Raw genomic sequence first — 72,089 nt, forward strand, 5'->3', positions numbered from 1 at the left:
TCCAAGGGAGTCTGTGAAAACCCCATTATTGGAGGTTTTTAAGATGGATGGACCAAAACCTGTCAGGGACGGTCTAGGTTTACTTGGTTCTGCCTCAGTGCAGGGGCTGGACTTGATAACTTCTTGAGATCCCTTCTACCCCTACATTTATATGGATCTATGAATCTATTACACACAAGACTGCGGCCAGTGATGATAAAAGATCCCACGTTCATTAGTTAATAGATGGCAGAACAATGTCTCGTACAGCCCATGCTCAATTAAAATTCTATTAGAAGACACTGAAACGCAACTCCCTTTATGTGAAGAGGAGTTGTGCTTGTGCATCTGAGGGCAGAATCACAATGAGCTGTAACTCACGAAAGCTTAATGCTCAAATAAATTTGTTAGTCTCTAACGTGCCACGAGTCCTCCTTTTCTTTTTGCACATCTTCTATGTTAGCACATTAACAAACCAACCTGACATATCATATGTTTACATTAAATCATATTCCATAGGGCAATAATCTTGGTGCTACTTTGAGATGAATGGTAAAGCTATGATAGAAACATGCAATCAGTATTAAAAACTGTATTCAGTTTCAAACCAAGCTATTCTTCTTTCATTCAAATTACTGATGATTTCTATAAAGAAAGAATGTATGCCTAATACAATATTCTTTAGCAAATGCCTGAGCTGAAAATTCAGACCCAGATTCAAAGTTCAGGGATGTTCAAAGTCACTGTTTTCATTCACCCTCCGATAGAAATATATGTCATGTCATGTTCAGTTCTGGATCCAAATTCAGTCTCCCTAAGCCTGAGACTGTTGGTTAGGTCCACGGTTTTAATTCAGGTTTAACTCTAATATTATTGTAATGCAGAAAGAGTAATGATTAGAAAAAGCAAGCAAGAGGAGTTGGGCTCAATTGTAAGAGAAAGCATAATTTCAAGGCTCTAGCAAAAATTTGGTGGGATGAGGAACATGAACGTCTAGTTATTTAAATAGTGGAGGATGGAAATAAAAAAAAGAGTTGGGACATGGTATCGTGGAAAGCAATAAAACACGTATCACACAGCAAATGAGAGAAGCTCAGGTAGGAATAGAATCATTATAGTGCAACGAGAAGGGTTGTTAGTCACCTGGTTAATTGCAATCATCTATACAGGCAACCAAACATAGATGATGTATAGGAATAGGCCTTCCTTAAGGAACTAGAAAGAGAGCTTATAAAGGGCTGGTAGCTGAAATGAGCTGTAGCTCACGAAAGCTTATGCTCAAATAAATTGGTTAGTCTCTAAGGTGCCACAAGTACTCCTTTTCTTTTTGCGAATACAGACTAACACGGCTGTTAGTCTGAAACCTATTCAGAGAGAGTAGAACAAAGGCTGGGAGGGGATTCCTTCAAATACTGGATAAGAAATATTTGAATCAAATAGAAAGAGAACCAAGCAAGAAGGAAGCAATACTGGATCTGTAGTCCTCATAGAAGAAATTATTCATGACATGGCAGCAGATGGACTCTTAGGAGAAAGAGATCACAATGAAGAAAAATCAGTGCTGTTTAGGGGATCATGGGAATGAAAGGAGGAGAGATAAACTTTTAAAAAGCCACCTTTGTTAGGAAAAGAGAAAAGACAAATGCCATAGATTAGGCTTTGATTTTCAAATGGCAAGTAATAGAGGAAGGATGTCAGGAGACAATTTTAAAGAGATATTCGTAAATGTCCAACAGAAATAAGTTTCTGACTTACTGTGACCCTCTCAGTTCAGGTTGCCATTATAATGTTGGTACTTGTATTTCTGATTTTGTGTAATGAAAGGCATTTTCTAAACCCATTGGGGTAAGTAGGCACATACAATAGTCTTTTATTTCCTGGGGCCACAATTTTTTATAGTCTCTGGAAGGACTGTTCTGATAGAAATCTGTATCTGTGTGCCTGCTGCATTAGTGATCATATGCAATGGCCTGTCAGTCATGGGAGATTATGGGGATACTGCAGACAGGGGGCAAGGGATCAGCCAGGATGTGTACAAACTTCAAATTGCTGGCTACACCCCTGACTGAAGTCTACATAAATTATGTCCACCATGTTCTCATCATTTATTTCTTTTGTCATTCCTTCAAAGAACTCAGTCGTATTTTGTCTGATGGGATTTATTCTTGGTAAAAACATTACCGGTCTTTGCTTAATATCCCTTTTCTCCTATAAATACCCAGCCCTTTCATCCCTCATGATTGATTCTCATATCTTAACTTTCAGCAATATATCTGACGATAGCTATTGAAAAGCAAGTTTCAACTGCCAAAACAAGTAGGATGAATTTAGGTGGCCTTATGCTTAAAACATTTATGTATCTGTTTATCATTTTCTAAGGTACAAACAACTCATCATTACAACAACTGCCACTGAAGAAGAAAAAGACATTCAACAGTCAATCGATTTTAAGGGAGAATCCAGTGTCTGGAGATATCAGCTTGACTTTGTAAAACATAGAGAAAAACCTTTAGTGTAGATTTTCATTCAGAAATCCATTTATTCTTTTACATAGAGACAGTCCAGTTTGACCAGTGTACATGGCAGAGGGGCATTGCTGGCACATGATGGCATATATCACATTGGTAGATGTGCAGGTGAACGAGCCTCTGATAGTGTGGCTGATTTGATTAGGCCCTATGATGGTGTCCCCTGAATAGATATGTGGACACAGTTGGCAACGGGCTTTGTTGCAAGGATAGGTTCCTGGGTTAGTGGTTCTGTTGTGTGGTGTGTGGTTGCTGGTGAGTATTTGCTTCAGGTTGGGGGGATGTCTGTAAGCTAGAACTGGCCTGTCTCCCAAGATCTGTGAGAGTGATGGGTCGTTCTTCAGGATAGGTTGTAGATCCTTGATGATGCGTTGGAGAGGTTTTAGTTGGGGGCTGAAGGTGATGGCTAGGGGCATTCTGTTATTTTCTTTGTTAGGCCTGTCCTGTAGTAGGTGACTTCTGGGTGCTCTTCTGACTCTGTCAATCTGTTTCTTCACTTCTGCAGGTGGGTACTGTAGTTGTAAGAATGCTTGATAGAGATCTTGTAGGTGTTTGTCTCTGTTTGAGGGGTTGGAGCAAATGCGGTTGTATCGTAGAGCTTGGCTGTAGACAATGGATCGTGTGGTGTGGTCTGGATGAAAGCTGGAGGCATGTAGGTAGGAATAGCGGTCAGTAAGTTTCCGGTATAGGGTGGTGTTTATGTGACCATCGCTTATTAGCACCGTATTGTTCAGGAAGTAGATCTCTTGTGTGGACAGGTCCAGGCTGAGGCTGATGGTGGGATGGAAATCATTGAAATCATGGTGGAATTTCTCTAGGGCTTCTTTTCCATGGGTCCAGATGATGAAGATGTCATCAATGTAGCGCAAGTAGAGTGGGGCATTAGGGGACGAGAGCTGTGGAAGCATTGTTCTAAGTCAGCCATAAAAATGTTGGCATACTGTGGGGCCATGCAGGTACCCATAGCAGTGCCGCTGATTTGAAGGTATACATTGTCCCCATATGTGAAATAGTTATGGGTGAGGACAAAGTCACAAAGTTCAGCTACCAGGTTTGCTGTGACATTATCAGGGATACTGTTCCTGACGACTTGAAGTCCATCTTTGTGTGGAATGTTGGTGTAGAGGGTTTCTACATCCATAGTGGCCAGGATGGTGTTTTCAGGAAGATCACCGATGGATTGTAGTTTCCTCAGGAAGTCAGTGGTGTCTCGAAGATAGCTGGGAGTGCTGGTAGCGTAGGGCCTGAGGAGGGAGTCTACATAGCCAGACAATCCTGCTGTCAGGGTGCCAATGCCTGAGATGATGGGGCGTCCAGGATTTCCAGGTTTATGGATCTTGGGTAGCAGATAGAACACCTCAGGTCAGGGTTCCAGGGGAGTGTCTGTGCAGATTTGTTCTTGTGCTTTTTCAGGGAGTTTCTTGAGCAAATGCTATAGTTTCTTTTGGTAACCCTCAGTGGGATCAGAGGGTAATGGCTTGTAGAAAGTGGTGTTGGAGAGCTGCCTAGCAGCCTCTTGTTCATATTCCAACCTATTCATGATGACGACAGCACCTCCTTTGTCATCTTTTTGGATTATGATGTCAGAGTTGTTTCTGAGGCTGTGGATGGCATTGTGTTCTGCACGGCTGAGGTTATGGGGCAAGTGATGCTGCTTTTCCACAATTTCAGCCCATGCACGTCGGCGGAAGCACTCTATGTAGAAGTCCAGTCTGTTGTTTCAACCTTCAGGAAGAGTCCACCTAGAATCCTTCTTTTTGCAGTCTTGGTAGGAAGGTCTCTGTGGGTTAGTATGTTGTTCAGAGGTGTGTTGGAAATATTCCTTGAGTCAGAGACGTCGAAAATAGGATTCTAGGTCACCACAGAACTGTATCATGTTCGTGATAAAGTATTTTGTTTTCTCATAGTCTGAGCTATATAGCAAAATCATGACTTGGTACCTGCGGCTGATAATATACATTTCCATGCTTGTGTCTTCTCTAGAGTTGGCTAATGCAATTCCATATCAGCATTTCTTAGGTCTCGCTGATGCATTGATCAGGAAACTTCAGTTAGTCTGGAAATCGGGTGCTGAAATTTTGACTGATACCATGCATGACAATCACATTACCCTGGTTGTAAAAAACCTTCTCTGGCTACCTGTAAAGTACAGGATTATGTGTAAAGTCCTAGTTATTAACTTACAAGTCCTTAAATTGACTTCGTTTTGAATACCTCAGAAACATTCTGGAACCATAGATTCCCAGTCGTTTTCTTTGGTCTCAGTCAATTGGATTAGTTCTTTTTGGCTGAAGACATTGAGCTACAGGGCATTTTTAGTGTTTGCTCCCTCCTTATGGAACTCATTAATCATGGAGGTCAGATTAGCTGACTCTGTAACATGTTCTAAATCTAAACTTAAGGGTACCTTTTCCAGATTGCTTACGACCATGTGTAAACTTTATATGATGTACTGTTTTTGTTCAATTTTTGTATTGAGTATATGCATATATGTGTAAATGTATTCTCAAATTACTTTTTTTTTTACATATTTCACAGTAACATTTAGTCTGGTCTTATGTTTTTATGCTTCTTTTCCTCAGGCAATGTACTGAAATTATGCTGAAAGTCAAAGTCAACTTTATAATGTGCATATATTATTATGGCTACCTTTACCAACAATACTGCAAGGATCCAGAGAGAAAAGAACTTGGCAGATAAAAACTTAATGCTTAAGCAAGACATTCATATTTTTGGAGGATGTTTGACAGTATGATCTGGAGCAAAATTTCCAGGAATGAGAGCAGAGCACGCACATGAGAAGGCGAGAAACTCATTTTTAATCTTTCACTACACCACTGTGGATACTCACTTTTTAAATTCTGCTCTCAGTTACATGAGTGCAAACTCAAACTAGCTCCATTAACTTCAATGAATTTACGCCATAGTAAACAGGAGAAAAATTTGGGCCTTAAATCAAATTAGGCTCTAATCTGAATAACTAATAAGACTGGATCAGACCATAATTATACTATACTAATAGACATACTGAGGAACCCCTGTACAGTGTAATCAAGTTTACATTGATTATTCAAATTCCACAGTAGTACTGTATGTGAACATAGACCTGTCTTACTTTTACAGTCTAAGAGATTGATTGATGAAATGTACAAATCTAAAGCTATGTTGACTTGCTCCCCCCGTCCCCACACCGCAGGCCTTGGGCAAGAGTCTAACCAGTTTATGAGTGGGAATGATGCAATCCAGAGAAAGGCAGGAGTGCAGGTAATCCAGTCTATGGATATGTACCATCTATTTGCATATTACATAGGGAAGAATTTTCTATCAACAATATATGAATAACTCCATGTCCTGAGCTTGCATGCCAACACAGTTATGGGTATATGTCATCACTTTAAAAGCTGTTTCAATAGACTTGTAAGACATACTGGTAAGTTTGCCTGGTTTGAATTAGGCTGAGTGGTTCATGATGGCATAAGGAGGGGAAAGACATTTTAATAAAACCAGCCAAATCAAACCTCCTCTTTCCAATCGACTTTTCATGGAACAGGTTGACAGGGCATTAAAAGCTGTACTGCTGCTTTCTACAGGTGAAAAGGGTGCCTAGCATCTAGATTTAATGGAACCCTAAATAGCTATAGATAATTTATTCTAGTTATAGCTTTAAGTTCTGTTTTTCAGAGAATATAACTCTTACAAAAAAAGTGGTTTCCATGCAAATCAAAACCAGCTGAAAGCTTGCCAAGGCCAAGATGTAATATAACATGGCATTTAAGCCTCTCTCTGTCTTTTCTGTCTCTGGAGATATCATCATAAAATAAAAGAATTCATCAGGTAATGTTTTCTTCATTATTCAAAAGCACAATTCTGAAATGAAAAAGATAATTAGACATACAGTGCTGTCAACACATAGTTTATGAGGAGATTTTGATTAATTAGCTATGGTAAAAGGTTTTTATATAGTCATAATTAATTTATATTTCAGGAAAAAAGGCAAACAGACACTATACATATTTTAATATTTTTCCTGCTGATAGGTTTATCAAAATGGTTCTGGTGTTTTGATGACCCTTCTGCACTTCTTTCTTTTAGGGACACTTTTCAAAGCGGCAAAGGGAAATCTAATAGCACAACTACCATTGACTTTACATGCAGCTAACACACCTGCACGTCTACTGCACCTCTACTCCTGGTCCTAACTGCATCATTCTGTTTTCTGTAACATGAGCCTTTATCCTTAAGCACCCAGACTCAGGCCCATGGTGAAAACTATCACACAGATTAATTTCATTCTCTAGGGATTTGTGAAACTGAGCAAATTACTCATTTGTGTTTGGGTGGGGGGAACAAATGTCCATCAGACACAGTGCAGCTTCTGTATACACATTTTAATTATTAATTTTCAAAGTGGTTCAACTCACTGTTGATGCCACCTTGTGGGACCTTATCTAATGCCCACTGAAGTCAGTAGGAGTCTTTCCATTGACTTCAGTGTGTTCTGGGTCAACTCTTTGATAATGTTCTGGTGACACTGCAGAGAGGACAATTATAAAGTGTGTCAAAAACTTGCTTTTTCTCTCGTTTTGACAGAAGCCACAGCAATAAACACTAGCTAAAGAAAATTGTTAAACTGCAGGATCCTAAATAATACCCATTCAATTTCTGTTTAAAGCATACTGACTGTAGCATTGCACAGAATGATTTGGAGCTATGAAAAATTCTACAATAGTTAAGATTCCTGAATAAATAATTCTCAATTAAGTGTTAGCACCTAATTATGTTAACTTATAGTAATTACCGATGCAATTATGAAATTGAAGATTAACCTGAAAATGTAGACTGGCTAATTTATTTTTATGATAGCTATACAGTAATAGCATGTGTAGAAGGACTTCTACAGGCACAAGCAAGGTAAGTGTTACTTTAACTCATATTTAGGAAGCAAGATATTCTTGTAACACTGAGAATATCTGGCTAGATTGCACCAGCATGCATATCTATCACCAAACACCATGTTTAATTTTATTTTTTCATATTCTCATGTATCCTGCACGGAAATATTGGATGAAATGCAGAGACACCTTTGAGTATGTCATTTTTTATTAATCTTTAGTTTTTTCTTCCAAATGATTAAACCTTTGTCTTTTACCTGCAGAAGCTAATTTCATTTTAAGTGACAAAGGAGAACATCTTTCCTCTATTCTTATCACAGATAGGCTGAAGAGGCCATGTTTTGATTTTGGAGTGGCAAAACCAAAGCTACAGAAAGTTTACTTTCTGATTGTATTTTATGTGACCCTTCAAAGTTTGAGGGTAGGTCCAATAAAAGATTTAATGTTCTGGACTCTCTCTGATTCTCATGAGAGATGGCTACAGAGAGATGGCTACAAAGAGCAAAAATAGGGGCAACACTCTGCTCTCAATTACCCCAGTATAAATCAGAATTACCTCTGAGGTTTACACTGCAGTAACAAAGAGCAGAGTTTAGCCATGGATCTCTGTTGTAAGTCATATGACGCATAAATAAGGGTCCAGTCTTGCAATTCTTACTCACACAAGTAGTCTCATTGAAGTCAACATCGATGAAGGCTTAAATGATCATTTATTTATAGTGCTACTTAAAATGAATATGATCCTTTTAAATCTAACAAAAATAATAAATTATAGTTGTGTTGGGTTCACAAACATATCCAAGAAGTGACAAAACAGTAAAGATTACCTCACATATATAGATAATATATTATTTGTGCGTCACTTCCACTACTCTTTCTTTTACAACCAAAAGTACAAAAACCATGTGATTAGCCATGACACTTTGTGTTACCTTTTACCCAGATAAATGTCAGATTTAGATAATCCTGTGGGATCTACGCTGCAAACAGTAAGTAACATGACTCTCTGAAATTAAAAAAAATATGTATTATTGAGTTTTGATTTCCAAATTGTACACTGGTGCAATAGCTTTGCAGGATCATGTGGAAGGTGTGAGTTTAGCAACCCCCTCCAAACGTTTACTTTCTGAATCATTGAAGATCAAGTATATGGTAAAGGTGATGGCATTATTCATTACGGAAAAGGATGCTGAGTGTACCTCTCTTACCCCTCTTTCTGTATGACAGTATGTTAACGACTCCAGTCTCATGGGAAAACATTTGAAACCCACGGCTGGCAAAGGAGAGGATTGATTTGGAAGGAGACATGGGTACAATTCCTGGTCCCAACATGTGGGATTTTTGAAATGACTGATTAATTTTATTTATGAACTTAAATATGTGTATCATGATTGTGAAATACGTAAAACATTTTCTAGTGTAAAGGTGAAGCACTACAACTATATTGTCCCACTGAGTCAAATTCCGAGTGCTCCAAATTTTGGCCTCATTTATACCCAGGCAAGCTAAATATTTCTAATGGCCTCTTAAGCCTGAATGTCCTGGGGATGTGAAGAATCACAAGCAGGTGGGGTTGATTTTTTTACTTTTCAGGGACCCAAAAACATTTTTAGAAAGAAGATTGCCTCTTCTGGAGTTAGATTTTGCCTTTAAGGTACAGCCTATAGCAAGAAATGGTGTTACACAACCCCCGCGGCAGGACTGAGAGACACTGAGGAGCACCTCAGTGTTCAGAGAGGACAGGCACACTGCTATACCTTTCTGTGGGCTGGTGGCGCCTATGTCCTCACTCCACACTATGTTGCTGTAAAAGGACCAGGCAGATTCAGGCCCCAGGCAATTTGGTCCTTTGGCTTCAGTCCTGATCAGAACCAGGAACTAAACAGGTGCTAATTAATGAAAAATAATGAAATAAATTAAGAGAAATTCTCTAAACCCCATAAAAATGGCTCATTTGAGCTTTGGGTGAAATCAGGTTGGTTCTTATTTAATTTGTACTGGATAGCCTATTCCTATAAAGGGCCTCAATATCATTATACCCTACAACCTCATGAACACCAAGTATTCTAATCATTCTGTCTTATTTGGCTGTTTAAGCTGAATGTTTGAAATATGCATAGCAAAGGGAGGCAGGCTTTCTACGTGAAACAGAATCTGATACTGGAGAGAGAAGGTATGGACAGAGGAGTGAGAAGAGCCAATCGAGCCCAAATACTATACTACCATGCCACTCCCCTTCCCCCCCTTTCAATAACTGTGGGTCATTGCTACTGAAATCTGGCTGCTGCTGTTCGTTAACTAACAAACGCAAAAATCATACACCTGTCTGCCAAATATACACAGCTGCATGTTTGTTGCTGCTGATCCAACCATCTGCAGAATATACCAGCCAGTGAAAGAAGAAATCCATAACATAGTTAAGAAACAACATTTTAATTTGTTGAGTTTTGTGCTGCAGCTAAGACCAGGCATTTGTTTTCAGGGCTGTTTGGAGAGAATACTGCTCTTTTGACCAACAGCTATGAACTCAAACTGGGACCCTCAACCAGTAGCCCAACCAATTTGAGCATGCCTAAGATCCAAAGGGATTCTGACAGTAAGGGCCTGATCCCAACTCAATGAGTTTTTGATCAGGCCCCAAAAGAGAGGTAGGTTGAAAAAAGCTACATTGAAATATACCCACTATGCAGCTGTGGGCATCAAGTGGCATTCTGCACATTGTTCTGTTTTTATATCCCTTTTGCTTTAGTGTGTGGGGGTTTTACTGCTTTTTTCCCCATTTTTAATTTCTACATTGCAGCTTCTGAGGCTACTCAGCTTTGCAGACTTTTTTTAAATGTTAGCTTGCTCACCAATTTGATTTTCAAATTTCTCGTAGCTCTCATGACACTGTGACCAAATGAACTCAGCATTCACACTCTACATACTACTGTAATAATCTTTGTATGAAATACGCCTTGTGAAGTGTCATTTGAAAGCTAATAACTCACTGGTCAATAATATCAGGGTGAACTGTACGTAGCAACATTATGTGTAAAGTTATGAAATCCGCCTGTATTATATTAAAGGCACATGTTCAAACTCACTGTAGTCTCGATTAGGAAGAACTGGTCAAGCAAGCCTGTCTTAAACAAAGAGATGTATGTTTACCTCAGTGTGCATATAAGCTGTAAACAAAGTCCTCAGACAGTGAGAGGGGAAGAAAGAAGACAATCTAAATCTGCATTTCAGCATACACAGGTGAAAAGTAACAGCATGAGCCTCCTTCCTCCACCGGACTCTGTGTATCCTTTTTCTCAGCTGAAAAGAACTTTAACTAGGGGTCACTCTCAGGAAAATGCTTTTCAAAGAATGATTGAACTATAAAAGTGAGGGGCAAAAGCACCCAGGTTCTCTTCCTGTCCATCTCTCTTTTTTCACCTAAGAAAGAAACAGCCATTGGACTTTGGGAGCAGATCCTGACCTGAAACTTGGTTAGCAATGCTACTGAAAACCTGTGGTAAGAATTTCATCTTGAACCAAGTCTAGTTTAAGTTTAGTACTAGGAAGCATTTTATCTTTATTTTTCTTGTAACCATTTCTGACTTTAATGCCTTAGTACTTGTACTCACTTAAAACCTATCTCCTTGAAGTTAAATAGACTTGCTTTATTCTTTAATCAAAACTAATTCAACAGACCTAATATACCTGGTCTGTCCAGGTGAGGGCTGGACAGTGCACAAAACAAATTTTTTTGGGGAAAAGCTGACACTGGGAGTGTGTTGGGGTCACCCTGCATGTAGTAATCAAGGCTTCTGGATGACACAGTGGCTGGTGTTTGCTGACAGGCTGCTGGGGTCAGAATTGCTGGACCAGGGCTGTGGGTGTGACCTACCTGCTGTTTGGCTCTTTGTGAGGAGCCCAGGATGGGAGTCACAGCAGGAAGGCATGGTGCGTCATCCTAGGTTGCAGAGCAGGTGATGACACAGTCCCTAATGGGTCTGGACTGCACCTTGAATGTCATAGTCACCCTATTGGGCCCTATTATCAAGATCTGAAGACTGTACATTTAACCGGCACCATTCAGACATCATCACAAAATATGGGATGGGGGAAAATATGATGAAACTATGAAAACTATGTAACCAGGTGCAGGAGAAATGTTGGGTGGAATTTTCAGAAGCACTCAGCGCTCACCTAGTCAAATGGTAAAATTCTCATTGACTTCAATGGGAGCAGAGATAAGCCAATACTGAGAACTCTGAAATCCCACCTATTAAAAAGAAGAAAAAATGAATATTTATAATGCAACTGACTGAATGTTCTTAAGGGGTGAGGAGGGATATATATGACTTCACCTCTCACAAACCATATTCCTCCTTTGAAAAACAAGTCAGTCTAAGGGCCTGTCTACATAGAAATTGAGGAAAATTCAATCAAATTAACTACAGGTGTTAATTTCAAATGGATTACTTAAACCACATTAAACCCCTGTGTGGATGCTTTTATTCAGAATTTAATTGGCCTCAATTTGATTTAGTTTTATTCACTTTGGAAGTCAAATTATGATGACCAGGATGGCACTCATCTCACCTTTTAACCAGAAAAAAAGGAAATATTTTCCGAAAGGCCTTTCAATTTACATCCATAAATTCTGCATATTCATCCAATTCCACACACAAAACCTACATTTTCATGTGCAAATCATCTAATTGCACATGCAAATTTGTGATTTGCATGATTAATGTCAGTGTGCATGTGCAAGTGTAGCTCTTTCAAATGCAAATGGCTGCACATGTAAAATTAGTAGATGCAATTGTAAAGGCCCATTCAAAAATTTGAACCCTAGCATATCTTCTATTAGAGGGTCACGCACAACTGTGGATGTGAATAGGTTGAATGGTCATTTCTCATGCAACTTTTTCGTTGATAGGACTTGATCTGATTTGGCATGAAGTGGCACAGCCAGAACATAATACAGTATTGCTCCCTCATGTCTTTACACTAATTTCTGAAATGTCTTCATATCACCACCACCCCATAATATGTCCCAAACTTTCTAATGTACTAGCAAAGAAGATTAACAATTGTTCTGTACTAACAGAGCTGGTCAGAAAATGATCACCTTTGTCCGGCTTGTCCTCGTCTGTCCCTCCACGAACGCAAGTCAACACCACACCATTCTATTTTGTTGCAAGCACGTTCTTTCCATTTTGGGCCAAAGAATTTTGTCATCGGATTGGCCCAGAGCATTTTTGGTCTGCCCAGTGGTCGCCTGTGGTCTCTGAGGATCCAGTCACTGATGCAGGTTTTCCACCCATTGTCTTGCCTGCAGACTACATGACCCGCCCATCTTCGCTTTGCGTCATACATTGCCTGCACTACATTGGTCACCTCTGCACGCCTTCTGATCTCATCATTCGGTATATGATCATGGAGCGATATCTTACACATTCACCTTTCCATTGCTCTCGGTGACAGTGAATTTTTCTTCCTCTGCTTTTGTCATTGACCAGCTTTCTGCTCCATATATCATTGCTGGTAGAACCGAGTTAAACAGTTCTTTCCTTTTCTTAATGGGCAGTTCATCATCTGTTAGAGAAATCTTTATTTTGCTGAAACTTGCCCACCCCGCCTTTCGCCTCCTACTGCATTCCCCTTCGAATGAGTTGTCTCTGCTCAGCTGCTGACCCAGGTAAATATATTTGTCGACCGCCTAGATTTCTTTCCCATTTACAGTGATGATTCCTTCTGCGCATTGTTATTCTACATCTACTTCATCTTCGATGTGTTCACTTTCAGCGAAAATGTTCGCAGTTGCTGCAGTTTGTTCTCTGCAAGCCACACAAAGCAGAAAATGATACTTGCTGCAAAAATTTCAAATGAAATAAAAATAAATCTTTTTCTGGAAAATTTCACAGGTATTTTCTGCAAAAATGTTCATTTAAAAAAATTAAACAACAAATTTCAACCAGCTCTATCTATCAATGTAGTCTCAGCAGGATCTCACCTTCACTGCAACAAATGTACATATGAAGTTAATTGATCTTACTATGTGTACAGAATCTATTATCCCAAATGATCTCTATGTGCTTTACAAATTTAACGAACAAGATCACTGCATCTGCTGCTGAAATTCAGCCATCTCTTTCTGAAACCTCAGTGCCTAACAACACCGCACAAATGTTTAGGACAAGAAGTGAAGAATCAGTGATCCAATCAAGGAGAATTAAGGTAAGCAAAGTATAAACACCTAACTTGGAATTTGGGCAGGAGACTGAGATTAGAAAACCTACTCTTATTATTAACATCACCATGGAATCTTTAATGGCCAGTATCCTTCGGCAGCACCATGCTTCAGTGGATCAGTGCTGACTCAGAATGAAAAATGCCACATAGTGAATAATCAATACCACTTCCTTCAGTTTCTTGGTATTCCTAAGAGGTCTCCTGTCCAAGTGCTGACATAAAACTGATCCTTCATAGGTTGGGAAACAATCTTCTGCTGCACATAGTATCCACTAGGTGCAGCAAAAGTGGGGGAACCTCAAAGGAACCAGTTGCAGCTCCCCAATCCTCAGGGCAGTACACGGCTGGTTCAGCTGCAGCATAGTTTGAGCAGCACTGAAGTTACTCCAAAAGATGCTCTCAATGCATTAGCCCCAAGGGGGTCATCCACCAGCTGGGGATGGCACTCTAGCCATGCCTCCTACACTCCTTGGCATGATCCCTGGGCTGGGGGCTAAAAAGGAGTTGGTGCAGGGCTGGCTATGCTACTCAGTGATTTCCCAGTACTATGGAAATCTCCGGTTAGCTATTTAAACCCTCCATATTGCCCCTTTGAACAACTGGAGCATCACAAAGATGCCAGAGCAGGACTCAGGCTTGCGCCCCTTATGTAAACACAACACAAGATTGTACAGCTGGAGGTTGTAGTATGTAGTCCCAGGCTTCAGCATTTTTGTTTTATGAAACTAGAAATTGTGTCTACTCCGCCTGGTTATAGAAGAGCAAATGAGAGTTCCTGGCTTGTTCCAAAAATGTAAAGCAGGATCAGCAGTAAAAGATGTTGAAGCAGCCAACTTTGAAGTGGAATATGGATTAGTGTCACCAAGAGCAGCAGCAAAAGCTGTGGAGGCAGCCTCTGACGGGGCACTTCCCTTTCTGAACATTCTGAATCTGTACAGCACAGCCACATGGAAAATTTCTCTAGAAATATTTCCCCAGTTTTGTCCAGCTCTACAATACAGGTTTACCCTCTCTAGTTGTTCCAGACCTCAAGTAGCAGAATGAGAATGGGTGGATATAATAGACAGAAGGTGTAATTTGATTTGCCTAAAATATAAAATCAAAGTATTCCCCCATTACTATGTACAGAATATTGGTGGTGACAATCAGGATGTATTTATGTACTTCCAGATCAGTATATAGAGCAGACTGTAGTATTTACACACTTACTATGACTACCTGAAAAGTCTCATCCATAAGCTAACATGACATATGTTAGAATGCATTTATATAGAACTGTAAAAAAAGGTGTATTTTTTTTCTTTTTACTCTGTAATTATTACTGCAAAAGTTCATAGCTTCTTTCCAAGATCAAGGAGTTACATTTCTTCCTTTTAATTTACATGATGGTAGACCAAGGTTTTAATTACATACATGGATTCTTGATATTCACTGTCTCTTCAGGAATGTGCTTATTCTAAAAAAAGTGAAATAATCCAAATATATTCCTTATACAGAAATAAAGCTTTTCCCCCCTTCTATAACAGAATTGCTGCTTTAAATAGTCTCTCAAGTTAGGAACAGAATGATTCTTTTATGTCCATATTCAATTCATACTGATTAAGTATTTCATATCTTACATCCTCCTGCAATGTCACAAGAAATAAGGCCAACATTTTAAAACTGGAGTGTCTAAAGTTAGGTACCTAAATCCATATTGGACAGCTAAATAAGTTTCCTGATTTTCAGAAGTGCTAAGCGAGCACCTATTGATCTCAGTTACTCAAACTATTTTAATGGATTAAAGGAGTTTTTTGTTTGTTTGTTTGTTTGTTTTTAAAAACATACATGGGAGTCAGGTACCCAACTGCTATTAACTTTCACTAGGAGTTAGGGAAGCTATCTGCTCACTGTGCCTTTGAAAACTCCCTCTAACTTTAGGCACCGAAGTTTCAAAATTTTAGCGGAAGAGAAGAGCTACAATCTTCATCTCATTTTCTCTGGATGTGTAATCAATACAAAGAATAAAGACTGTTCCCACCTTAGTGTTTCCCTTTGAGTAATACCGTTTCTTATAACATATGGCAATTATCCATTCTTCGTACCATTTTTCAAACAACAATGAATAATCATTCGGTACATATGTGCTTTTCTCTTACAATTAAAAAGTAATATCTCTCTGAACAATTTTAAAATGTACTCTCAAGAATGTACTTAGCTAAACCCCACACAGGAGCTGGTGCACAGTCCATATTTTGAGTGTTTAATTCCCAATACACACTGTAATAATACATAGCCATTGCATCTGGAAACTGCACACTTTTTCTGGTGTATAAACCTGGGCCATTTTGTTTCTGTATAAACCAAGATAAAGAAGAGCAAGGATCATATTTACTCCTTTCATGGGGTCAATGTGAATATCAAGTTATTATTGCTATAAGACCATCATAGTGCATAACACTTTAGAGGCCACTGCCCTGAGGAACAGCCAGATGCTGGGACCAGAAAAAGGGGATGGATCACTTGATGATTGCCTTGTTCTGTTCATTCCTTTTGAAGCATTTGAAATTGGCCACTATTGGAAGACAGGATACTGGACTATATGGACCACTGGTCTAACCCAGTATGGTCATTCTTATGGTCTTAGGGAAATTACACACACTCTACTGTAGTTTGTAACAAGATAGATTTATTTTCCATCTGACTCTGCCCCCTATTAAACTGCACTCTCTCTGTGGGCATAATCAAAAGACAACCACCCGTCCACAGGGGAAGAGTTTAATACATGTCTACATGGATACTTTGTATTCTATAATTTTTAAGCAAAATACATAAAAATCCAATGTAATTCATTTTAAGAGTATATAACAATTAGGCCTTAACAGTTAGCTAACCCATTTTGTTCTAAAATTCAACAAACTCCGAGAAAATCTCTTTTTATACAATCTTTGGGATATGTCATTTGCCATTTATATTTGATGGCCTTAAGGAAAAAAAGTTATAAAAAGGTATTAATGCAAGTAGATAATAAAGCTGCATTCTATAAATCTATAGCAGCTTACAGTAATCATTAAAGGTTGCAAAACTCTTTCATCTATTCAAAAATATGCAGTGCACAGAATGCCTGCTAAGGTGCATGACAAGTCAGAGTTAAATATATATTAATAAATGAATTAGCTTCATAAATAATAGCCATAATGACATTTTAGGAGACAATAAGTCTGAGGATTGTCAGAAAATGGTTGATGTATGAGCTTCACGTCTCAGTGATTCTTCAAAATGAATAGGCTTTGCGAGATAGTTCAGACCCACGACCAGCCTATTTCCTTGAATAATTTACTTGTTGTCAATTTGTACAGCCACATTACACATGCAAATTGTGCTGCCTGTGCAAACACCACTTGGAGATGATAAAAACAAATTTACGAAGGCTATAGAGGAAGGATTTATTTCACTTTCTCGCCCAGGTCAAGCAATACATGTATCTGACGATTGTGTGTACCCAATTTTGTTGTAATTATATCAGCAAATTATTCTTTATAATCTTATTATTTTTAGCAGTCTCCTTGTGCTTGGGATAATTAGCTTTCTTCACTCAGTGTAAAAACAATTCAACTTGCCAGCTAGGCAGGGCACAGCTCCATTATCTGTTTTGGGTTTAAATTTATTCCCTATATTCTTGGACACTTTGTGTAAATTAAAAATTTCATAGTCCCTAATACTGTACACGCTGTTCATTCAGTGATGAATTAAGGTCCCTAAACCTCTACGTTTGCTATTAGATATCTCACCCACTTTATATGTTAATCTGTGCTAATGAATTCCACAACCCCTAGCCACAGCAAGATGACTAAAATTATTACCACTTACAGAGATATGCCTTTTTCATTTAAAGTTCAATTCAAATTGCTCCAATAAACAGTCTGCCACACAAAGATACCTCTTTTAAAGGAGAGTTACTTACCTGTAAGTAGAGTTCTCTGAAGGTAGTATTATCTTTGGCTACACATTCCTAAGTTACATGACCTCTGGTTTGTGGCACAAGGAGAGTGGATTCATAGCTTGATAGTTGAGACTTTTTCTTTCAGGCACTTCATTAGTGTGCCTCCAAGGTTATTTATACCATACTCTGTCACATAACTGCTCATTCCTTTTTGAGGTAGGCCCTAAATCAAGCAGTTAGAGCAAACAAGCTCCTAAAGAAGAGGAGGTTGGATTGACTGAACACCTATACATTGTATTGCATTGAAGGACTTACAGTTAAGTATCCCTTCTCTGAAGGCAAATATCTATGGTCCAACGCTCCTGGACACTTAAAACAAACACCACACACAGAAGGGCAACAAACAAAACAGACATATTACCATATGTTGTAACATATCCATGGCCACATCTGGATGTCAGGTTGCTTATAGCACGGCTACTGGGAACTTCATAGTGAGAGTGGGGATCGAACTCCTGATCCTAAAGGACAATAATCTACTACTACTAGTCTTCCCTACTAAAGGAGAATCTAGTTAGCAGTACAGGATCTCAGTTGGGCAACTGTGATCCCAACCAGCAGAGGCACTGGTACACACAGAGACTAAATAGGTTCATTACAGTATCTTGAAAAATCCACTGCTATTTGTACAAGTGAAATCATGGCAGCACATTTTGAGATACTTTACAAGGTATCAAACTTGGCCCAGAAAACTGAATGTAGCACAAAAATAATTTTAACAAGATCAGGCTTCTAGTAATAATGTTTCCACTTATACAGCTCCTTATATTTTCAAAGTGCAATACAAACACTAATTAATTTCACATAACACCTTTGAAAGGTAGGTAAAATAATATTATTTGTTTCACAATTTGAAATAGAGGGAGGTTAAGTGACTTGCCCAACCCCCACATCATCAGTCTCAGATCCAGGAATTCTTGGTTGCCAGTCCCTCTATTTACTCCTCTAAACAATGCTGATTAATATACAAGGAAAAACTCTTCTATTAAAGGTTAAGAAAACTACTCTCTGCCTCTTCCTCTGTAAAAACAATCTACCGGTACCGGTAGAAGTCAGCTTACCTTCTACTGCAAGAGTGGACAAAGTGTGCTCCCAGACCCAAATAGGGTCCATGGACTCATGGCTCTAACAACCAACATATCAATTGATGGATCGACACTTAAGATTTTTAACACAGTATTTGAAACGTCATTGTTTGTCTTACAATAGCTGAACATTCTCACATTTAGTGTCATGGGGCCAGTTTTCCACAGGTATTTAGATGCCCGAAGATGCCAATAGATGCCAAGTGGGATTTACAAAAGGGCCTAAATAAGTCAGGCACCTAATTTCCATTGAAAGTCATAGGAGTTACATGACTAACCTACTTAGATCCTTTTGAAAAGCCACCTAGATGCCTATCTGCAACTTGAGACACCTAAATATATTTGAAAAGCTAGCCCATACAGCCCTGAAAGATTAACTAACCTAATTATATTATTGTTATTCATTATTTGTGTTACAAATGCACCTAAGGCTCCAATTGCAATTACAGTGTGTCATAAATATAAAGGGAAGGGTAAACACCTTTAAATCCCTCCTGGCCAGAGGAAAGGGTTAAGAAGCTAGGATAACCTCGCTGGCACCTGACCAAAATGACCAATGAGGAGACAAGATACTTTCAAAGCTGGAGGGGGGAAGAAACAAAGGTTCTCTCTGTCTGTGTGTTGCTTTTGCCGGGACCAGAGCAGAAATGCAGGTCAGAACTCCTGTAAAGGGCTAATAAGCAATCTAGTTAGATATGCATTAGATTCTGTTTTTTTTAAATGGCTGATAAAATAAGTTGTGCTGAATGGAATGTATATTCCGGTTTTTGTGTCTTTTTGTAACTTAAGGTTTTGCCTAGAGGGATTCTCTGTTTTGAATCTAATTACCCTGTAAGGTATTTAGCATCCTGATTTTACAGAGGTGATTCTTTTACTTTTTCTTCAATTAAAATTCTTCTTTTAAGAACCTGATTGCTTTTTCCTTGTTCTTAAGATCCAAGGATTTGGGTCTGTGTTCACCTATGCAAATTGGTGAAGATTTTTATCAAGCCTTCCCCAGGAAAGGGGGTGCACGGTTTGGGATGATTTTGGGGGGAAAGAAGTTTCCAAGAGGACTTTCCCTGTTAGACGCTTGGTGGTGGCAGCAATAAAGTCCAGGGACAAAAGGTAAAATAGTTTGTATTTTGGGTAAGTTTTAACCTACGCTGGTAAAAATAAGCTTAGGGGGTTTTTCATGCAGGTCCCCACATCTGTACCCTAGAGTTCAGAGTGGGGAAGGAACCTTGACACAGTGTCATTGTTTAGGTGCTTTATTAATACATGGTCAGAGACAACTCCTGCCCCAAACAGCTTGCACTCCAAACAGGCGAAAGAATGATTAAACTAATTTTACAGATAGGGAACTAAGGTACAAAGAGATTAAGTAACTTGTTCAGGTCACACAGGAAGTCTGTGGCAAAGATGATAATTATGGATATGATTTTGTCAGCAAAATTCACAGAACAATCATGGTAAAAATGTACAAAATGAGGGTATGGTCATGGTGGAGCCCCGCCAACTAGGGCTGGCTGCCTGAGCCCTACGACCTGGGGCTGAAGCTGAAGGATGAGAGGGGCTGAAGTTGAAGCCGAAGAAGTCACAGAGATCTGTTGGAATTATGGAATCTGTGACCTCTATGACCAAATCGTCTCCTTAATGATAATTGAATCTAGATGTCTCGGTCCAGTGTTTAACCACAAAATTATTCTTCCTTTCTGGGTGTCAATGGTGTGCTAATACTTTTGAGAGGCCTGCCTATTCAGGACTTGATAAAACAATCTTATTCAAGTGCCACTTCTTAAAAATACAGATGATAGGGAAAGAATGAACAATCAAATACAAGTTTCTGAGGAACTAGTAGACATTAAATGAAGATTTAGATAATCTTCTCCACAAAGATTTAAGGCTTGATTCTGAACAGCTCAGTTGCAGAGTGCTCTGAGAATAAGCACAAGTTACAAAGTGATTAGCAGAACAGAGTGCATAAGCAAACCTGATCCTGAATTATACAGAACCCTACTTAGAGGTCACAAAGTTACTCTTGCCTAGTAGCGAGAGTAAGTGCTTCTTCTTAGTGAATGTGCAACGTGCCTCAGGTGGCACATGACCAGAATTTATCACGGAATTTGGTCCGCTGGTTAGAGTTGCAGGTGTCCAGATTTCGACGGAACGCCCGGTCAAAAAGGGACCCAGGCAGCTCCAGGCAACACCGCTGACCAGGGTGTTAAAAGTCTGGTCAGCGGTGCTACAGGACTAAGGCAGGCTAGTCCTTACCTGTCCTGGCACCACACTGCGTCCCAGAAGTCCCCTCCATGGTCCCCTACCTAGGAGCTCCACGTGCTGCCACCGCCCCAAGCACCAGCTCCGCACTCCCATTGGCTGGGAACCAATGGGAGCTGGGGGGGGACAGTGCCCGCATGCGATTGCAGCGCGCCGAGCCTCCTGACCCCCTCGCATAGGAGCTGGACCTGCTGGCCACTTCCGGAGGGCACCACAGAGCCACGACAGACAGGGACCCTGCCTTAGCCCTGCTGCACCACTGACTGGGAGCTGCCCGAAGTAAGCCCAGGCCCCAACCCTCTGCCCCAGCTCAGAGACCCCTCCCACACCCTGAACCCCTCATCCTTGGCCCCACCCCAGAGCCTGCACCCCCAACCCAGAGCCCATACCTCCTCCTGCACCCCAACCACCTGCCTCAACCTGCAGCCCCATCACACACTCCGAATCCCTCAGCCTCACCAACCAGCCTGGAGCCCCCTCCTTCACCCCAAACCCCTCATCCCCAGAGCCACCCCACAGCTGGAGCCCTCACCCCCTTCCACACCCCAACCCCCTGCCCCAGCCCAGTGAAAGTGAGTTGCGGGTGGGGGAGAGCAAGCCACCAAGGGAGGGGGAGTGTAGAGCAGGGGGCAAGGCCTCGGGGAAGGGGCGAGACAAGGGCATTCGGTTTTGTGTGATTAGAAATTTAGCAACCCTGGTTGGATCATTCGCTTCTCTGGCCAAGGCTGGGTGCTGATGGGGAGCACAACATGAATGCTGATCCATGCTCCTTAAGGGCTAAAGGCAAATAGCAAAGCATCTCATGCTGAGGATTATATTTAAGCGCATGTTTTCTCAGAATGTCTGTTCTCTGTTATATCACCCCTTTTTCGCCCTAAGTCTCTGAGAAGATGGAAGCAGGCATGCAAGGGGATTTAGACTGACTTGCTTTTGTTCAGTGCAAAAGACAGTGTCTAGTGCATAATTTAATTACAACCACATGTAATCTTGGCGCACACTTGTGCTGGAGGGCAACAACCTTGTGTTCACTACCGCACACTATGGGCCTAATCCAAAACTCACAAACCATGGGAGTCTTTCCATTGACTTCTATAGGCTTTGGACCAGGACCCATGCAAGGGCTTGCAGGATCAAAGCCTTACTATCAGTGCTGTAGAGAGGACTCACATTACAAGACATCATTACTATTAGAAAATATATTATCCAATATTTACTTTCATGTGCTGCCCTAGATAATGTTCTTGTGAGATTTCCATTTATTGTCCCTATAATGGTTCCTAGGGTCTTTGTTTAGCAAGAAATGAATTTTGTTTCTTATATTGCTCTGAATGTGAAAAAACCTGTAATCCCTTTTCACTGCTTTTAAATGCCTATTTGAGTGTATTTTTTTAAAAACTGTATGTAGAAAAAAATTAGAAGTCATTTAACTGACTTTGCATCTTTCTTTAAAATCAAACTACTATTCCTTTTCACTGTATTTTATTGTATTAAAACATAATCATGTTAGAAAATTTCCCATTAGGTCAACAAAAATGAAAACAAGGTAAATACTATATTCTCACAATGACTATAATCTACTAATACAATAGGGTCTCTTCCCAGTATGTTTGAACAAAAATTCAGTTCTTGATTATTTCAACTTATTTCCAAAATACTGTCTACAAAAGAGAAAATGTACTGTTTCCATATTTGTGAAAAGTTTCTTAGGTCCATTCCCCATTTCCTATTGTCAACAACAACAGCTAGTAATATGTAATTTATATTACACATACACCTTTTTTGTATATATAATTAGACATCTTTTGTGGAAATAAGTGTATATGGGATCAATCAGGAACATTTACTTCCATATAACTCTACGTACCTTTTGTAAAACAATCAAAACCACCTGGCTATATATTTGTGACCATAAAAATATTTCCTTGCAAATGGACTCTTTATGCATTTTTCAAATAATTTACAAAAATGATAGTGCCCCAATGCTAATAAACCCTCTTATCATGTAACTACTGTTTTGAGCAAATGTTTAAGAAAAGAGTGTGACAGCTACTGCTGTCCCATGCAGTATCTTTGGGGACCATAATATATTGGGTTTTTAGGTCACTGCGGGCCCACACTGTGTGCAGCTATTGCAGGAAGGGTTGCCCCAGCTCCTCCAGGAACTAAGAACTGTGGGGTGGGGGCGGTGATTAAGGTGAATCACTCAGGTTGTAAACACTGTCAGAGAGGTACCACCTTCTGGGACAGTGGTGGGCAACCTGTGGCCCGTGAGCTGCACGTGGCCTGTCAGGGTAATCCGCGAGAGGTAATCTCGTGTTTACATTGACTGTCCACAGGCACAGTAGCCCGCAGCTCCCAGTGGCCGCGGTTCACTGTTCCCAGCCAATGGGAGCTGCGGGAAGCAGTGCGGGCCACAGAGCTGGTATGCCATTCCACTTATGTTATATCTGAAGCAATACAAAGGGCATTTTGAACTACAAACTGGACATCTATATGAATAATCCATCCTGGTAGGGTGTAGGGATGTAAGTAGGGTTTTTAAATGGAAACCTTTTAACTGATTACAATTCTATTGGTTAAATGGTTAACCATTATGGAGTTCACATAGGCCGGGAACTAGGGGTAGTGTATGTGGGGCTCTGCTGCCTCCCCGCACCTGGGGTCCGGGCCGCTGGGCTCTGCTGCCTCCCTGGGCCTGGTATCCTGGCCACCGGCCCCAGGACTCCACTACCGCCCCATGCCTGGGGTCCCAGCTGCCAGCATGCTGGCCCGGGGACCAGCACTCCGCTGCCACCGGCCCAACAGCCGGGACTCTGGCTGCCAGCCCCGCCTCCGGGGTCCCAGCTGCTGGCGTGTGGGGGGCAGAGGAGTTTAATCATTAACCGAAACCGATAAGAATGTACTTATCTGTAAAGCGGTTAAACATTTACATCCAAAAACAGAGTATGCAATGTAGCAACAGCAGTCAGAGCCTCTTCTCAAGCAATCAAATAGAAGTTGTGAGACCATTTTAAGCCATCAAAATCATAGTGTGGACTAACGTATGGTAGCACCAAATTACAAATATTTTATAATACACTAGAATATATAGCTGAATAATCCAATAAAGACTGTCCAACGGGAAAGATGGACTGCTCAGGCTGCTGTCATAAACTAGTTTGACTTTATAAAATAAAACCAATGATCCTGTCTCCTGTACATGTTTTTTGTATTTATCAGTATAGTTTCTTATATGATGAATCACATATTAATGTTATTACATAGTAGTATTTTCTTCGATGGAAAGAATAATCCCTTTTTTATGACATTATTAAACAATCACAACTGGTTCTAAGACTAACATTGCATCTGAAAATATTACCAGCAGGTAAGGAAAACAAAGGGAACAAAGATAAAGAGAAGTTGCCGTGACACCTGCAAATTTAAATGAGGGGCCTGAAATTATGCATTATGCAGCACATTGCAATCGCTCTAGACCTTCCTTCTGCAGTTCATTAGATTAATTTTTCAAACAATAGCATCAAAACATTGTTTAGACTAGAGTTTAATTACTGGTGTTTTAGTAGTTTTATGTTCCATGGGAATCTCACAGGCATTCATAAAAGGCATAGTTTGGCAGGTCTCCAGGACAGGAATTTAAGTGACAAAGGAAGTTAGATCAGTTGACTAAAAGGAATTAAATCAGATGACTTGAACATTTGGTTGACAGGGACTAGAAAACTGGTAGGAGAGAAAATTCCAGAGGAATTGGAATCTGAAGCAAGTTTTGGACAAAACACCAGCCCACCTTGATTTTAAAGTACAGATAGGCATAAACAGGCATACAATAGCAGTATTAATGTGGCATGGTGTGCTCCCTGGCCTTTCTTCCCATATCAGAAGAAGGGCAGAAATAACTTGCAGGATACATGAAGAAGCCAAGAAGGGAAGCTTTCTGCAATAATCCTCTTGTAGCTCTAACAGTCAATGACCTGTGGAACATAAATTCTGCAGGTTTGGAGGGGGTAAAGGATGGGTAAAAGCTGGAATAAGGTGCAGTAGTTGCAATCTGCCTAGCTATGGCTTTTCCCTCACAAGTATGTGTAAAAGGTGGCCTTAATTTGTTCCAGTGAGGTGAAGGTGTATTTAGAGCTGGCCTGAACGTTGGCTACCTTATTTGTAGATAGAATTAATTTGCAACCACAAAATGAATTGCAGATGCCTGCAATTAGTGCAACTATTCAGACTTGTACCTGAAACTGAATTGTGGGTACAAAAGTGGGGACACTAATTCTGCAGATACAAATTGTGCTGAGAAACGAGAGGCTATCCCTCTGAAAACTTACCCCTAAAGTGTCAACCATATGAATCTAGCAGGCTATAACAGTGTCACATGTGTAGCTCTTAGAAGTTTTCTCACATTAGAGGGTATTAGGAAAGAATATAGGATGGTGGCCTATCACATCTGTCAGTCAATGAATAGGCAATATCAATAAATTCAGTTATAACTGTTTACCTGTATAAACAATTAGATTCAATTAGTAAATGTAAATGAAATATAACTTAAAAATGATTTTCCCAGATGAGAGAAAAAAGGTATTCACAAAATGAGTATGAAATTTACATGTAGTTCATGAAAAAGTGATTGTTTACACAGTTAAATACTTTGTATCTGAGGTGCAAAGTGAGGGCACAAAGGAAAATAAGAAACATGAATATTTGTTTTATATCTCTATATAGAGCATGTTGGTATGCCCTTCAGATAAGGGCCTGGTCCTGCAAACCCTGACTCACATAAGTAATCCTTGCAAAAACGAGTAGCCCCATTAAGTCAATGAGGTAACGACTACTCACATGTCAGGGTTTGCAATATCAGGTTCTTATTAGCATTTACGTTGCACTATTCTTTTTTCCCCCCACACAATATTTTAAAAATATCTGCTCCTCCTTTTTTGTCCCTGGTGCTTCCCAGGATTACCCATGGTTGTGAGACACCTCGCTACCACCTACCCTTAGTGTGAAGAAGCCTTGTCTTCTTGAAGAACCTGCCCTGACTCTTTCAGCCACAGGCAACACAAGCACTCCCCTCTCAGCCTACACGGGCTCCACTCTACCTTGTGCAGATTAGTGATAGGCACACTCCAACCCCCAAGTCCTCAGAGCATACCCCTGCAGTGTCCAGTCTTTTATCCACTGGACACTCACAGAATTACCAGACCCATGCACTGCCGCTTACAAAGTACACCTTAGAACACAGCACCGCTTAACACACAATACGTATATTTGTTTATAGCGAATGCAAGTATAAGTTTATTTAATAAACAGAGATTCATATGATAGCAAACAGAAATACTGGAAACTAAGGGTTACATATCAAATAAAAGCATATCACACAATCTAGAGCTTAAAGTCAACTAACAAGATGCCCTCTTGTCTAACAAAGTACTGCTTACCCCAAGTCCTTCTCACAATGTTTTTGAACCAGGATGGGTGAGACCCTTCCTTCTAAGGCCAAGCATGCTGGCAGCTTGCCTCCCCCAGTGAAGGATGTGAAGGCATCTTTCCGCACACCCGGATATACCAGTCCTGTCCTTTGTTCTTCACCTCTAACACAGAGTCCCCCACCCATTTATCTCTTCCTGTTAATTTTGCTTTTGACATCCCCAATGTCTTATTAGCATTTGACTCAGTATTCCAATATACTCTCATTGTAAGACACAATATACAATAGTCAACCACAGAGATAAGCATCTCTGATCTTCTGTCTGGTGGAACCTGGCTTAAGGCATGCTACCTTTGGTGAGCTACTTTTAACTACAAGGCCTTAGGAACATAATTTCCTATATAAACATATCTCCTTACATATTATATGCATATATATTTCACAAAGATTATGATGATCAGTGTGATACAGGCTTTCAACAGAAACCTAACATGACACTCTTTGGTGAGCTAGAATATAAATATCACACCCAAGGAATCCCTGTAACCCTTATGCACCCCTGTACCCTCTGCCAGTTGGCATCAAGAGGTCCTTGGGTCACATTGTCCCAATAACTAAATTGTTTGAGAATATCTAGGTGAAGATTTTTAAAAAATGGTATTTAGGCTCCTAACATCCATTGAAATGTGAATTTCACAGGATGTTAGGAACCTAAATACCTTTTTGGATCTGCCCTCACTATAGCGATTCCCACCTCATAAGTCAATTTGAGATCAAGTGTGCAAGCATCCAACCTGTAGAAAATGTTGCTGCCAAATCTTATGTCACTTCAACCACATTCCGTTTCCATCTTTTAATCACATTGTTTTAATAGTGATGCCAGCCTTAATATCCCTTTTATCTCTTCCTCCCTCTTTGCCTTCTTCCATGCTGCTCCCTTCTCAGGAAATACTTTGCCTGAACCTCTTCACCAAGCCATATTCAAATTCGTCCTAAACACCCACTCCTGCTGTCACCCACAAAAACTAAAGAGTAAGAAAAAGTTAAAATAAAGTGTAACAAAACTTTCCAAGCGATTATGTACCTTAGTGAATACAATGTGCCATCATGTATCTTTTAACGTTTACCTTTCAAACATCTGGCAGATTCAGTTTCCTGGATCAGAATTCTAGATTTGCTCCTCAGAAAAGGTCACATCTACAGACTTTTTTGGAGCTAGCTAGGGAAAACTGAGGCTCTGACCTGCAGCTTGTTCCGTGCAGAACATATTGCAGGATTAGGGCCTAAATTCTTTGAGATTTCCTCTTTCTGCATGATTTGTTGATGGTGGCTGCTTCTTTATGTTTTAAAAGGATTTTTTTTTCCAGCCTTGAGAAGTAAAGTACAATTCCTTTGAGATGATTAGGCAAAAATTTCTTCATGGAAATATTTGAATATTTTAATATTGTGCAATTTTAATTAATGGAAAGACACCTAGAGTTTGGGATGGATGCTTATTTAATGTTTGTCTACAGTAACCAAGATCCTGGGATGTTTTTGCCTGGAGGGACAGTCATGACTCTGACAGAGTCCATCTTACAAGGCATAAAACAGGGGTTGGCAACCTATGGCACATGTGCCAAAGACTGCATGCGAGCCAATTTTTAATGGCACGCTGCTGTCTGCTGGGGACAGGTGAATGCACTGTCAGGGTGCCCTGACTCTTGCACCCCCCACATCCACATCCCCACCCTCACCCTGAGCACCAAACAGGAGCTCCTGCACACGCACCCACATTCCCACCTGCACCCCTCCCACCAAATGGGAACTGCCCAGGTAAGCGCTCCACACCCAAACCTCCTGCCCCAACCCTGAGCCTCCTCCCTCATTCCAGCTCCTGGCCAGACCTTGCACTCCAGGGCTGGGGTTGTGGGGGGGTGCAGGGGTCAGGGCATGGGGCTGGGGAGGTGCAGGGGTGAGGGCAGAGGGCTGGGGCTGTGTGTGAGGGAGGTGCAGGGGTCGGGGCTGAGGGCTAGGGAGTGGTGGGGGTGCTCCCAGCCCCCTCCCCGAGCGGCTCATGGCAGGGGGCTGGAGGGGATATGCCTATTCCACCCCCTTCCCCAAGGTCCCCGGAGCAGGTGAACGAAACCCCAGGCCGGCAGCGGGCTGAGCAGGCCGGCGGTGTAAGATCAGCATTTTAATTTAATTTTAAATGAAGCTTCTTAAACATTTTGAAAACCTTGTTTACATACGACAATAGTTTAGTTACATAATATACAGACTTATAGAGAGAGACCTTGTAAAAAACGTTAAAACGTAGTATTGGCAAGCGAAACCTTAAATGAAAGTGAATAAATTAACACTCGGCACACCACTTCTAAAAGGTTGCTGACCCCTGGCATAAAATATCCTGAAACCTCTCCAGGAGTGATGCAGGCAGTGATGCTGATAACTTCACAAAGCAAATCTCCCCATACCCACTGTGCTCACTGGTGACACACCTCCCTATTACTTCCTTGGAGCAGAGAATCATAGAATCATAGAATCACAGAATATCAGGGTTGGAAGGGACCTCAGGAGGTCATCTAGTCCAACCCCCTGCTCAAAGCAGGACCAATCCCCAATTAAATCATCCCAGCCAGGGCTTTGTCAAGCCTGACCTTAAAAACTTCTAAAGGAAGAAAATTCTACCACCTCCCTAGGTAACGCATTCCAGTGTTTCATCACCCTCCTAGTGAAAAAGTTTTTCCTAATATCCAACCTAAAACTCCCCCACTGCAACTTGAGACCATTACTCCTTGTCCTGTCCTCTTCTACCACTGAGAATAGTCTAGAACCATCCTCTCTAGAACCACCTCTCAGGTAGTTGAAAGCAGCTATCAAATCCCCCCTCATTCTTCTCTTCTGCAGGCTAAACAATCCCAGCTCCCTCAGCCTCTCCTCATAAGTCATGTGTTCCAGACCCCTAATCATTTTTGTTGCCCTTTGCTGGACTCTCTCCAATTTATCCACATCCTTCTTGTAGTGTGGGGCCCAAAACTGGACACAGTACTCCAGATGAGGCCTCACCAATGTCGAATAGACGGGGACAATCACGTCCCTCGATCTGCTCGCTATGCCCCTACTTATACATCCCAAAATGCCATTGGCCTTCTTGGCAACAAGGGCACACTGCTGACTCATATCCAGCTTCTCGTCCACTGTCACCCCTAGGTCCTTTTCCGCAGAACTGCTGCCTAGCCATTCGGTCCCTAGTCTGTAGCGGTGCATTGGGTTCTTCCGTCCTAAGTGCAGGACCAGGCACTTATCCTTATTGAACCTCATCAAATTTCTTTTGGCCCAATCCTCCAATTTGTCTAGGTCCCTCTGTATCCTATCCCTGCCCTCCAGCGTATCTACCACTCCTCCCAGTTTAGTATCATCTGCAAATTTGCTGAGGGTGCAATCCACACCATCCTCCAGATCATTTATGAAGATATTGAACAAAACCGGCCCCAGGACCGACCCCGGGGCACTCCACTTGACACCGGCTGCCAACTAGACATGGAGCCATTGATCACTACCCGTTGAGCCCGACAATCTAGCCAACTTTCTACCCACCTTATAGTGCATTCATCCAGCCCATACTTCTTTAACTTGCTGACAAGAATACTGTGGGAGACCGTGTCAAAAGCTTTGCTAAAGTCAAGAAACAATACATCCACTGCTTTCCCTTCATCCACAGAACCAGTAATCTCATCATAGAAGGCGATTAGATTAGTCAGGCATGACCTTCCCTTGGTGAATCCATGCTGACTGTTCCTGATCACTTTCCTCTCATGTAAGTGCTTCAGGATTGATTCTTTGAGGACCTGCTCCATGATTTTTCTGGGGACTGAGGTGAGGCTGACTGGCCTGTAGTTCCCAGGATCCTGCTCCTTCCCTTTTTTAAACATTGGCACTACATTAGCCTTTTTCCAGTCATCTGGGACTTCCCCCATTCGCCACGAGTTTTCAAAGACAATGGCCAATGGCTCTGCAATCACAGCCGCCAATTCCTTTAGCACTCTCGGATGCAACTCGTCCGGCCCCATGGACTTGTGCACGTCCAGCTTTTCTAAATAGTCCCTAACCACCTCTTTCTCCACAGAGGGCTGGCCATCTATTCCCCATGTTGTGATGCCCAGCGCAGCAGTCTGGGAGCTGACCTTGTTCGTGAAGACAGAGGCAAAAAAAAGCATTGAGTACATTAGCTTTTTCCACATCCTCTGTCACTAGGTTGCCTCCCTCATTCATTAAGGGGCCCACACTTTCCTTGGCTTTCTTCTTGTTGCCAACGTACCTGAAGAAACCCTTCTTGTTACTCTTGACATCTCTCGCTAGCTGCAGCTCCAGGTGCGATTTGGCCCTCCTGATTTCACTCCTACATGGGAAGTGTGTCCCAATTAGGGTGCTGTGTAGCAGGGACCTTATGGGGGGCAATTTTGTGCATGCTGGACACTTGTCATCCGAAGGGAGTCTTTAATCACACCTTAGACCAGAGGTGGGCAAACTTCGGCCCGCGGTCCCATCCTGCCTGGCCCTTGAGCTCCCGGCCGGAGACGCTAGCCCCTGGCCCCTCTCCTGTTGTCCCCCCTCCCCTGCAGCCATGCTGCCACACAGGCAGCATGGCTTGCGCCTGCCCACCTCCCAGGCTTTCCAATAAGCCAATCCTGCCACTCTGAGCAGCATGGTAAGGAGGCAGGAAGTGGGGGGGGGGGTTGGATAAGGGGCAGGAGGTCCCGGGGGGCAGTCAGGGGACATGGAGAAGTTGGATGGGGCAGAGGTTGGGGGGGGGGGCAATCAGGGGACGGGGGGGGAGGTTGGATAGGTGGGGGAGTCCCGGGGGGGGCTCTCAGGGGGTAGGGATGTGGATAGGGGTCAGGGCAGTCAGGAGACAGGGAGTAGGGGGGGTTGGATAGGAGATGGGGTCCCTGGGGGGCAGTTAGGAGCGGGGGTGTGGGTATGGGTCGGGTCAGTCTGGGGACAGGGAGGGTTGGATAGGGGGTAGGATCCCTGGGAGGGGACAAGGAGCAGGGGGTTGAATGGGTCAGGAGTTCTGAGGGGGGCAGACAGCGGGTGGGAAGTGGGAGGGGTCAGATAGCGGGCAGGGGCCAGGCTGTTTGGGGAGGCACAGCCTTCCCTACCCGGCCCTCCATACAGTTTTGCACCCCGATGTGGCCCTTGGGCCAAAAAGTTTGCCCACCCCTGCCATAGACCTTAGTCCATCCCATGCTCTGCTGCACATTGGGCTACCCACATTTGCCATCATTTGCCTCATTTGGGGATCCTCTCCCTCGCCCTAAAGTGAGGGTGTCACTCCTCTCCTCTCCCTAAAATACGAACTTCCCAAGTGGGCAGCCTCTCATCCCCTAGGCACCCTGACCCCAGCCACGGGTGGGGGTCTTCCCCCCAAATGGGAGCCTCTCTCCTCCAAGGCGCCCCCCAATAAAGGCGTGTCTCAGCCCCAACCCTTCCTGGCAATGGTGCAGAGACACCCCCCGTCCCCCGGCCCGTCTCCCCTTCCCCTGTGGGGGTCTCTCACACACCACCCCTGCTCCTCCAACAGGGGACTCTCCCCTCGTCCGCCCCCACGAGGGTGGAATCTCTCCCCTCCCCCTCCCCGCCGACGGGGCCGGCCTCTCGCGGCTCGTTCTGCAGCTCAGCCCAAACCAGGCCTCGGCCGGTTGGCATGGAGACCGCGGCGCGCGGAGGGAGGAGGGGGCAGGCCAGCAGCAAAGCGGCCGCTGATTGGCTGGGGGGAAAGTGCCCAATAGCCGGGAACGATGTTAATGAAGCGTCAAGATGGCGGCTAGGTAAACACGGCCGGTGAGTGGCTCCCGCGCTGGCTGCCGGGGCCTGAGGGGCCGCAGGGAGCCGGTGCGGGGGGGATGGTTCGCGGCGGGAGGGAGCGTCCGTTCGTTGCATACGGGCGGCACCTGGCGGAGGAGGGAGTCAGGAGGTGCAGCGCGGTGGCAGCTGGGGTGGGGGCCGCTGGGTGAGGGGCGGCGCGGCGGGAGCCGTCAGAGGGGGCTGGGCTGATCGTTGGGGGGAGGGGCAGGGAGTGTTCTTGCTCTTCGGCAGGGTGGAGGTTTTAAGAAGTGTGGGGAGGAGGGATAGTGGGCCGGGGAGGGGGAAGGGACAGGAGAAGGGTGGAGGTGACTTTCTTTGGGTGGGCACAGAGGGTTAGGTAGGAGGTTAGGGAAGGGCAGGGCTCGGGTTTCATGCGGGTCCTGGATGTGAGGTTCATGATTGCATCTCAAAGTACTGGGACACGTGGTAAATGTCAAGAGGTTCTGGTTGAACCTGTACCCTTCTCCCAAAACCCCACCTAGCATGAGCCCTCTTTCGTTTCTGGAGGGGGAACCTGCCTGAAATGAATCCAGAAAAAAGGAGACCTTTGTCTTCCCTGTTTTCCTACTTACCTCCTCCAAAGTGAGCCTGATTTGGACTGTAAATCAAATCCAAACAACTTTTGAGAGTGGGGGCTGGGTGGTGCTGTCCCAGGTAGCAGTTGCAGGAGGAGATGGAAAGTAGTGAGGCTGAGAATAATAAACTTATCATACTCTTCATTGAGAGACACTAGGGCTATCATGTTAACTTGTACCTATAAATAGCTATTTAAGTCGGGGTTTGGCTTTGTAAAAAAAGTTACTAAGTCATACCATTGTTAGATTCAAAAGAAAACAGCACAATGTTATATTTTCAGTCCGATTCAATGCTGACATAAGCTGTACAAATGTTGCCAAACTGTTAAAAAGCAAATATGTCAACCACACCCATAGGTATCTTAGAAGTAGGTAACATCTGCCTAGGATTGCCTGTGCACTTGCTGCCTTTGATCCCTTGTGGACATTTGTCAGAATTGTCCATTTCTGATCATATAGCAGGTGGCTAAAACAGTGACTTCTTTCTTTCTCCTATCTGTCATGGTCAGGCACAATTTTTCCCCCCTTTACTTTTATTTATTTATTTTTTTCAGACCAAGTCTCTCCGTTGGGAGGAAGTCACTTAATTAGTTTTAAGATAAATTTGAAATTGTCTGATGCAGATTTTGCTCTAAGTTATACTAGTGTAAATCTAAAATAACTCTATTATAGTCAAGTTTTACAATTGTGCAGCAAAATAGAATCTGGTCTTGTATCACTCGTGATTTATGTTTTTGTGTTGCATGATTCAGTAAAACACTTAGGACCAAATTTTTGAAAGGGTGTGTGCAAAACCAAACAAGCACTTTTGGAGACACTTGACTTACAGTTCCAGGGTACACACAAATCTGACTGTACACACTTCAAAAGCATCTAGCCCCTAATGTGTGTCTCCCGAGTGGTTTTTTTTTTAAATACTCATTCGTGCACTTTCACAACCCTTTGATAATTGTTCTCTAGATTCAGGCAGTATGACTTACTGCATTTAAAAAGATCTTGTGTTACAATTTTTCTATACTTTATATTAAAAACTGAGTTTTAAAATTATAGGAGAGCAAAAGGACCATTGTGTAAACTGCCCTCTCTACAAGTGTTAAGACTTTCTGCCTTAATTCTAATAAGCTTGTCTAAACCACTTAAATCATCTAATGGAAGTAAGATTATTTTTTGCTTTTTCCTCTTGTCAAGAGCATTTAAAATATTTGTAATGCTGTATTTCATTATTTCTAATTCTCTGCATCCACAGAGAAAATAGAATCTGGGTAAACTCATACGAAGTGTGTGTCTTCACAAAGATTTTTTGCTGTTTTGCTCTATTTTTTAGACTGGAAGATGTGGAGTGGGCTGTTTCCTCCTGGTGTGAATGACAGTGATGTTGACTTGAGTTCTGATGATGGAGACCCAGTGGATGGTCCTATATCTTGCTCCGCGGAAGATAAAGTAGATGAGGATGTCAAAGGAGTTCAGGTTTCTGATTTTCAGACAAATAGACCTGAGAGTATCACTGAAAGTAAATCCATTCCTATAGCAGTGGCAGATGGAGAAAACGAATATCAAGAATGCCCTTCTGGAGTTTCTTTAAAAATATGGAATGTGGGTATTATTAGTTTGTCTGCAAATGACCAGTACAAAATTTTAATATACATGTTCAATGTTGTATGGCTAATCTTTATTTAAGTGAAGGCGCATACGATGTGTAGGATAAAATAAAGCAATTTGAATAAAATGTAGTCTGTCATGATCCATTGGAACCAATGTTAACCTAACAAGCTGCTAAGAGGGATTTACTCTTGCTTTCTTTCAAGACTGGTAAAGCCCAGGGGAGAAAAATAATATAGCACAACCACTCTTGCTTATGAAGTTTTCTGTTCACTTCAGGGCCTGAGCACCTGAACTTCTTTGCAACTGGCTTCTGAATGGTTAAAGATTTGTAATTTAGCATATTATCCAATCAATTGAATATTTAAGATGTAGTCAACAAAAAATGTGTCCTTCAGTTTCCTGTAAACCCTGCCATTCAGTATCAAGTTGGGTTACAAGACCGTATTCATTTTCTTTGATCTGTACATGTTTCATATGGGGAAAGAAAAGATTGGAGAATTCATACTTATGAGTTGACCAGTCTACACTGATATTTCACAGTGGGCCTCTAATTCTGAATAAGGATTGCAAAAAACTAGTCTCTCATCTTTCTCCATAGCCTAGATAGCCAGTTATGTAAGAGGTCTGCTTCCAGTCTTCCTTGAACATTCACCCATCATCTAAATTGACCTCAGAGGACTTTATGAACATGCTCACTGTTGCGCCCTTAATGTGTTTCACGTTAGTTGTGTACCTTATAATGAAGTTTGGGATGCAGTTCTGAAGAATCATGGGGACTAAAAGAAGGGGTAGGGGCAGAAAATCAGAGATAATTTTATGTGGTATGAAGATCACAGTCTGTTGTGTGTAACTTTTGCAACTTATTACCAGTAGAATTGAACTTGCACTATATAAGAACCTTCGTATAGTAAGAATTAGAATTTTGGGTAATGTTTTCAGTACACTTTTTGACTTAAAAAAATTCTGAGTTTGCTTTTTCCTTCTCCTGTAGAAATTTCAGGAGCTTCAGAAGAAAAACTGTGAAATGAAAGTCCAAACAAATCAGGGAAACAGGGGGAAAAAGAGAAAACGTTACAGAAAAGGTATTTCATTTAATTATAGAATTAATACCAAATGCATTTTGATTTACTAAAGTGGGTTGGAAAAAACTGTATTTTTTCAAGAAATACAGTGAAAGACTGGGCTGGAGGGCACCATTGATGCCAGCATTCTGTGCCTGTGAACTAGAGATTTTTGTTGTGTGACTATGTTATGGAAACAGTATAGATTTATATTTGTGCTACTTGCAAGGAAATTCAACTTGTAAATGTTCTTCAATTAATGTTGATTTATCAGGATTACCAGTTAGCTAAAATATATTTTAGTAATCCAATGACTCACTCTTGCTTTAGCTTTCTAAATACAATTCTCTATTACAGATACTGTATAAAGTTCTTATTATGAAAACCCTTATTACTGAGCATAATCCTATCGCTTTAAAAACATTTTAGAAAGTAAGTACTATGGGACCAATCCTGCTAACGGGGTCTGCCTAAATGGGGTTCCATTGACTTGTTGGAACTCTGTGTGGGAGGATCTCTTGGCACCTCAGGCCTTAAAGATTACTCAGTAATACCATACACATTAATCTTGAACTAGTCTCTTTTAATGATTTGTACCAGAAGTTTGTGAATGTCTTTAAAATATATTTGCTTTCTTTATTTTTTCTTTTCAGAAAAACTGAAAAAGAACAAAAAAGAAGTGATTGAAAGGTATAAAAAAATCAATATAATTATCTGAAGTGTGTTTGTAAAGGGACATTGTCAGAAAGAATGAGTACAAAATTTGACTAACCTTAGGGCCACATACTATCTTTGGATATCTGTAAGCAGTTTCTAAGTCAGTCAGAGCCTCGGGCAGTCAACAGCTGTATTTGACCCCTAAAATTATTTGATGGGGAAATTTCTTGATTTAGCAAATATTGACTTGGGTCGAAATTAAAATAGGAGAGGAGGGACCTAACTTATTATTACTTAACCCATAGCTATGTCGACTTGCCCTCAATTGCACTATTTGTATGTGTAGTTACATGCGAAGTTAACTGCAGGATTGGGGCCTTACACGATTCAAGTACAGATATTGTGAAGTAAACAAAAGGAACTGTTAATTTTGTTGCCATTAGAAAGTTGAGTAGGGGGTAACTTTTTCCAAATGGGAGAACAAAACATTCTTTTTTTTTCTTCTGGCGTATAAAAGGTTATTACAAACAATGGAGAGTCTAAAAATATGTAGCTGATAATGTTAACTGCTATTCATATTTTAACTGAATAATCAGTTTAATTTATTCTGAGTGTGCTTAGTACAAAGTTGTGTTTGTCTGTTTTTCAGTCAGCAATCTTCAAATGAAGGTCAATGGAAGGAACTCACGCAATACTTCGGAATTAATGATAGGTTTGAATCTCTTGTGAGCAACAGGGCTGCCCAAAAGGTGATTGCTATTCATAGTTTCTTAGAAGTATGATGACAATGATATATTATGACAAAACTAAAATCCAGCTATAACTGAAATAAAAATAAGCCAGAAAGTTGGTTGAAGGTGAGTAAATAATCATATACTTCTATTAGAGAGAGAATTCTATGTAACACTTGTAATATGATCTACTAGTTAGATATCACATGCAATTTATAGATATTATATTGAAGAATTGCTACACTTTCTGTTGCTACAATATCCCTGGGTATTGCCATCCATTTCTCTCTCTCTCTCTCTTTTTTTTTTCCTTCTCTCTGTGATATACATAGGGAGAAGTACACATCTGATTTGGCTAGGGTGAATTTCTTTTAATTTTAAAATACTTCAGCTGATACTTTTAACTGAAAACAGTGGAATTGTCTTGGAGGTATAGGGGTTAGTTATCTAAAAGTGATACTTCATTTGAAGTAGTCTTTTGGATTATTAAGACATTTATGTTATTAAAATGTATTAACATGGCCAATAATTCTCTTAGCAATTTCTGGCACTAATTATTATTGATTATCATAAGTAGTCTCATTTTCAAAGCTCATTTATCTTTGTAAATTATGTTCTTTATAGCAGTGGCTCTCAATCTTTCCAGACTGTTGTACCCCTTCAGGAGACTGATTTGTCTTGCGTACTCCCAAGTTTCACCTCACTTAAAAACTTCTTGCCTCCAAAATCCGACCTAAAAAGCGCTAACGAAGTCAGTACAAACTAAAATTTCATACACTCAATTACTTAATACTTCTCTATATACAATACACTGAAAAAGCACAATATTTATATTCCAGTCGATTTATTTGATAATTCTCATTTTTACCGTAAAAAGAAAGTAATTTTTCAGTAAAAGCATACCGTGACACTTTTGTATTTTTATGTAGCCTGTTGTAAAACTAGGCAAATATCTAGATGAGTTGAAGACCTGCATATACCCCTCTGCATGTACCCCTGGTTGAGAACCACTGCTTTATGGCATTATTTGGTCAGTGATGTTTCTAGCCAACGTTCAAGAAATTTTTGTGAAACCACATCACATTTTCTAGGTTACATATCCCAAGCAAAGTAACTTTGACCACTGTTTTCCGAGTCCTAATTCTAGGCAAACATCTGCTCATAATTCTCCCTAACTGAAACCACAGGCTTGCACTGAATTCCTCAGGTTAGACCTGGGTAGTGGAGGAGCCTCGGCCAGTAAAATGTGGAATCTCTCCAGCCGAGATGATTAGATGAATTGCTTTTGTTAGTGCTGGCAAACTATTAATTATATCTATTAATTTCATAAGGCATCAAACAGAATTGACTGCCATCACAACTTTGAATTATTATTTTATTAAATTTTTGTTCTTCTCTGACTTACATCTTCAATGTATGAAAATGAAAAGAAAAATCCTCTTAACAGTATTTCTCAGTAGTAGCAGATGTTATATTTTCATTTACCATTACATCTTTAGAACAAAGTAGGTTAGTTGATCAGCTATGACATATTGTACTTTAACAATATTTAAATCCAGTCAAGAAATGGAAGTCTCCTTTTTGATTTGGAAAAAGGGGTTTTTGGTGAAATTTTTAAACAAAATCTGCTTGTGGATATCTGTCACGGATTCACAGATCTGATGCTCTGGAACTGTCCTTGGGAGGACCCCTTTCAGTGGGCCAGGTTCTCCCCTCTCCATCCCTTTAGGGATTCACTTCTTCACTAGTGTAAGTCATTTAGCTTTACTGCCTCCTTAGACTGAACCTCCAAGCCTTCAGCACCCTTACTTCATGCGGTGAGCTCCCTTCAGTGTGTCCACCTGAGCTGGAATCCTCAGAGAAACTTGTACACCTAAAGGGAGCAATGCATCCACACCTTCGGCATCTGCAGTGACTCTCAGCCAGTGTTTCAAAACCAGTAAGGTTTATTAGATGTCTGGAACACAGCATAGAAAGTCCTTGGTCAGCACAGAGAATGAAAAGTTACCATCATGGTCAGCCCAGAGCCCTATGACCCCTCTTTTGCCCCTGTTCAAGAGAGTCTCAAGCTTCCAACAACCAACTCCTAACAACACACCTCCCCTCCTCCCCCCCCCCCCCCCCCCGGCCACTCCTCAGTCCTTTTTTCTTGTTCCTTTGGCAAACATGGCTGGCGTTCTGTAGAGGGGTGGGCAGTCCATGGTTGTTAGTTGCTAGGTACCAAATGTCCTGGCAACTGGAGTGGCCATTGTCATCTTGGACTCCCCATATACTAGCGGCCCTTGCCCTAAACAGCTAGGTGTCAGTCACACCTGTGTCTCTGGGTCTCTGCATAGAATAAGCAACCTTCTCCTGCCACCTAGTTAACAATACAGCATATAGGGGAAACTGAGGCACACACACTAGTCATACAAAATATTACAGAAAATTCCCACTCTGGCACAACCTCAGTTCCACTCCTATATTCCTTCAGAAATATTACAATTGGAATCTTCAGCAAATACAAACCTACAATTTTTTAAAGAGCACATATGTATTTTTATAAAACTTTCATTAGTCATCCTTAATTTGAAGACATTAACTTTAGACAAGTTAGAATTTGCCTCTGTTATTAGGACACTTTTTTTCTTGTATTCAGAAATTTTAAAAATGTAAAACTTTTTTTTCCCCTTTCATACCATGATTATTTGAAGACTTGGATTTAGTAGTACAGCAAAGTGGCATGGTGCCAGAATTCAGTTTTGAGATAAAGATAAGATCTAAGAACGGCAAAGATACAGTGATGATTGCCATTCTTCATATTACCTGACATATACACTTCACATTTTATTTAGGAAAGCTCCAGGGATGGAATAGATAAGCCAAACCATATCTTGAGATGAAACTTTCTTGTGACAGGTCTAAGCTAGTCCATGTAATATTTTTTTTTAACTACAGTATTTACCCTACACATAAGGTGGGCTAATACAATGATTTGTGCTCAGTCAGCCTTTCAGTGACTACTTAATGATACTATCCATTACAACGCTTAGACAAATGTGGTTTGTTTTACATGGAAATTACAGATGTGTGAAATAAATATAATTCTGTTAAACAGATGTTTAAAATGTACATGAGGAGTTCTCTCTATAAATCCTATTTCATCATTCGTTTTGGCCTGAAGATGTTTGCCATTTTTTTTTCCAGTCTGGTCTTGAAGTCAGCATAGACAAGTCTTTGACTGAAGGGGATGTTGAGAGAGCTGAGGAACTGAGTAATAGATTAGCCACTCGTGAGGTAAGTTGACCTAGTTAAATACTACCTCTTAAAACTCTTGACTTTGTGTATCTAGTCATAAGTCATTATAATTTAACCAAATACTCTTAAAGATTATTCCTGGCATCTTTTCCTTTTGCTGCTGCTTACATAGGCTTCTTTCAACCACGACCTATTATAGCCACATGTGTAACTTTAGGACTGTTTGGACAATTATATCTGAATTTTCAATGGCTCGAGTAATATCTATCACAAGAAGACCTGAACACATAACCCCCAAAAGGATTGATCTCAGACAAACAAGTTATTGTGGAGCCACATTAGTAACTTCATAGTTATGACTATAAATAACTTTCTGTAATAATCCTAAAATTTGAACCTTCTTCCACATCAGTTTCTCAAGAAATTTCAGATGGAAAGTAGCTTTCTTATTAATATTCTGTACCTCAGACTTTGCCTCTCTTTCCCACCTCAACAAAATTTATCCTCGAGCAAACTGGATGAGAGAGCTCAGAGATATAGTTATGTAATGAAAAGGGTTTTTTTGGTTTTGGAATAATTTTAATTATTTCTGTTTTTAAGAACATATCTCAAAATTAGGTTGGTCCAGAAACTTCACATCTTTTATTACATTATCTGCAGTGGTAGCTAGTGTGTCTGAGTAATTGTGGCAAGTGGGTGGCTATTTGTAGAATTAACTTATGAAACATTGATCCTTCAAAAGGTTTGTAAAATGCTGACATAACTTTTCAACTCGGGTAGTTAACCTGTTAGATGCCTTTGTGAATTTGGATTTAGAATTATAAATGTGTGTATGGCATCAGCAGTGCATCACTGGAGTCCAGCGTAGGCAGCTGGGCTCCAGCTTCCATGAAGGCAGATGGAGGGTGGTGAAAATGTGAAGAAAGAAAATATTGGAGAACAGCTCAGAAGCCAAGGAAGGGAGAACAGTCAAATGTGGCTCTAAATAAAGAGAGGAAATGGTTTGTATGTTTCCTCCTATTTATTACTAGAAGGTTTTCCATTTTCCTGTTAGAACATATCTCCTACCTCCTGTTTATCTTCCCAATCATGCACACGGGTTGGAAATTTCAGGTCTGTTGGCTAAGTTACTAGAATTCAAAGGGTTTTTGAAAGTTTAAAAATGGAGAAGGAAAACACCACAATCTACTTCAGATTTTCACATGAAGGTTTTTAAAATATTTTAAAATAAGAAAATTTCCAGCCAAACTTTTTTAAAAATAGAATTAAAGCTGCAATTGCTAATCAGTTAAATTTAACATGGTACAGTATACCATTCTAGTTACTCATTAAAAAGCAGAGTTTTGGAGGCTAGGAAATTTGTACTTAAGCTCCCATAAATAACTTAGTTAAATTCTTACTCTGCCTCAGTACCTGTCCTCTACATATTCGCAGGATACTGCCTTACTCAGCCACTGAGAATACTATGTAAGTAACTACCATACACTATCTACATTTCCACTAGTGACTGGAAAACCATCACTTCACGTAGTATAATTACAAACCCAAGAATGTTTGCTATTGGCCATATATCTCCCTTTTTGAGGTCACCCACCTGCTCAGAATGAAATATGCCAACATCTCACCTCTCCTTTCAAGTACAGTATAAAAACACTCTAATATATCTCCTTCCAAGAACAGACCTGTAATGCACCATTTCCTCATCTACTCTAAATTAGAGTACAACAATCAATAAAACATGCTGAGATTTCTGTGCAAATTTTTTGACTTAAAATATAAATTAATATGAAAAGTTAAAAGTTTTTGTACCATTTATGATATACTATTATCTGAATTGAATAACTGTTGTAACGGGGCAAGGGCCACTAAAGTTAAAGAAGTCAGTATGTAATCTGAGATGTGCAAATTTGAACGTAGAAATGATGACTGGAAGAAGTTTGGAGCTGTGTGAGTCCAGAATATGGAGTGACTACTGAGCCAAAACTAAATGGGGCGCAGTGGAAAATTTCCAGTAAATATTGGCTAGCATTGGGATCAGTGTCAGTTGAACCAATTTTTGTTTGTGGTTGTCATGGATATGATAAGTGAGAATATATGAAGGGAGCTATCTTGGAACATGCTGTTCGCTGATGCCTTAGTGACATGTGTGGAAGATTGTGAGGCCCTGCACGCCAGTTTTGAACAGTGGTAATGTACTTTTGAGCAGGGTGGATTTAGAGTGAATGTTGGCAAGACCAACGCTATGTTAACTGAAGGAGGAGGATACTTCATAAAGGCAGAGAGCTAAGAAGTATGAAAGAATTTAAATACCTGATGATGATGCCCTGCTGAGTGATGCCCAGCATCGTACTAAAGCTGCTTCGTGCAAATGATGAGAGCCGACCCCAGGTCTGTGTGACAAAAAGATGCCAATAAAGTTAAAAGATGAATGTGTAAAACTGGAATTGGGCCCATCTTAATGTATGGAATAAAGACTTGGCCAACCACAACAGAGAAAATCAATATGCTCTCCACCACAGAAATGAAGATGTTGAGGTGGTCAAATGGTAGGACATTCCATGACAGGAAATGAAATGATGTTGTAAGGGGCCTGCAGGTTGCTGTAATTGAACCCAAGTTGAGAGAGGCTAGGCTATGTTGGTATGGGCATATCAAGCGGCGACTTGAGAGTTATATCAGTAGGATGGCTCTTGCAGTGATTGTGGATGGAAGACGACCAAGGAAGAGACCAAAGATTCATGAGCCACATATCAGTGGACCTCAGAGAGACCAACTGTATAAAAGCCTGGCATACAATGTTGAGTTTTGGAAGAAGGCTATAAAAGTCGCTGACCCCAAATTGGGAAATGACAAGAAAGAAGATGATCATTCTCTCAATTGGGTAGACATGGTATTGTACAACACCTAGCATATTACAGGTGCTATTGTTATATATTATTTGTGGAACCTTAACTCCAAATTCTTGATTTTGAAGTATTAGCAGGTTCGAAAAATAAGAATACGTTTGAAACAATGTTAGTGTTCACAACCTTCATTCCATTTTGGTTAAGGTGGTTAGTCTGAAAAAATAATACATTGTGAGAGAAGGAAAACGCAAATGACCATGCCCTGATTTTCCAACGCGTTTCGTGTGGGCAGTCTCCCAGTAACTTCAGTGGGACTTTACACAGGTACAGGGAATTGCCCATTCAAAACTCATTGCAAGATTGGTTCTTCTTTTGTGACTTAAAAGAAGAGTCTGCATAGGGTAAGGTGGGTCTCCATAATTGTGGGAGCCGGGGGAAGGCCTGTCTTTTGTTCTGGTGAAATCATTCATGTAAGTAACTGATTGAATAAAGAGCCAAACAAAGGCTGCAGTTATGGGAGCAGCTGAGTCAGAACATTATTGTCTCATAGACCAGGTACAGACTAATAAAACAAAATTGCTTTCACATTTTTAAATATTGATGCAAACATCCATGTGATCTTCTCCCATTCCATTCTGAACTTAAAAAAAAAATCTTGTTTTTGTGAAATGCTACTTTTTTTTTGTAGAAAGTGAATTAATTCTAAAAAACTACCCAATTTTTTCAGTTTACACAAGTTAAGCTGTTAATGTTACTTTTCTTTTCACCTCTAAAAGTTGTAAGCATCAGGAAATGGTTTGAGCCAAACGCGGAGAAAGATATTGACTGTGTACGGTATGGCACCCATGAAGGTGGGCAAAAAAACAAGTTGAGTTGCTGTTTCTTATATACAAACTGCATTATTTTACATTTTATTTCTCTGAATTATTATTCCTGAGCAGAGTTGTATGAAGATATCAAAAATAAACTGATTCTATTTGGGGTACAGCCCCCTTGCAGCCCTGTGGAATGTGTATTCAGTGGGTGGATGTTCTTTTGGAAATCAGGTGTACAGATTTTTAATCACCACCATTTTCTTTCTCAAGAAGCAGTAACTGGAACCTGCTGATAAAGCCTTTGCTTTGAGGCACAGATCCCAGAGTTCTTAAAGCTGTTTCCTGCTTTAATAAGTGAAACTAATTTTTGATGTATAACATTTATAAGCCTGTGAAACTGATAGGGCAGCATCAGTTTTTAGAAAAATGAAGCCAAAAATAAAGAAATGTCTGGAAATAGGCAATGAAAACATGCCATAAAAAAGCTAGGGAATGCCAAAATCATGCTGTCGATGTGCTATCATTATGACACAGTGAGGGATGATTTTTGTGAAACCTGATTCCCTTAGAATCCGAGTGATGACTTACAGAATGTGCATAATCTGGAGACTGGCTGGGTAGATCACTGAAATTCACATTCCTGAAACCCAAAGGTGTTTTTTTTTTTTTTTTTTTTTTTGCCACGTAACACTTGTTTCAGGGTATTTGGAGGCAAACATTGTCATGTTGTAGTATAAGGAGTAAGTTTGGAAGCTGTCTATTGTCTATATTTCTTTGATGAAAATACACCTGTCAAGGAATGGATTGCTGTTTCAAGAGAGATTTTTCATAGCACTGTGTACACAATTTTCTTTGTGCTGTTAAGCCTGGTTACTGGATTGTTGTGGGCTAGCAATTGAATGAATGTGGAACAAATACAATCTGATTGCTTTCGTCATGGGGCAAAAATTCTCCAGGGTCTCTGTTACTGTAAGTCAAAACAGATTCAGATCTTTTCCAAGCATGGACCTTATACATTCTAATTTTCAGTGCTAAAATGTAGAATTGTTTAAAATATCAAAAATTATTTTATTTTAGTAAACTTTTTGTAGTTCTACAGTGTGCATGACAAGATTTTTCTACATGAAAATTAGCATGTGTATTGTAGCAACTGTAGAGTGAATCATGTTAAGGTAAGGTGTTCGGAGCTTGGATTTTGGTATGCTAGTGCATGTGCTAGGAAAATAAGCAAGAGAAAGTAAAAATGGTATGTCTAACTCTTATTGATTAAAAATAATATAAACTATTTTTTTAAAGTGTGTGGGGAGGAAGTATGGAAGCGAACACATTAACTCCAATTCTGCGGTTGGTGTGCACAGAAACACATGCATCTCCTCACAGACAGACCCACTGACTTTCACTCACAAGTGACCTATGCATGGATCTGATTGTAAGATTGTGGACTACATGTATAACCTCCCTTGATGCAGCTAGATGAAATTCATTATTTACAGAAATGTAGTATATATGTGGCTGGTGAAATTCACCCCAATCCCAGCACAAAGATTTCTACAAAGAAACTGTAGAATCTCTGTATGGTTTGAAGTAATGAACACACTAACTTTGTGGTCATTTTGCCACTTTATAGGCTGGAATAGTGATGGCAGTTCCTTTGCACATACTTTGAGAGTTTGGGGGCTAGTGGATATCTGTAAGTGTAGAATCCATGGGCCCTGCATTCAGCAAGTCCTCTTTCTGATTATTTTGATCACCATGGCGCTCTAGTGGTTCAGTGCTTCTTGGGCAGGTTCTCTATTACTGATTTAATTTCATTCTGAGAGAGTATACTTCATAGAATATACTACTGCAGAGGCTCAACCTCATCTGTGTGGGTTATATACTTCTAAATCTAAAAAAGCACACAAAGTTTATCTAGGGTTTTTAAACACTCTATATAGTACTGGAAAACATTTCAAAGCATGCATCTTCCAAGAAATTTACTTTAATTACTATGTTAAGAATGGATTGTTTTAATTTTCTTACAATTTGCACAGTATAAATATTCACAGTTAAAGTGTATTTTATTGTAATCCAAGTGCTATCTTTATCATATCCTAATCTAAGACTCTAAGCATTAGCAAAGTGCTCCATGTTTTAAAGCTCTGCTGCTTGAATGTAGAAATGAGTACCGAAGGCCATGGTTGCAACATCGTGTATTTAATGATAACTTGTTTAACCTGAGAGTTATCAAGAAAAGTATTGAATGTTTATATAGGAGTGATCCAAGGAGCCTTGAATCTTTTTTAGAATGGATATTGTTGAAAGAATGAAGTTAGCATGGTCAGCTTTGCAGTGTTTGTAGTGAGATGCCCTGGATTTCGTAAACCGTGTTGTTTGGTGGTGGTATATCCAATATGCTAACCATGCTTGCTTTGGTAGCAAGCTTTGAACACATACCTAATATGACTGAAAATCCTTCTAATCAGTAGACATTTTTTAAATGAAGTAGACTTCATTGTAACATAGGCTATTACCTTAAATTGCAGTGTGAATGGTTCACTTACTGTACTTGTTGGACTTTTTAGGCACTCCTTTAAAGAAGTTAATATTGAGAACTTAGAGCACTATATTGACTCTGCATAACAGTAAATGTACATTCTATGTAAGAGTTATGACTCAAATTACTTAGTAATATCACATCAGTGTGAACTACATAATCTGTTAAAGATGTTCACATTTCCTTTACACGCTTACATATGTTGAGATGTGAATATAAATGTAAGGCTGTGGCTATTTAATTCTTTGTAAACTTGTTCTAAAATTGATTTTGCGTGACCTGAGAAGAGATCTTTTCAATACTTCACCCTGAAAATACTTTACATTGTTCTTTGAGTGAACCGTATTTTTCTTTAATGCTGTCATGCTCGAATGTTTTGTTCTGTCTCTGGAAACAGAATGCAGATTTCTGTATGGCTCTAATAGTCCTGAGAATTATTCTGGCTAAAATTCAAACTTTTCATTTCACTTGTGATTATTGTGTAGCTATTATTGCTGCATAGGTGCCACATTGTCTAAGAGTGCGTTAGCCTGAGGGCAGTAACTTGAACACAATAAAATGATCTTGACCACATTAGATTTACCTGTCAAAAGAAACCTTAAAAATATTATGTAATTTAGAGTACTACATTACTGAAGCAGTTGTCAGTCTTTAAATAACCTGTTTTGACAGCACTATTCCTATGTGTTTAGCTTAGAGGTTTCTGGCATTTTGGTGAGAATTTTCAAAAGCTCTAATTTACAAGTAAACTCTGCATTATTGTAATAAAGCTTAAATGAAATATATGTTTTATAATCAAATTAATTAACCAGTCATTGGGATACCATTCTCATCTCCCAACAGAGCTACTCTGTTGAGCTTTCTATCGACTCTGATGCTGTTACATGATTTTTTGACCACTTGCTAATAATTGTTGATGAAATTGTCCTCATTTGGAAGCAAATTCTATCTTGATAATTTAGATTGGGGACCATATGAGCTAGGTTCCTAAAACTATCTCTGTATTTTAAAATTTGACCCTATTTTTAAAGAAATAGTATATAGCTTGTGGTTGCCAAGTCATACAAACATCCCCTCTTTAGATATACATAGGGTAAATTAATTGTATGGGGAAATGGCTACTCTACTACCACTACTATGAATGGAGTTGTATTTCTAAATTTATCTACCCCATTCAAAATTTACTGTAATATGTGTAGATACCCAAAGTGGTTGCAACAAATTTAAAGACTATAATTGCACAGCAGTTAACTTAGGCTTCATTTATATTAAAAGACTGGAAAAAGGAAGAGTAGATTTTATTTTGTCTTGGTGATAGGTTCCCCCCTCCCCCCCCCCCGAACATTTAGTGGAGGTGCTTCCAAATATCTTTCTTCATTAAGATTGTTTTCCTTTAACCTTTGCTATATGACAGGGTTATCACCTAAAATTACATTCTTATGCTCCTCTAATTATGTATATCTTTTCTTTAACAAACCTTAAAAAAAGATTTCAGATGTTACAAGTCTAATTAAAGAGACAGACAAAGCCGAATTTATAGTGTAGATTTTTTCTGCAGTTCAATTAATCAGCATGTTTTCTCTTTTAATTAAAACCATTTTAGTAAATTAAAGCCCACAGCAAAACACATATATAATTTGTTTGTAATTAGCTCTTAATTGGTGGTAGTTGAAGCTTAGCACCCTTGGTTTCTTTCTTCATGATTGCCATTTTATTAGCAGCCAGTCATTAATTAATCTTTTTTTTCTAATTAGCTTATAAAACTGTTGATGGCACATTATTGTAAATGTGATTTTAAGTTCAAAGCTTGTTAATAAGCTTTCTTACTTAGAAGAACAGAGATAAAGAAATTGCTGAAAACAGTACTACAGTTTTTTTTTTCCTAACTGCCTTTCTTATAAGGGGACTGTGTAAAGCATCTAACAGCTTATAGTTAATTTTTAATGCTGTTTTCTCATGTATGGAAGAAGTTACTTGCATATGAATGTTTAAATCTAGAAGAGAGCTTAAATATTAGAACATTTTTCTGTCCTTGCTACATTAGTGTCATCGAAATATAATTTTGAAGTTTTAATATCCAGCATAAAAAGCAACAAAGGTATTACAAACTATTTTACAGTGAAAGTTGAGCACATCCTTGAAAGGAGACAATTTTCACTGCAAAATCCACTCAATATTCTTGTTTGCTTTATATATTTTATATACGTCAGCAATGGATAACATTCCATAACATAAAAGGAGAAAATCATTGCTAAAGGCAAAGTCTGAAATAACTAGATTCATATTTGATGAGAAACTGTAATACTGTATTAAAAGGCTGTTTGGCTTCTCTGGTATGACCATAGGATGCTTCAGGACCTGTTCGAATAAAGATGTTTTGTAAAAGCCTCTGTGGGTTTAGCATTTTGTAGATCATACCTAAATATGACATTTCTGGAGCAGTTCTTGAATCTGCTATCTCATTACTCGTATCATAGAGAGTTTGTATTTTAAACATGACTTCTCATTTAATGAAAGGTCTCTGCTGAATAATATTTAATTTGGAATATCTCAAGATTTTCTGGAAAGTTTTCTGTAAATTACAGTAAATGTCTGTTGAAACTCAATAAAAATGTTTTCTGTCTTGCCGCCTGAACTTTACATATGATTTCAACTTCAGCCATTTCTTTGCTTGTTTTAAAAGTGTTTTATGATGCTGTGCAAGAAACACTAGAAAGGGATAGCTGACAAGGAAAAAAATTAAAAATTGGGTAAAAAGTAAATGAATAATGTCATATTACTAAAAAGATGAGAGGCTAATTTGTGCCGACTTTTTGCTAATTTTGTTCAAGCCTCAAAATGAGGAGCTGTCACCCATTCTGTGTAGCACTGATGACAGTGCCAATGATCCATGAAATAAGCTGCCGCTGGCTTTGTTCTGATAAGAATGAACAAATCTGCACAATGTACGGCTCCCAGAATCTCATTTTCATACTTGCATGCAGGCTAAAAGAAATAAGCTGTTTGCAGGCTTGATTAATCAGACATTTGAGGGTTTTTTGTCTCTTTGATCTCTTTCGTCTCCTAGGTAACTTGCTTGACATTAATGTTGAGCTTGAGTAAAGACAATCAGGAATTGTAGACCAAACTGATATAAAAATTAAAGACCTTAACACTTTAAGTACTCCAGTAATGGTTCCGCTTTACTTCAGAAAACATCTGTTTTCATTTAATTAAAGAACAAAAGAGAATGGCATCAATATTTTTCATAGAAACCTGTTATTCCATACAAAGTTAACGTATGATAATTGGTATTTTTAAATAAGTGCCTTGAAACTGTTCAAAAAGAGGGAAAACTGTAGCTCACGAAAGCTTATGCTCAAATAAATTGGTTAGTCTCTAAGGTGCCACAAGTTCTCCTGTTCTTTTTGCGAATACAGACTAACACGGCTGCTACTCTGAAACCTTTAGAAATTTGTTACAAGGTAACAATTTCAGATGAGTAAAATTTTATGAAAAATGATGGATAAGCTGATATCAAGCTGATAGAGTAAGATATTTGAAATGATTAATGGTGAACTTTAATATGGAAAGATTTTGCCTCATGGAAACTGAGTTGATTAAAAAGTTTGTCTTAAAAAAATCTATACTGTGTTACAAGGATGAGCCATTATAGCTGCTTTACTACCCAACATGATTTACACACTTTAAACCTGTAAAATTGAAAGGAATTTAAAAAAAATGTCGCAGTGCGTTTGCTTGAGGTTATGCAGACGCTTTTACAAATCTTCCAAGTGGCTGTAAAGATGAATGCCTCAAGGGTCTAGCCAGGGCCCTGCTTTTCCAACCAGCTAAAGCCCTTATCTTAAATCCAAGCAAAGTACCATTAATCTTTTTGAAAGACCTTTTATGGCTTTTAATATATCCCAAATTAGAACATTTTACACCCTTGGTTCCTGAAATATGGTGATAAAAAGCCTTTAGAGCTTAATTTTCCTTACTGCGTGCTCTGACCAATTTGCAGTTCTTTGTGATAATGTTTAGACACCTTAATTAAAATGCAGCAAAATATTGGATGTTCTATATGGAAAATGCTGATACTTTGGCTACACAAGAAATTGTTGTATATATTTTTATTCATGTTTTCTTATTTCTTACAACACTGTATTTTGTTGAGTTATCTGATGACCCGAAATGTGCTCCCCCGCCCCTTTAAATGTAAAATCCATTGACCAAGCTTTTAAGGATTTCTTCTGGAAGGGGAAGTGAAGATGTATGTCTGGGTGTGGATGGGTGCAGAAGATGCTTAGTTGGAATAGAATGTTTGTGTATGTTTAAACACAACATATTTGTTTTTTGCAGACTAGGTTTTATGTAGCCCTAAAGTGATAGCATTAATACTGCAGAACATTTATTTCCCCTTCTTTCCCCATATACTACAGAGGATCTTATTATCCCATTTTATTTCCATACTTTCAAAGATGGAAGTATTCATTCCGCCTTCACAGAAACAGACTAAAATATTTTTCGGTACATTTATAGACATCAGTTATGTAAGATTGTGTGTATATTGATGTTAAATAGGCTTGCGAGAATATATTTCAAATATATACTTAAGGAATAACTATTAGTTAATTCATTGTACCAGGACGTAAAATTCAATCAAAAAATGACATATGAATGCTGTGAATTCATTGTCCACTTAGTCCTCTGATTGCTCTATTGATTAAGTTAATAAAATTATTGTGCTTTGTCACATAAATACTCTTTTTGTGCATTAAAATCTACTGTATTCCTTTAAGTTTTTACTGTAACTTCAGGAATTTGTAATTCGTTAAATCTGGATTATTTCTAAATGTTGCTGGGATTTTAAGGAATTTAATTTTTATAGCAAAAAATATAATGCTTATAAATGCACTTAAATATTAAAAGGCTGCATGTCAGTAACACAATGTTATACTTTAGTTCAGGAGCGGGCAAACTTTTTGGCCTGAGGGCCACATTGGGTTTCTGAAATTGTATGGAGGGCCAGTTAGGGGAGACTGTGCCTCCCCAAACAGCCAGGAATGGCCAGGCCCCCACTCCCACCCGACCCCCCCAGGGACCCCTGCTCCATCCGCCACCCCCTGCTCTCGGTCCCCAGACCCCCTGCCCCTAACTGCCCCCCACCGCCCCCATCCACCCCTCCCCTTTCCTGACTGCCCCCCCGGAACCCCTGCCCCATCCAACCACCCTTTCTCCCTGACCACCCCTGGACCCGTTGCCCCTAACTGCCCCCAATTCCCCCACACACACCCCATTCAGCCCCCTCCGGGACCCCTGCCCCATCCACCCCTTCTGCTCCCTGTTCCCTGACCGCTCCCCACTGCCCCATCCAACCCCTCCTCTCATTCCTGACTGCCACCCTCCCAGGACCCCTGCCCCTATTCAACCCCTGTTCCACGCGCGTTCTGAACTCCCCGACCCCTATCCACGACCCTGACCACCCCCTGAACTCCCCTGCCCTCTATCCAAAACACACACACCTCGCTCCCTGCTCCCTCACTGCGTTGCCTGGAGCACCGGTGGCTGGCAGCACGGCTGCACCAGGACAGGCAGCTGCGCAGCACAGAGCACTGGGTCAGGCCAGGCTCTGCAGCCCCGCCGCCCAGAGCGTTATGCCACGTGGCGGCATGGCTGTGGGGGAGGGGAGACAGCGGACAGCCTTCTGGGCCAGGAGCTCAGGCAGGACGGTCTGCTTTAGTTAGTTTTTGTGTGATATGCTTTGTGACTAACTTCAGTTTTTATAGTTCAGATGTCAGTCTATTGAATTACTGGATTATGTTAATTTTTGTTAATAATCAAAACATCATTATTTGGCTAATGATGTAAAACTTAGAAATATTGGCTGATCAAATGATTGATTTGGTGCATCAGGAGGACTCCTTAAGGACATATTTGTGACCCATAAAAGGTACAAAAGATAGATTAGAGAAATGTTTAGCTTTAGCCTTTTTAAGGAATTAACGTAATAATCAATGCTCACGTTTTAGCTATTTATTATTTGTAGAATCATAGAATACCAGGGTTGGAAGGGACCTCAGGAGGTCATCTAGTCCAACCCTCTGCTCAAAGCAGGACTGATCCCCAACTAAATCATCCCAGCCAGGGTTTTGTCAAGCCTGACCTTGAAAACCATAATAGAAATGCCTAGGGCTTCAATCAATTATCAAGAACCCCACTGTACAAACAAATAACCAGGCTGTCCCTGCCTCAAAGAGCTCACCATTTAGGTTAAGGAGAAGACACAACAGGTGGGTGATTGAAACAGAGAAATGGGGTGGGCGCGAGAGTGGGAAACAAAATAAAAATAAAAGAAACATGTCTTGAGTAATAGGCAATAGATTCAACTCACCAGCTGCTTAGCTGTTAGTGTTTTGTATGAAGTCTTTATAACATACAGATACCAGTACTTCACTGGTGAAACAAGATCAGTATGCCACAGTCAGCCTTCCTTTTCAGATTACATTAAAAGTGCTGCATTCTGGGGGTTTGATCCATGGCCTTAAGAAGTACAATTTTCACAGAAGTAAATTGCAGCTCTACCTGCATAGGGACAAATTCTGAAACCTCAAATTATCATGAAATGCAGTTGTCATTCTTTGACCAGCTCAAGTTGTAAAATAAAGCAGCTTCTTTCTTTCTCTTTCACCTGATCTCTATATGTGTTGCCATGACGAATGCAATTTCCAGTCATGTTTTCAGTAGTCTGAGACCCTTGTTCTGTTACCTCGGCCTTGCACCTTGGTATTTTTTTGGATTCTTTTGTTTGCAGTCTGGGCTGCGTAAGGCAGTCTTCAACTGGAAAGATGCTCATTGACTTCAGGCTTTGAATAGTGCCTTGAGTAAGTTATTGCTGCAAGAAGCAGCAACTTGTTCTAACGTGTTCTACCAGTCTTGGCCAAATGAGTTTTCTGGTTGTCAGGAAGAATAGGAGTAATTTTGAGAAGAAATTCTTTCAAGACATTATATTTTGCTGGCAGTATTTAACATCATGCACAGATATCACAAAGTTCAATTAAAATGAGCAGAAAGTTAGTAATGTTCAGTAATGGAAATCTTTGAAATTGGCAATTTCAAAATTGTTGTGTGGCATTATTCCATCTGGTCTTTTCCCTGACATATACCATGGTATCAGTTCAATTCCCCTTGGGTGAAAAAGTTTGTAAATACATAAATAAAATGGCATCCAATTTACATCCTGTCAAAAGCTTATTTGAATAACATGCATGTTTATTAGCTAAACAATGATAATCTAGAGTCTGATAATATGAAGATCATTTTAACCTATTGCAAATGATCTCTAAATAAGTTATTTCAGTCAACTTCTCAGTAGAACATGGCAACCATTTAACAGTGTGTAGTACCTCTAGATAGTTTAGGATGGAAGTGAAGAACACTTCAACAATCTGTATTGTATCTGTAGGCAGATACAATACAATTTTCTAAATTAATATTTTGGCCAGGACGCTGGTAATATCCTCACTACCTCCCTTCCTGCAAAAAGTGCTATGGAAGTTTTTAATCTCCACACATAGTCAAGAGTTAGAGCCAAGCTGGAGCACTGGTTCAGTAATGTTCTAAAAAGGGGATTACTGAAACATATCACTGCTACTTCCTGCAGCATGCTGGGTTTTCCCTGGAGGTCTTCTACTTGATATTGGTAAGGCCTGACACTACTTATCTGAGAAGATCAGCTTGAGGGGTTATGGGAATACATTGTTTGGTTCTGATAAATCTATTGAAGATCAAATTACACATTCTAACTGTTTCTGAAGTTGATTTCCATAATACTATGCGTTCTGAAAATTGTGATCTGCACAGCACAATATGTTCACGGAAAGAAATTTTCTTTTGTCTTTACTGACTCAGAGTATGTCACGAAAGCAACTAACAAGATGAAAGTAGAGTTGGTCAGAACATTTTCAAAACATTTTTCATCAAAAAGTGTTGTTTATCAAGTTAAACGATAAGGCTTCTGAGGTTCACAGTAGGCAAGAGAGGCAGACACATGAACCAAATACCTGATTTTCTTGATCCAAAAGCCGATGATTCAACACAGTTCCATTTTGCAAAATGTTCAAAAGATTTTGTTCCAGTGAGTAAAAAAAAAACAACAAATTTTGAAACCTCAAATTCATGAAATGCAGTTGTCATTCTCTGACCAGCTCAAGTTGTAAAATAAAGCAGCTCCTTTCTTTCTCTTTCACCTGCACCATCCTAAACACCACTTGAGCCAAATTCATCCTTAGGATTAGTGGAAATAATTCCCATTGAGTCACTGGAAATTGGACACATTTATAGTAGGATACCAAACCTATGCATATTACAGTTTGTCAGTTATTCTCTCCTGATCAACTTATATATCTAACATGTTTCTGGTACTTCCATCACTACTGAATTTGGCCCTTAGTTTGAAATATACACTGAATACTGAAACACTCAAAGCAATGGCTAACATGCCAAGTTTTTATTACTTAAAAAAAACTATATAGGTTGGCTACAAACTTTATACATGTAAAACTTTCTTGTTATCTTAGTTCATGTGATTATATAAAAAATTTTCATTCTTTAACATGATGTATTAGACAAAAAACTAGACCAAAGAGGGTAGCTGATGCTCTACTAATGCCCAGCACATAAGATCTTTCCTCTTGCACTTGTCTCATGTTATTGAGATTAGCCAATTAAAATCCAGCCTGCACCAGTTCTATAGTGCTTTAAATTCCATATGTGAAAGGTACTGTATATGAGGAAATGTTAATTTTTTGAATGTACAGATATACCATCCGTTGGATGGGTGGGATTACTCAGAGCCTTGAGGACCTCTACTGTTCTTGCCCATCATTCTTAACACTGCCATCTTTCTGGCTGATGAGGTGTGGAGGTGGGAACAGATCAGAATCATTGCTCCTTCAGTTCTAGCTGTCTTTTTGGACCAAAGCACACAGAGTAAAATGGATCATCTGTCTCTCCCATAGAAAATCTGGACTTGTTCAGTCCTATGCATACATCGATCCATCTGATTTTTCAAAAGATATTGTAACTCATGTTAGCCCATGGGAAAGAGTATCAAACTAAATAACTCATTGATAGGCCTCATGTTTGATGTAAACCATTTGCTTCTGTTGACTTTTCTTTCTGTTCCTTCTCACCCCTTCTTAGCTCGGCGTGAAAATTGCTAAAGCTGTTGCTTGTCGCAACTTTGTAAAAGCCAAGCAAGATACGGAGGCTTCCCAAGAAGCTCGAAAGAAAAAGAAGCTTGCCTGGGGGTGCGTCATTTGAGTACAATATTCAGTATTTGTGGTTTTGTTGGCTTTAAATGGATTCAATAGAATCTCAGTTAAATGTTTCCTTACTTCAAATAGACTTATGCTGATCCTTGTTTGTTTAGTTTGACCTGATTGGTTTTTTTCCTGAATAGTGAATCAGACTAAATATATAGTTGGTACCACAACTGATAACTTATTCTAATGTTTATATTGCCTTTTTGTAATTAGTAGGTTACTAAAAACCAAATTCTGATTTTTTTTTCACTGAAGTTAAATGTTTTCTCTTGAAAACTCCCAAATATCACTGTAGTGGAACCTAACATGTTTTTGTGTTTCATTTCAGATTTGAAGCAAAGAAAAGATGGGAAACAAAAAGCAACATGGGATACATGTAGTTCTGTCTTGATCTCATCTGAAAGTAAAGCTGTTTAAAATATAATTATTGTGGGTTTAATACAATATATGCTGCCTCTTTTATGCTTGCATAACTAAATCTTGAACAACTAAGCAAGGTTAATAGTAGTTTAAAAAAAACTAAGCAAAAACTGTTTGTTTACTTATTTCCCGTAATGCTCTTAGATTTCTATATCTTGTTTCAAATTCCTGTTAAAATTGTAGTGGGAATAGATATTTGATTATTTTTAATGCACACAGAAACTTAACATTCCACTCATTCTCCAGGTGGACAAAATTCTGTATAACACATCTCAGGTCTGAAGAATTATGGAGCCTGGTCAAGATTCCCATAAATCTGGACCCAAATTTTCAGTGCAGTAAGGTTCTGTTAGGTGGCCACGGCTTTTATAACGATAAAATATTCATGTCAGTGATACATGGGTGTGGGTAAAAGGACAGGTTCTTCGTTTAAAAAAAGTCAGTATCTTATCAATTATACATCTGATCTACTAAGTAGTACAGATCTTATCACAGTATTGTTTTGAGGCTGCTCTTTGAATCATTTGGACACAAGAGATCAGTTGGTTGAATTGAAGGTATATCATGAAATGCCTGAAGAATACCAGAATATTGACTTTTGTGACGTTACCCAATGCTCCTTTTATTTAGTAGTATTAAGTATGAAAATAATTTTAAATTAAGCTATTCTCTATACTACTAAAAGTATCTTATCTTTGTATTATTTATTTATGTGGCTAGATGAATCGCAACAGAAAATTTTAGTCTGAGAGTCCATGAAGCGCAATGCTTAGATTCATTGCGTGGATCTAGTATGCCCCATGTCTTGGAACCAGCATCTTGAAGACCTTTCCAGTTTATCCTTCCCCACTTACTTCACATGTGTTCAAATTTTAAAATCCCTATCTTGTCAATGGGACAAAATGTAGAAATATGAATTTTGAAAATATCTAAAATCTGTTATGTTGTGGAGTTGATCAACTTACACTTGAATATCAAATGCAAACTGTATTCGGTGCCAGATGTTTTATAAAAGAATTATGCTTTGAATGCTTATGTTGTAAGTAACAAGAATTGTTAATAATGTTTTTCTAAAATCATTCACAGTGAAAAAGTAAGGACACATTCAAGACTAGCAATAACTTTTTTCCCTGAAGTTTTTGCCTATATGTTTAGTCACCAAAATGCCTGAAATGAATTGGGAATGTAAACGTCAGTTGTTGTTAAACAAGATTAATGTGTTTCAGGCCAAAGGTTTGGTATTAACATAATGGTGATTTACAATTTAAGCACTTCAGGCTAAAACAACTTGCCAAAGAGTAGTACTTTGAAGGTTTACGGCACCAATTCTAAGACCTAAGGAATAGGGCGTTTGTTGGTAGCCCTCGGGAAGTGGGATATATCTTTTTTTTCTTCTTCTTTTTTTCCCCTAGCAGAACATTGTACTTTTCATAAAGATGAGAGTTTGCAATATTGTAATCCTAGAGTCAGCTGTAATTAGTTATGATGACAGAGTTAAAGACAACTGCCAAGACTGTAAACCAGTGGATAAACAGGATTCTGAAACAGAACATCATAAAATTCAAACTGTATTTTAAATACCTGTACCTTTTTTTGGAAGAGCCATTGGCGTGGGGAAAGGAAGCAAGTGGTATGTAGTCCTCATATTATTTATTTTATATATGCATTAAATTTACAAATACATAATGTATAGTTTGTGTATGTATCTGTATTTTTCCCACATGGAATAACATTACATTTAAGACATTATGGCTTATGAAAATGGGAAAATGCCTTAGTGGTTCCTTGGCAAACCTAGAAAAATACTATATGAAGAATTTTTTTCTGAATTTCAAATGTACCAGAATTCTATAAAATTCCTATCTGAAAATTCAAGTGAAATTATTTTTACTGTATATAGCTTGTGTCATAAATATAAAGGGAAGGCTAACCACCTTTAAATCCCTCCTGGCCAGAGGAAAATCCCTTTCACCTGTAAAGGGTTAAGAAGCTAAAGATAACCTCACTGGCACCTGACCAAAATGACCAATGAGGAGACAAGATACTTTCAAAGCTGGAGCGGGGGAAAGCAATCTAGTTAGATATGCATTAGATTCTGTTTTGTTTAGATGGCTGATTAAAATAAGTTGTGCTGAATGGAATGTATATTCCGGTTTTTGTGTCTTTTTGTAACTTAAGGTTTTGCCTAGAGGGATTCTCTGTTTTGAATCTGATTACCCTGTAAGGTATTTACCATCCTGATTTTACAGAGGTGATTCTTTTACTTTTTCTTCAATTAAAATTCTTCTTTTAAGAACCTGATTGCTTTTTCCTTGTTCTTAAGATCCAAGGGTTTGGGTCTGTGTTCACCTATGCAAATTGGTGAGGATTTTTATCAAGCCTTCCCCAGGAAAGGGGGTGTAGGGCTTGGGGGGATTGTGCGGGGAAAGACGTTTCCAAGTGGGCTCTTTCCCGATTATATTTTGTTAGATGCTTGGTGGTGGCAGCAATAAAGTCCAGGGACAAAAGGTAAAACAGTTTGTACCTTGGGTAAGTTTTAACCTAAGCTGGTAAAAATAAGCTTAGGGGTTTTTTCATGCAGGTCCCCACGTCTGTACCCTAGAGTTCAGAGGGGAAGGAACCTTGACAACTTGTTTATTTTTTTAAACAGATGGTAAATAAATGTTTGGAAAAAGATGGCCTTTTTATGTGCTATACACTGAAAAAGCCAAATGATGCTAATTATTCTGTGCCCTAAAAACAGATTAATATGTTACAATTTTTGGTACTTTAATAAAATTACCTCTGTTTTAATAACAGAAAAAGAAATGGTGTAAACGTCCACTTAATAGTAACTGATCTAGTTAATAAATGGTTGATATATGTGCATCACACCAGAAGGAGCAGTACTCTTATTTGATCTGAAAATATAATAGTCAAAAAATAAAAGGTAAGGGGGGGGGTTGTGTTTGAGAAATCACTGTTTTATATTCATCTCAACAGTGCTCTCTGCATGTAATATTTTTCACTTTTAAAATAACTAATTAGTTTTATTTTAGACCATTAATAATGTAATTAATTATTTAGGAAGTATGCAGAACATTTCCTTTAACTTACTCGTGTGATGAATTAAAAATCACATTTTAAGTATTTTGGTGTTCCTAAAGCCTTCGCTTATTAATGTCTGTAAATTAGCAGAATTAAACTCTGTTCAAAAAGATGTTAAAGATTTAATGAACACAGTGAAAAAATATGAAAAGCTTCATACCGCAAAATTGTATTTATTCAGATCTCTATCCTCTTCAGCGGGGAATTGCACCTTTTTTTTTTCATGGGGGGGAAAAAACCTCCTAAATGTCTGGTGTGAGTCATAGGCATTTTACATTACTGACTTTCTTTCCCAGTGTTGTTCCTAGGATATGAGACACACAAGTCATGTGAGGTAATATCTTCTATTGGGCCAGCTTCTGTTGGTGGAAGAGGCGAGCTCTTGAGCCACCCAGAGCTCTTCAAGTTTTCTGTGAAGCCTGAAAGCTTGTCTGGTCCAATAAAAGATATTACTTCACCCACCTTGTCTTTTTGTCAATATAGCTCGGTGTTTTGGCCAAACAGGCAAAACTGCATTCTCCACTGTTCATTTTCTCTTACTCCCTTTCCCAAACAAAATCTGTGTTTTGAGCAACACTTTACTGCTTATACGTTTCTGAAGTCTTGTTTTCAACCACTATCAGCCTGGGGTACAGCAGCAAATATAACAGGAGGACTCTGAAGAAACACGTAGAGCAGCATTTTTATGTGGACCCTTAATCCTGCTCTTGTTAAAATGAAGTATATGTACAAAAAATGTGTGTTTCATTTAAGGTTAGATTAGTAGAAAAAGGTGTGTTGCCCATCATTTCATCAATCACCCTAATAAAACCACCAGGACTATTAATATCCAAACATCCCAGATCCATCTGCACTTTGACCTTTTCAAAAGCCTGGGAAAACAGGTGACCATTACATGCCTTATTGTGATGGACTCAGGGAGCTCAATCTGTTTATCTTAACAAAGAGAATGTTAAGGGGTGACTTGATTACAGTCTTTAAGTCCCTACATAGGGAACAAATATTTAATAATGGTCTCTTCAGTCTAGCAGAGAAAGGTATAACACGAGGATTCCCAAACTTGGTTCGCGGCTTGTCCAGGGTAAGCCTCTGGCAGGCCGCAAGATGCTTTGTTTACCTGAGTGTCCACAGGCATGGCCACTCGCAGCTCCCAGTGGCCATGGTTCACTGTTTCTGGCCCATGGGAGCTGCGGGAAGCGGCGCAGGCCAGGCCACTGCTTCCCCGGTTAGTGGGAGCTGCGGAACAGCGAACCGCGGCCACTGGGAGCTGTGAGCGGCTGTGCCTGTGGACGCTCACTTAAACAAAGCGTCTCGTGGCCCTCCAGGGGCTTACCCTGAACAAGCAGTGAACAAGTTTTGGAACCTCTGGTATAACATGATCCAAAGACTGGAAATTGAAGCTAGACAAAATCAGACTGGAAATAAGGTATACTTTTTTAATGGTGAGAGTAATTAACTATTGGAACAATTTATCAATGGTCATAGTAGATTCTCCATCACTGATAGTTTTAAAATCAAGATGGGTGTTTTTTTCTGAAAGATATACTACATGAATTTCTTCGGGGGAAGTTCTGTGTCGTACAGGAGGTCAGACTAGATGATCACATTGGTCCTTTCTGGCCTTGGAATCTATGAAACATACCATGTGAAGAACAAATGAGCTCTTGTTGAACCAATGTGAATCTCAAAATTGAGGGCCCTTCGCTGAAAGCATCCAACCAGCAGCTCCTTCTCAGTTACTTTAGGAGACTACCAGCTCAGGTATTATCTATTGTAGTGATATCAGATGGGGAAGAGAGTTGGTGTCATAGCCAGAGCCCAAGTTATATAAAGAGTTATAAATCCTTACCAACACCTTTAATTCTACCCCAAACATATTAGCCATCAGTGCAAAGGTTGGAGCACTGGTATAATGTTTCCTGCATGATGTGTGATTCACAAAACACGTCATAGTTGAACTTTTTGAGTTGTCTTCTGTAATGCCTTACAGAGCATAGCAGGACTCCAGTGTCAAGGTTACAAAAGTGTGGCTAATGGTACTGAGGTCTGCAGCAACAATAAAAGGTCCCAACCGTCTGTGCACTCAGATGAAAAGAAGTTGTTGCTGCTCTGGCTGGCTGCTACCTGGGCATCTGGAAACAGCTAGGAAAAACCTGGATTGTTAAGCTTCTTAGCCACTGACCTTGTAGTAAACAGCATGAAGCAAAGAGTTCCTGACCTCTGAAACGCTATGCTTCCAAGGGCTTGTCTATAAGAAAGCTCCACTGGTTTTACTTACATTAATTTTTAATCTGCTAGTTAAATTGGTGTACAAAGCTGCTTGGACATTCTTATTTCCATCTGGCTTATACCTCTTCCTAATCAGTGAGCTAAATTGTAATAAGCTGCTCTGAAATTGAAAAAGAAGTGTCTGCACAGCCTTTTGCACTAGTTTAACTATATTGGGTCATATTCAAATCTTGAATTAAACTGGTGCCATTTTTGTTGTATAGACAATATGAGATAATAGTATAGGTAATACTTCAGGGGCAACCAAAGGAACTGGTGCTAAATACCTCGAGCCTGGCCAACATGCAGGAAGCAAACTCTTCCTCCCCAATAAACTTACCCCAAGAAGTACTGAAGGACCCAAGCCCCTGAAGCAATTTTGCACCCTTTTCCCTACCAAAACTCCATATCCCTAAGTTGCAACAGTGACTCTAAGCCCTCTTTGATATCCTGAGAGTCATTTGAAAAGGTGTAGCTGTATTCCCAAGTGTGGCTGTCCAGCATAAACAGCAAAGATCATTTTGAAAATAGATAAACACAGATAAACTAGAACAATTATTAGTGTTACAGTAAGGCCTCAGGGCACCCAGTCATGGATCATAGCACTGTTGTGCTAATCACTGTGCAAACACATACCCAATAGCTAAACCCTGCTCCGAAGATTTTACACTGTAGGATAAAAAGCCTCTCAATCATTCACCTCTTGTGGGTATCTCAACCTTAAAGATGGGATCTGGTGACCCTCTACCTGTGACCCCTTTCCAACTACTTCACTCCCAATGTACTGAGATTTTGCAATTGGCTCTTCAGTCACATCTCACCTTATAAATTTCTCATCCCCTTGGAAACCATTGTCCTTCCTCCACCCATTTTCTCCCACAAAATACACCTGGCAGTAGTCCAAACCCATGTATCTCATCTCCATTGTGTTCTGATGTCTAATATTAAGAACAAAATTTTGTTTCCTGATTCCAGTAATAGTGCGACTTCAAAGAGAGTGCATTTTATCAGCTTAAACATCATACTACTACAGATAGCAATATTTCAAAACACTACATTCCTGTGCTCCTAAACTCAGTTAGTGGCTGCAGGGACAGTTAGATTTAAAAAAAAAAAGCGTATAGAGATGTAATAGATTTAATAGTTTCTTGCCTGCAACTATAATCTGTAACATTTTTTTCAAATTAGAAAGTGCTACTTTTTTTGGTTTGATTCTGTTGGATAAATTTCAAAGATATATATGGTGTCTAATAAGCCTTTGCAACCTCTAATTTGTGAAGGAGTGTCTGTCCAGTTAATACTTGTTCTTTGAAGCAAGGGGTTTTGAAATAGATGAAGTCTGAACTGTAATTACTGATATCTATTTCCTATTCACGTATGGTTTTTGGTATTTGATCAGGAAATTTTAATGTATTGCTTAATCTCAGAGCATTCCTCAAATTCAAAAGTATTAACTTGATGGGAAGTGTACTGTCCTGAATGACCAAAGTAAAACCAGAATACATTCTCACTTGAAATGACACATGTACAGATAACTCACCGGTAAATATACTGTTTTTCAGATACCTCTGCATCTGTCGCTACTTAATAATATACTTTATACTTACATAGGACTTTATGTGCAAGATGTTCAAAGCACTCACAAACAATTAAACCTCAAACACCCCTGTGAAATAGGAAGTGGTTGTCTTCATTTAACAGATGGGGAGACTGAAAAGAGGCAAACAGAGATTAAGTGATTTACACAAGGTCAAACAGCAAGCAAGCCACAGAGCACATAGAATAGCACCTATGTCTTCAAGCTCCAAGGCCTGTACTCTAACTGATAGACTATGCTACTGTTTATTCAGAAATTACATTGATAAAAGATTTTCAAAGACACAAATGGCACTTAGGTCATGGGGAGTTAGGAGCCTAATTGCCATCTCTGGTTTTGAAAATCTTTGTTTTTGCTGAAAATACCTTAAAAACTTAGAAATTGAAAAGAAACGTTCCAAGGATGACAGGAGAAAACATAAGTCCCAGTTTCCTTCCAGACAAGGCAGACGGCTGTGCCCCTTTATGATGCATTGAGAAGGTCAAAATTGTTACATGTTAACATTTTAGCTTGTTTTTCAACTTTCAGGTTTTATTTTCCCTATTTTCTGGAGGCTTCCTTGGAACTGCAGAGAACTAGAGCTTTCCCAGAGTCCTGCATCTAGCAGTGTTTCCCCGAGCTTTTTGTTCTGTTGAGTCAAACAGATACTAACAAAAACAAACAGCTAAATAATGAATAAAAAAATCCACCTTTGTCAGTGGCACAGGTTTTACATGTATCTTCATCATGCAGGTTCTCCAGTCACCCTTCTCCGGGATGTTTTTACACTTTTAACAGTGAGAAGACTCTTTGAGGAAGGCAACATGATACCAGGATGTTGGTTTAGTTCTGTATTGACTCATCATCTACTTCTTCAGCAAGTGTATTTCCCTAGGAGGTCTCCTGGCTAGGCCTGGTACTGCTTAGCTTACAAGAATGGCCAGCTCTTCGGCCAATGTAACATGATTGTACACTGAAATTACCTTTTTCTCTTCTACCCAGAAACCCCATGTTCTTTTACACTACTGCAGTATGTGCATTAGATTGTAAACTACTCTTCTACAACCCAATGTTATCTGTAACTGCATGGATAACGTGGAAGGACAGAAAAATTAGTGAGAATAATCAGCTTATTCATTTGATTCTTATCAGTTCTTAAAACAAGCTGTGATGGCAAAATATAAGGAATCTTCATTCTTCCTTTTTGGCAGTCTATTTGACACAACCTCTGTACACACAGCTTCTCTACCCATGGTTGGAGTTGTGGGATATCTTTAATTCTAGAAGGTATTTACAATTAGAGTTTAACAGGCTTTTCATTTAGGGGACTAGCTGCTGACCCAGAGAGGAGGTGTGGCCATGCTTGACCCCTAAATGTTAGTGGACCCTCGCCAGGGCAAACGACTAGCTGCTAACACTAGCTGCTAACCCCCAGCCATGTGAGTCCACTTGAACTACTCAGCTGAACAAGGAAGATCCAGCTGCCATTGAAGATTGTCCCCTTTTTTGCTTTGGGTTATTGCAAACAAAAGTTCTTCATTTTAAGAGCTTGAGAACATTTTTGTAGTTGTTTTAGGATTTTTGTCACCTGTTGGATTATTGAGACTAACCTGAACTTTAGAAAGATTTTGGAGAACCAATAATCAGTTGCTAACTCAACATTCCTGATGCCTCTTGTGAACTGAAAACATTCCTGTGGTAACCAGAGCAATGAATTCACTTGAATGTTACACTTATTCCCCTCCTATGCAACTAATTAAATTACCTTTTTCACAATGATATTCCAGGTGTGTTACCAACTCCAGAAGGGAACTAACAAACTGTGGCCTCAAAACAAGTAAAGAAAAGACTGAAGTCATGTGAGTGGCTTGCATGGAGCCAAGACAGATGAACATCAACATCAAGGGCCAGCTCCTAAACCAGGTTTCTATGTTTAAGGGCCTTAGGGGCTGGTTAGTAGCAAATGGAGAAATCAACAGAGAACTGCAAGCAAGGCTGCTGAGTGGGGGAAGTCTGGCACAAGGCAGGTGCAGTGGTTTATGGTAAACAGATGTCCAGATTACTTAAGAGACAACTATACAAAACCATATGAAGACCACTTCTGTACAGGTCAGAGACATGGGCAACCAAAGAGAAGCAATTGAGAAGAGTTGAAACCATTGAAATGAGATGTTTAGGGTAGTGAGGGGATGACTTTGCTAGACCACATGTGGAATGATGTAATCAAAAGTAAGAACAAGGTCTGTGGTATCAGAGAGAAGTCCAAGATGGTATGGTCATGTTCGACAGATTGATGAAGGGGCTTCTGTTAGAGAGTCATTTGAGACTCAAGTTTGCAGGCAAAGAACGAGTACAGCCAAGAAAATGATGAATAGACGGTGAACAAGAGGATGGAGTAGGGGAGTGGATATGGAACAAGTGTTGTACCACCATGCCTAGAAAAGACTGATCCAGTCATCCAACCCAACCTAGCTGGTAAAAGGGGAAGAAGGAGAAGTTATCCGTGTGACAGGTTGGACCCCCCTTCCTTTTGGGGTGCCACCAGATGTGCTGGAGTCCCACTGAGCCTGCCTGTCCTACCAGCCTGGGTTTCCCTTACTCTGTGCTGCTGTGACATGCTCTCAAGCCCCTTTCCAGCACACCCACAGGTAGGGGGACACCTAGCTGTAGAATCTCACAGTCTGCGATCAGCTCTCTGTGGGAGGACTCAGCTAGGGCAATGCCCAGCATTCATGTGCACACACCCTCTAGAATGTAAACCCAGAATTATATGGTCTTGTACCGTATAGAGATCTATATTGCATAAGCTCATAAAAATTGCCCCCTCCCTCAATGTGGAGGACAATATGCACAGCTCTTTGTCCCCTCTCCCCCAGTTACGAATTGCACAAACTGGGTTTTGGAATAAACAAAAAATAAGTTTAACAACTACAAAAAGTAAATTTTAAGTGTTGATAAGGGATAGCAAACAGAACAAAGCAGACTACTGAGTAAATAAAACAAAACACACAAAGTAAGCTTAATACACTAAAGAAACAGGTTACAAATCATAACTTCTCACTATAAATGTTGTTTTAGGCAGGTGGCAGAGTTTTTGAAGCTCAGAGTTCCAGTTATTTCTCTTCACAGGCTAGACCATTGCCTCAGCCTGGAGTCAGCCCTTGCCTTTCCCCAGCTTAGTTCCTTTGTTTCTTCAGGTGTTTTCATCAGTCTTCCTTCTTGGGCTGGGAAGCAGTGAAGAAAAGCCAAGATTAACTCACTTCCCAATCTTAACTAGGATTTACATAAGGCAGGAATCCTCTGTTTCCAGTGGAAAAATACCAGCAGTGTCCAACATGGTACTCCGTACCAGGTGACATCATCACGTGACCTTGCAGTGTTAAAGAAACCATGAGACAAAGTTTATTTGTAACGTCCACAGGAAGGAACTCCAGGAAGATGAGAAATCAGCATCTTCAAAGACCCACTGTCTTTCCTACTGGCCCATCCAGGCTGATTACATACTGTCTAGTGGGCGTTTCACAGGTGTAATCATAGTTGTAATTGTTACATAGTCAATATTCCTAACTTCAGATACAGAAATGATATATGTATACAAATAGGATAATCATATTCAGTAAAACATAACCTTTCCAATGATGCTTTACATGACCCATCTTGCATAAAACACATCTTAGTTATGCTATATTCATATCATAATATTTTTATGAAGAATATGGGGTGTAGCATCACAATCAGCTCCTGAAGCTTCTCTTTCTGTAATGGTACAAGTTTCCAAGAAAACCTTGAAATAAGTAGGTCTAATATGCCATATACAACTGTGAATATCCACAGAAAATTGGAATATTGGCATATTGAATTATTCAGTTTTTAATTACCATCAAATAATTTAGCATGGAACTTTCATTTTACCCAGAGTTAATGACAGAATGTTGAAAAGCAGCTTGTTAGCAAGTGTTCTCTGTGTTATGTACTGGAGGAGCACACAAGTGGAAAACAGGCATTCCCAATGTGAATACTCTGTTTTCTTCACTGAAATATGTTCATAAAATGTCCTCTGCACCTACCAGGGCACTGCCAGGGATGCTTCTTGCCGAAATATAGACATGACATCGCAGAATGCTTTTTTTGTTAAGGAAAAAAATACAACTTCTGCTTCTTTGTTTTTTTACTATGATTTTTAAGTGTGTTTATTTTGATAAATTTCATTAAGCTTTGCTTTAGGTCACTGTTCGATTTTTTTAAAGGGCAGCCCATGGAAAGGATTTAGCCACATATGGCTAAAAAATGTTTTTCTAAATCCCATTATACTTCTATGTTCTTCTCCTGTATTATGAGTGGGATTTCCAAGAAAACTCGGTGTTGGTCTGACTCTGCTCCCATGGAAGTCAACTTCCACTGACTTTATTAGGAGCAGAGTGAAGCTAATGCTGGACACTTTTGAAAATCCTACCCTACATTACTGGCATTAATGATCAGTAACTAATTATGGATAAACACAAAAATATTTAAAAAAAAAACGTATTTGTCTGACACATTAGGTGCCTGAATACATCACCATGAAAGTGACTGTGATGCTATAATCTAGCCTTTGTGAAATCACTTAGTGCCAGATTTTTCAGCTCTTACTCATGTTGAGTAGTCCCTTACTTCTGAGTAGTCCCATTGGAATTGCCAAGGATGACAGAATTTGGCTTTAAGAGAATAAGACAGGAGACAAGGGCCCAGATTTTTAAAGGTATTTGGGCATTGGTCTACTCAGCATTGCAAAGCTTAAAGGTATGTCTGCACTGCATAGTAAACCTGGGTCCATGTGACCCACAACTGCAGACCTGTTCTTTCCAAGCTTGCACTTGAGCATCCATGCTGCATTGCTACATGAGCCTCAGATCTGTGTTGGCATGTCCATACTGTGGTACGTAGATATGAGTCAGATGCTGTGATTTCTATGTGTGTAATCCAGGATTCTTAGCATCCTTGCTAGCTGTAGCCACTCTAGGGCTTGGTTCATGATGTATTGTGGGAGAACTTGTCTGTGGCACTTGACTGGCAATGCTCTTAGAATACCAACACATCAAGTTGAGTTGTTTTTTGGATGTACCTGCTCTCTGCAACTGGTGGAAGACCTGTTCTCACTTTCACTGCTGTTTCAGGCATCAGACAGTGCACTGGTGAGACACTGGTGGATATTTTGGAGGCAGTATTTGTCATATTGAAGGTGTCTTTCAGAGGGGGATACAGCTCTGGCATCTGTGACCCCGTTAGTGCAGCTCATGTCTGTTGCCATCACTGCAGATTCCCCATAGGTGGACTGGCACTTCTGGAGCAGGGCCAAAAGTGCACGCAAAAATAATTTTGCATGAAGAAGCAGACGTTCCTGGAGCTTAGCTACAGTGACAGGACATATGCATGAGGGAGGCCATGCCAGTCCAAGAAGTGGGTCGCCATAGCCATCTGGAAGCTGGCTACCCAAGACTGTTACAGGTCTGTGGCAAACCAGTATCGTGTTGGTAAGTCAGCTGTGGAGGTTGTGGAGGTATTTGAAGCTATCAGGACTGTGATTACCCAAAGGTGGTTGGCATAAACAATGTACCTGAAATAATTGCTGTCTTGGAGAGAATGGTGTTCCCAACCTGCACTGGGGCTCTCAGTGGCTCATAATTTGATCTCCACAAGGAACACATGAGCACATGAACCACAAAGAATACTATGCCATCATTCTGCAGGTCTTGGTTGACCACAGAGGCAAGTTCATGTATGCCAACAACATGGGATACACTGGCAAGGTTCATGATGCCAGGATTTCTTGGAGATCAGGATTTTACCTTCATGGACAAGCTGGGGCATTATTCTCTCCATGTGTTATTGTTGTAAGTAGAGGCCCCACTGCTATTCTAGGGGACCCCGCATGCCCTGTTCTGTCATGACACTTGGACCCTGATTTTAGAGACCCTGGCAAAAGAAAGTTCATATACACACTCAGGAGCTCTAGGATGGTGGTGGAGTGCACATTTGGCAGGTTGAAGTCCAGATGACACTGCCTTCAGAACCATTTGGATGCCCCATTGCCAATGCTGTCCATTTTTCCATATGCACTATTGTGCACTGCACAATGTCTGCGAGACAAAAGGTGAACCATTTCACCAGGAGTGGATTCAAGACAACACTGGATTACTGGAATGGTGCATGCAACCAAAAAGCACATTACTGGAGCATCAGGGATGCCTTGTGCACCCATAGAATGGATTTGCAGGGTGATGTGGATGTGGAGGAATGACATAATATAGTTATGTTGCACTTAAATTATCTCACACTTATCAAGCAATTTCTGAGGCTAATGCTGTCATAAATATAAAGGGAAGGGTAAACCCCTTTGAAATGCCTCCTGGCCAGGGGAAAGCTCCTCTCACCTGTAAAGGGTTAAGAAGCTAAAGGTAACCTCGCTGGCACCTGACCAAAATGACCAATGAGGAGACAAGATACTTTCAAAAGCTGGGAGAAGGGAGAGAGAAAAAGGGTCTGTGTCTGTCTATATGCTGGTCTTTGCCGGGGATAGACCAGGAATGGAGTCTTAGAACTTTTAGTAAGTAATCTAGCTAGGTATGTGTTAGATTATGATTTCTTTAAATGGCTGAGAAAAGAATTGTGCTGAATAGAATAACTATTTCTGTCTGTGTATCTTTTTTGTAACTTAAGGTTTTGCCTAGAGGGGTTCTCTGTGTTTTTGAATCTAATTACCCTGTAAGATATCTACCATCCTGATTTTACAGGGGGGATTTCTTTATTTCTATTTACTTCTATTTTTTATTAAAAGTCTTCTTGTAAAAAACTGAATGCTTTTTCATTGTTCTCAGATCCAAGGGTTTGGGTCTGTGGTCACCTATGCAAATTGGTGAGGCTTTTTATCCAACATTTCCCAGGAAACGGGGGTGCAAGTGTTGGGAGGATTGTTCATTGTTCTTAAGATCCAAGGGTCTGGGTCTGTAGTCACCTAGGCAAATTGGTGAGGCTTTTTACCAAACCTTGTCCAGGAAGTGGGGTGCAAGGTTTTGGGAAGTATTTTGGGGGGAAGGACGCGTCCAAACAGCTCTTCCCCAGTAACCAGTATTAGTTTGGTGGTGGTAGCGGCCAGTCCAAGGACAACAGGTGGAATATTTTGTACCTTGGGGAAGTTTTGACCTAAGCTGGTAAAGATAAGCTTAGGAGGTTTTTCATGCAGGTCCCCACATCTGTACCCTAGAGTTCAGAGTGGGGGAGGAACCTTGACAAATGCAGTTTAGGAATTTTATGAAAACTATTCTTGTACCTCCACAGTCAACCTCAGACTTGTCAAATGGCTGCATAGACTGCAGGACATGGTAGCATGCAGGGGACTCAGCATGTGGAGTGGGAGCCTGCAGCCTGGTGGTCATGAGAGTGAGAGAAAAGCTCCTTCTGCTGTGCTACATTGTGCTTCCTCAACCTCCTGTCATGCTCCAGGAACTGCGTGACCATTCTGTTCTCATGCTGAGGAGTTTCATTCTCCCTCTATGACCTCCTCTCCTCCATCTCTGTTCATCAAGCTGTTCATCAGCCTTGGCTGATATCCCGCATCATTTTGTCCCTGTCTCTCTTCATTCTCACATGTTAGTTGACAGTCCACTCCCCCTGTTTCCTAGTCTGTGCCCAGCAGAAGTGGGAGGGCCTGCTAAGAAAAATGAAAGAGCACAATTGTCTGACCATCAGGAAAAAAGAGATTTCTATTCTTTTCCGAGGGCTATGTCACTTCAGGGTTACAGGATGATACTTTTTATCACATATTTTTATTTTATTTATACTTTATTCATGGCTGGTTCAGAAGCTCCAGCAAGTCATCTTTCAAGGCAAGACATTATGGTAGGACATTTGGGAATGAGCAACAGGGGATAGATCACTTGATTACCTGTTCTGTTCATTCCTTCTGGGGCACCTGGCACTGGCCACTCTCAGAAGACAGGATACTGGGCTAGCTGGACCTTTGGTCTGATGCAATAAGACCATTCTTATGTTCTTATGGTTAAGATACCAAAATAAATTAAAATCAAATATAAATCTCAACAATTTATTTATTTATTCTTATGAAGGCCCCTGTGGAGGTGAGAACTTCTGTTCCAGGCTAGCAGAAAAGGGGACGGGCAGTGCATTTGTGTAGAGGGGAGTGGAGGGCTGCATTTAAAACTGAGTCAGAGCCCAGGTTTACTGTGCAATATAGACATACTCTAAATGACTTAGATGTTTGAGCTGAGATGGCTAAATGTAACAAAGACAACTTTGGTTTGCAAGCATAACTTGGGAATTAGCAGTAACGGAGAAGGCAAGAAATATATGAAATTGCCTGGGGTTTTAATAAATTTGAAATTTCTGGCTTCTGAATCCAAAACTTGACTATCCTTAATGTGGTGAGTGAAGTGATGAAGGTCTCTTCTCCACCACCACAATTCAGACTTGTGCTAGTTCTTTATAGCCTCCCTACTTTTCTTGAAAACCTCTGATTCTTCACCCACGCAAATCAATGAAAGTTAGAAGCCTACATTCCTTTGAGGAGCTGGGCCTTAGTTCATAAAACATTGCAGGAATATTGGCTTACGTACTGCCAGTATATCCAGTATAGATATTTGGTAAGGAGTTTTGAACTCACAGCTAAAATAGAATATTGTAAAGCATCCATGCTGCAGATCTGATTTCTGTGGTGGGAGGAAAACAGAATATTAAAAGTTGGAAAAAATCTCAGAAAAGGAATCAGGAGCAGAAAAAGCCAGAAGGAGAGAGACAGAGGCTTAGCTGGTGGAAATTGTTATAGCTCCTTTGATGGCAAGGGAGCCATGAGAATTTTCCCCAGCTGAGGATCTGTCCCAGAATCTCTGTAAATATATTGGGACAGTTTTATTAGAATTCAAAAAATTATTTACACATCTTTAAAGTTAATTGCACACTTCGTTTAGATACAGGGAGGTGCTAAACAATACCCTCCAATGTCAGATAGACATTGTCTGTGTTTCAGCACTTGAACCATGTAAATTCAACATGACTAATGTTGCAACAGCAAAAAATGGCCTTCCCAGGGCATATTCTGCCTTGATTTGTGTAAATATATCATAGCTGGCATATCCCTTTCATTATCATCACAGTG

At 39.9% G+C, this 72,089-nt stretch overlaps 1 protein-coding gene across 3 annotated transcripts; it reads left to right on the forward strand.

The window, feature by feature from the left end:
• Positions 1-32,118: 32,118 nt before the first annotated feature.
• On the forward strand, positions 32,119-58,155 carry FAM204A (family with sequence similarity 204 member A). 3 transcript variants are annotated; one of them, XM_073354240.1, is made up of 8 exons: positions 32,119-32,201; positions 34,125-34,393; positions 35,394-35,484; positions 36,117-36,153; positions 36,770-36,869; positions 40,038-40,127; positions 55,469-55,575; positions 55,919-58,155. In XM_073354240.1, exons 2-8 carry the CDS (start codon positions 34,133-34,135, stop codon positions 55,968-55,970), a joined length of 738 nt encoding a protein of 245 aa, XP_073210341.1. In that variant the 5' UTR covers positions 32,119-32,201; positions 34,125-34,132; the 3' UTR covers positions 55,971-58,155. The 3 variants fall into 3 exon arrangements, with proteins under 3 accessions (XP_073210341.1, XP_073210343.1, XP_073210342.1); XM_073354242.2 differs by having other exon boundaries at positions 32,166-32,188; XM_073354241.1 differs by lacking the exon at positions 32,119-32,201 and adding an exon at positions 32,227-32,334.
• Positions 58,156-72,089: the final 13,934 nt, after the last annotated feature.

This window comes from Lepidochelys kempii, chromosome 7 (genome assembly GCF_965140285.1).
Source record: "Lepidochelys kempii isolate rLepKem1 chromosome 7, rLepKem1.hap1, whole genome shotgun sequence".
Taxonomy (NCBI): domain Eukaryota; kingdom Metazoa; phylum Chordata; order Testudines; family Cheloniidae; genus Lepidochelys; species Lepidochelys kempii.

Bases quoted from the DNA above. Each gene is read 5' to 3' on its own strand.
- FAM204A (XM_073354240.1), top strand. From the start codon at position 34,133: ATGTGGAGTGGGCTGTTTCCTCCTGGTGTGAATGACAGTGATGTTGAC. The intron at 34,394-35,393 runs GTGGGTATTATT...CTTCTCCTGTAG, and splicing joins TTTCTTTAAAAATATGGAAT to AAATTTCAGGAGCTTCAGAA. The intron at 55,576-55,918 runs GTGCGTCATTTG...GTTTCATTTCAG, and splicing joins AAAAAGAAGCTTGCCTGGGG to ATTTGAAGCAAAGAAAAGAT.